Consider the following 72,089-nt stretch of genomic DNA (forward strand, 5'->3'; position numbering starts at 1 on the left):
ATGTGAGCAACTGGAAAATTAACACAAGGCATCTTTTAAAAACCATTTTCAGTTTTCATCTCAGCTTTCCCTGCTTCTTCTTATGATATGACAAAATTCTGGATACCATGCAGTCTTTAGATCAGGGCACAACATGGAAGTAATACTAAAAGACAACCTCTTTATATCCATAGATACAAGTCTTACTTCTATGTCTATTCAACCGGATCTCTCTGCAACTTTCTTTTGCCAAAATAGATATAATACTATTGCTAATCCACTCACCATGCTACAGCAGTGATTGTCAACCAAGGCGCCATGTGTAATGGGCCTCAGGGCTTGGTCCTCAGGCCCACACTGTTCAACATCTTCATCATCCAAGAGGACACTGTTTCCCCTAGCACCCCCAGGCATGACAAGGAACAATGGACACAAGTTATTAGAGAGTTGATTTAGATTAGACATCTGCAAGAACTACTTCACAGTTAGGGTGGCTAGGAGCTGGAACCAACTTCCTAGGGAGTGGTGCTGGCTCCTACCCTGGGGATCTTTAAGAAGAGGCTTGATGACTACCTGGCTGGACTCATTTGAGTCCAGTCTTTTCTCCCGCCCAGGCGGGGGGTCGGACTTGAAGATCTACAAGGTCCCTTCTGACCCTACTTCTATGATTCTATGTGGTAGCTGGAGGTTGTGGTGCCTGCTACCTGCCTTCCACCAGGGGGATCCTTCGTCCTGGCATTTCCTAGTACTGCCGTGCTGTTGGGAGTCCCACCAGGCCTCTCCAACCCTGGCAACGTGCAGTTTTAGTGGTCATGCTCAGGACCTGGGGCCTCCTCTTTGCCCCTAGTTCCAGTCCATACCTTCAGGTTCATCCTGGCATGGGAGCTCAGCAGGGAAATGTTCTTCCCCTGCTGGATGGTGATACAGTGAGTGTTCCCTCCAGCTCTGAGAGTAGGGTATTAAATGGCTTTTAAAAAATGAAAAAAGGAAATAGGTGTCGATGGAGTGAGGAGGGTGGCATTCACTCCATCTGTACCTGGAGCTTAGGGAACCCCAGCAGTGGGAGGTTAACCTTGAGGAACACCAGCTGTTCTAGCAAACTATGGTCCAAGCAGGTGTGATGGGGTGTCACTACATCCCAACCAATGTTGAACATCCTCTCACCCAGAACAGTGGTTGGTGGATAGGACAGGTGTTCCCAGGCAACCGTGGCCAGATCCAGCCACATCTGGCTGCGGCTTGCCCAGTAGACCAGTGGCTCCATGTCCTCAGTGAGATAGGCAGCCACCAAGGCCTTAATGCTACCTGCCTGGTAATGGGGTCTGGTGCCTCTGGAACCCACCACAGAAGCCATGCCCTTGGCCCACATTGGCAGCACCTGTGGTGGAGGAGGAGACCTAGTGGCGGATGGTATGCTAGAATGGGAGAGTGAATCCCCCTCTTCTACATCCCCCACCTCCACTGTTGTGGCTCCCTGACACTTTTCACCAGCCTCTCTATCCACTGACCAGAGTTTGGCTGCTGCATACACGGTCCTTCACTCTTGGGTGACACATGGCAGCCAGCACATGGACCATACTGAACTGCAAGGGATCAGGCCATTTCCTAATGCCCTTTTTTAGCCATTTTACCAGAGCTTGGACGACTTGCCTGAGCCAAGAACACTAATCCCCTGAAAGCTCTCCATTTGGCTCTGAAGTTCTCTCACTACAGGGATCACCTGGCTGAGGAGGGCATCGCCAGCACTGACGGTCTCGAGAGCCTCAAGGAAGGGCTTGAGGAACACCAAGATATAGACGATGGTATCCCACTCAGCTCTGTTAAGGGGATTGATGATCCCAATCTCCCCAAGCAAGGTCATCACGTGGATGGCCTTCTGTTGCTCCACCAGCCTTTCAAGCATCAGGTATGTGGTGTTCCACTGAGTCTCCACCTCCTGCATGATTTTCTGCTGCAGAATGTTCAGCTCTGCTTGTTTGTTCCGCAGCATCTTGCCCCCCTTAATCCTTGCTGGTGGTGCTGGCACTGTCACCGGCAGCCCTGTCCCCCTCCAAGGTGTCCCTGACTATGAGGTGGAACTTGTGAACCAGAGAGTGGATGCCAACAAAGTTTGCATCATGGACTGATTTGACCCTATTGGCCCCATTGTTGGTGACCATGAACCCACAGATGAGCTCACACTGCTCACTGAGCCATCCCTGTACCAAGCAGTTCATAGCCCCAATGATCTCTGTTCCCATGTGGGACTCAGCCCTCACCTCAGCTTGAAGGAGAGCCCACTGACAGCCTGACTGGTTGCACCAATGCCCCGTGAGTGAGAGAGAGGTGTGATTTCCACCCCAGCTGCTCCAAATGTGAAGTGTCTACAGGTGAAGTGTAAGGCCATCTGCAGACCTGCCTTGCACAGGTCCTCCCTCAAGTACTCCCTGCAAGCCTTAGACATGGAGGACACCTCCATCCTGTTGAAGGTGGGGCATGTGGGTAGGATGGAGCCACAAGTGCCATGAGCCACCTGAACCCTCGCTACTCAACCAAGGAGAAGGGCTGGCCATTGACAGCAAGCATCTCACCAATGCTCTGGGTGATCTCATTCACCCTTGCAATACACCCCGCTTTCTGTACACTTTTCCCCACTGCAACAGGAGGAGCAGACTCAGCTGAGCCACTTGCCTCTGCATTCTCTACCTCAGCCTCCTCTGAAATGCCTTCTGGGGAAGGAGACCTGGCTCTAAGGGAAACCTGAAGGGTGCGGATCACAAACTCAGCTCATTCCCCCTCCTTCCCCAGAATTTCCATTGGTAGGGCACTCAGATACAGATTGAGCTCCAGCTCTACCTCTGACAGTGGAAGGCTCAGCATGGGAAGTGAAATGGTGGTGGAGAAGACTGTCATGCTAGTGCTGGTACTGCTGCTTTTTGTCATGGTGATGGGTGTGGGGTTATGACTGGTGGTCTTGGAGTGCATGCAATCTCAGGCACAGGCAGTGGCACTGGCATTGGTCCCCTCTAATTGCTTCTTCGAGAAGCCTCATCCCTGCTAGTTGTAAGAAAGAGGTTGTGTCTCATTTTGGGGGGAGAAACTTACACATGTCCCTGTACCCCCTCTTCCTGAAGGCTTGCCCACTGCCTTTCCACCACACTTCATGATGTGTTTCATAGTGTCTTGTTTTTATAAAAATATATAAATGTATCTGTGTTCCTATATACATTCTATAATGTATATAATATGCCACAAGGTATAAATGTATAGAAATAAAATATAAATTTATCTCCCTATATATATCCTATAAGGTATGCATTTGCTGCAAAGTATAAATGTATCTCCCTTCCTATATAAATTCTATAATGTAATATCCAATATAATTATAAAAATGAAAAGATTAAATTAATGAATATAATAATAAAACAAAAGGGTCTATAAGAAAACAAAAGGTATTGTGGAATCCCACTTGCTAGGCTAGCAAGTAGGAAAACACTCAAATCAATGCTAGTAGTAGCCTTCATTGTCTAACACTTCTGAGCTGCTGGAAGATAGCTCAGTAACTGTCAGACCCCGAGGCAGAAAACAGGCCAGTTCAAACAATGCTGCCTTTTATGCTGTTTTTCCAGCCCTCCGCCCAGAGCACAGGGATTGGAAAGGAACTCAGGGAAGGATGACAGTCACTGGCCAGCTACATGGTCAATATGTGAACAGTTCTTCCCCGCTCTCCCCGCCCCCCCTCCTTACTTTCTGTTTCCCTGCAGGCAAACCCAGCTTGAGCATCCAAACTTGAAACATTTCAAAACTTTTGAAATGTTTCAACTGCCCTTGTTTTCTTTTGAGGCTGTTTTGGAGCCCTTTGTTTCATTTTGATTTTGCTGCTTTCAGCTCAAAACAAGTTGAAACAGTGTCAAAACAAAACAGCTGGTGAAATTTCACACAGCCCTAATGCCCTTGTTAATATAGTTCATTATGACTTTGGCCTTTTTTGACAGAAAAGTTATTAACAAGTGTTTATAGTATATGGGCATATTCTGTCCTTAATAATTAAATCAAACATGAAATTGGGCCCTTTGAATTATTCATGAATCCCAACTTGACAGGATTACATTTTCTTGCAATCAAGCCAGTAAGACCATTTTAAGTAGCAATGCCATTTTTCTTACTAACTTGCTATTTCTATGAGAATAAAACATTGTCTGCAACACACCTTCTAAACTTCCTAGACCTGTACCTCTCAGGGAAAAAAATAAAACAAAAATCAAAACATTATTTATTCTTACAAAAAAAATCCTGGAGCAAGTTCATAGAATAGTTCTAATCTCATTTAAAAGGCTCCACAATTTCATAGAGAATAGGGAGGGGACGGGGGGAATCATTAGAATTTGATTCTTGAGGGAACTGTGGAGAAACTACACACAATTCACTCAATTCTTAAGCAGCTCCATAACCTAAAGAGAGAGAGAGGAGAGATGGGCTTGGATTCTAGCCAGACTGACTGGCAGGCAGCATTTGACACATTTAAAAATCATTTTCAAATAGAACTGTTTAACAAAATGAAACTTTAGGATTATTTTTCAGCAAACTGCCTACTAAAAATGAGAACTATGTGATAAGAAAACATTTGATACATTCTCTTGGGCTTGCTACCTTCCCTCTATTCCTCTGTTCCTGCATGCCTTCCAAAAAAATCAGAAATCCCACAGGGATGCAGAAATAGAGGTTGCTATCATGTTTTTATTACACATACAGAAGAACCTTTTACGAAAGCTTTCAAGGAGGGGAAGGTGCTCGAGGGGTAAATGCTTAGAGAGAATTGAGTGTTTTTTAAGTTTTTCTCTTTTACTCTAAGGTCTAATTAATCACTGCTATAATTGGTACAGTTTTCTACAAGTTCCAGTCTTTAGTTGCATTTTTAAGCAATTGTCAAGGATGCCAAGAATGTAAGATAGGTACATTTCCTCTCCCTGTTTGGATAAGTCTCAATAAAAAATAGTAGAATTCACAGAAATAATTTGAAGTTACAGAGCTTCCCCAACTTAGAGCCAGTTTTTGTGAATGTGGCAGACAAAAATCTGGTATCAACTGCTTTACCTAGATACTATTAGTATCAGAAGATGCTCAGCCTTCTAATTAAAATATATATTTATTTATAGTCACCTTTGATGAAACCTCTGAGCCACAGTAAATAAATAGTTTTTGGAAATGATCCATTTTGATAAAATATAGTACATATGCTTGTGTAATGTTCTTGTCAGGAATATTTGTTCAACATGTTTGTTGTAAATTTGTTACATTTGTGCAAGAGAAAACAAAACAAAAAAATATTAACCCCTTTCCTGGTGGCTTGCAGTCAACACTGGGTGTGTCTACACAAGATGTTTTACTGAGCAGTAGAATAATCTACTGCACAGTAAAGCATCAGCATCTACATGTGCACACCATTTACTGTGCAGTGAATTAGTATACTGTACTAATTTAAATACAGATAGTAAACTAACTATTCAGTAGATACTGCATAGTAGTGCATGTGTAGATGCTGACCGGGAGCAAATTTGCTTCTGGTTATCTCCAACACTAGGGGCCCACAGGGGACAGGGACCAATACTGGTGCTACTCAGCTCCTGGATGCCTCCAGAAGCTGGCAGCTGAGCAGTGCCTGGATGGGGTAGCTCTCCACCTCCCTCCACCTCACAACACACACACACCCTTCCTGGCACTGCTCAGCTCCTGGCTCCCTATAGGACCTAGAAGCTGAGCAGTGCCAGGACACAGGAGCTCCCTGCTTCCCCATGCAGCCCAGGGCTGACCAGGAACTTACCCTTCTGGAGCATCTCCCAGCCATCTATGAGCTGGGTAGGGATTTCTCTGAGCTGCCCAAAGCTGGCTGGGAGCTGCCCCAAAAGGAACAGTTCCCAGCCAGCCCTGGGCTCCTTAGGAAAATCCCTACCCATCCCAGAAGCTGGGAGCTGCTCCAGAAGTCACAGTTCCTGACCCATGTGTACAGGGCAAGAAGATAGCTGTCACAGCTCTCCTTGGCTGCTGCAGGGACCAGAGTAGGGTAGAAGAAGCTCTGGGCTGGGCTGCTTCTATTGGGAGCAGATTTGCTCCCAACAGGGAAAACATGTAGAAGTGCTTTTACTATGAGTACACTTTCATAGCATTAATAGTATGTGTAGATGTGCCCACTGTGTGGTATTCAACACTGTAGAGATGAGTGTACATACTACTGGGCAGACTTTGGGGTGCTTCCTGTGCCAAAACAGTCAAGATTTGAAAGTAAATAAATATTAAACCTTTCCTACCTTCAAGAATCTCACAAACAGAGTCTGGAAATATGACTCTTCCTTTACGCCAAATTGCTCCTTTTCATATATATTATTTTTATCCTACCAATGGAGAAAACTTTAGTGTATTGTTTCCCAGGGAAAATAATGTGGAAGAAGAAGCTACCTTTCCTCATGAATGGATATATCCTACTACAGCAGCCTGAAAAATATCTTGCCCCTTTGTCTTGTATAGAAGACATGAGTGCAGAGGTGGCCTAAAGCCAGTCAATTACAAGAGGATCTTCTCTCTGGAAAGGAAACTTAAAGGGTCACAGTTGCAGTGATAGAGGCTCTTATACAATCATTGATTCTAGACAGTGCCTTTTAAAGGAACCTTTGCTATGCCCTTTATGTCAGGGATTCTCAACTGCTCCATGGGATTCTGTAAGGCTATAAGAATAGCTTTGAAATGCCCATGAACAAAGAACACAAAAATGGCTGAAAGCCACACACATGCACACAGTTGTAAGTCAGCCCAAAACTGAAGATCTCCTGTTTTCTTCACCTTTTTGAATTCAGGAATTGACTTGGGGCTGCATTCTTTTTTACAGTGACCATCATCCTTGTCAGGTTTTGAACTAAGGATTTAGAAGGAGAATTTAACTCTAGCAACTAGAGTCTGAAATAGGTCTTAAGTAACAATATGCTGACATCAATTTCTCAGTTAATCTCTTGGTTGGGATGTAACAAAATTACTTACGATAAAAACACAGATTCTGTTTATTCTCCTTCTAATCACTGCATTTTTTTTCTTAATACCTATGTGGTTATGCAAGTTCTAGTACCGTGGCTAACAATCATGATCTGCTAGAATGCAGAAATTTACATTAGCTCTTTAAGATTTGTTTGTCAGTAATTATGTTGTGACTGTTCAAGTCACTTTATTTTATATCACCAATGATTTAATTTGTTCCTAAAAGTAATTCAACCAAGGCAACCTATAACCAAGTAGTTCAACCAAGGTAAACTATAAGCATATTTGCACAAGAAAGGAAATAATACAGGGGTCAGGGCTGTCCAACTGCAGCAGCTGGGGGCTGCATCAGTGGGGGACTGCACCAGGTGGATCTATGCGTCCCCTGTGCTATGTGCCAGGTGGATGCCCCTGAGCTGCACCACATGCCTACATGGGCACCTCCTCCCACCACTACACTGCCCACCCACATGGTTCCAACCTTATTCTCAATTTCCCATCCCCTAGGGATGAAGCAGGATGTGGATGCCAAGGGAGAAATGGGGAGGCAGATTCTGGCTACTGTTGCAGCTGGAGCTATGGGGTTGAAAACAGGCAGGAGCTTAGTGGAGGAGCGGGGAGGGCACAGAATGTAACCCCTTGCAAGTCAGCAGCTGAACAGTCCTGGACTAGACCTTCATAAAATTAACCCTTCATACTTTCAAACCATTATCCATGCAATCTTAAGGAGGTGTGGAATCAGAAGATATAGTGTGAAACTTTTGAGAACCAGATGCAGTAGGTCCTAGACCACAGAAATCCTGCTAGAATCCTAATGAATCTGTTTTCCATTACTCTAGCAAAATCAAATGGTATATAGAAATTTATTCATAGTAACAGGAAAAGGCAGTAAAGAAGTAGAAAAATCAGGTTTAATCAGTCGAATCCAAATATGGAGGAAGCAGAATCCAATTCACTGTGATTTTCTGCTTTTCTAGAAATGTGTCTTGTGATTCAATCTTAGGGCAACTGGAATTGTATAACTATAAAATAAAATACATGTCCCTTGAGCAAACACTGTGGTACTCCTTTTTTAATACTACTTTACTACTTTTTCTCCCTTTGTATTCTTAATGACAGTTTTATTGCCACCACTATGAATATGAAAAGATCATATCTCATATTGTGATATAAAAAGTAACCTATTCAAATTAAATAATACAGAATAAGCCTTAAAATATATGTCTTCCAAATAATTTTGATCCCTAGAAATTGCACGTTGATTCTGAATTGCTCAGATACCTATTTTGTGGATATGCATATTTAGTAATATACAATATAATCAGTCACAAACAGTAAACATATATTATCTAAAATGGTTTTAAAAATCCTATCATGGAAGAAAGACCACAACACTTAGCAATTATACACCTTGAATAGCTCTAAATAACATCTGAGAAATATTCTTTCTAAATAAGAGAACTACTCTTTTTAAATAGGAGAAGATCAAGAAGGGGTATTATTGAACCGATATGCTTTTTATCTCCCTGGACAGTGTAATATATTTTTCTATCCACTTCTTTATTGAGATTCTTACTGATAATTACTCTGTATGCTAACATCCATTTTACCTCAAGAGAGGCCTCTATTATATACAGTATACTTTGCGTTGTTTCTCTGTCAAAAGATCAACCATATTTTTATTGAACTAATTGTAAGTTTGTGTATATCAAACTCAAAATATAAGTAGAATATCCAGTATTTTCATGTTATTCCCAACCAAAATTTCAGGCTAAGATGTTTTCTTTAGGACAAACAATTCCACATTTGTGGCAGGGTAGCAAACAATGTGAGTAGCCATCAGCTGACCCTGACTACTATGACCATGAGAAATTTCAGCAGCCGTGTCATTTCAGGGGTGTTTTGGCCTTTTTCAGAACCTGAAACAGTGAATCTGAAACAAAATGGAAGGCTCCAAAACATCTCTAAAATTAAACTAAACCATCCAAAATTTTTTGGATGTTTGGGAAGGTTTTGAAGGTGGGTTTGCAGGGAAATAGAAACTCAGAAGAGGGAGGAGGAAGAGGCAGGGGAAGGACTGCTCTGATACTGACATCTGTAGCTGGCCAGTGTCTGTGATCTGTCCCTGAGGTCCCTTCCAATCCCAGTGCTCTAGGGGAGGGACAGAAAAACAACATATAAAGCTCTGTAAGAATTCTTTCTCTTCGTTTTGTGAGCCATCTGTCTTGAAGCAACAGCATGTGAAAGGTACTGGCTGGCTGCAGTGACTGGCTTCCTAGTCAGTTTCTTGCTAGTCTCTCTTTTTGGAAAGGATTGGCTGCACCTTTCCAATAAATTATAGATAGAAGATTTAGTAAGCAGATAGAAGAAGATATAGCAAACACATAGAAGATATAGTAAGCAGATATATTACACACATATTAAACACATACAAGATATATTACACACACATACACACACACACACACACTTTCCAGCACAGCAAACATTATGAAGTGTGCTGGAAAGGCAGGTGCCAGGTCTTCTGGCAGGGGAGTGAGAGATGCTAGAGGGGGTAGGGGGAGAGCTGCAAGTCCCTGCTCCCCAGCCCCCAAACTTAGATGCAGCCTCTTCCCTAGAAGCCATGAAGCTTCTGCTGCTAGTGGCAGCAAGGAGGTGGGACCAGTGTATGCACCTTCTCCACCTCCATTAACACCAGCAATAACCACCAGCACCACCAGCATGACAAACACCAGCATGACAGTCTCCTCCACCCCAATTTCAGTTCCCATGTTGAGCCTCCCAGGCCAGAGAAGGAGCTAGATCTGGAACCAAAGGAGCTCAGCCAGGAAAAGTGTGGGGAAGGAGGGGGAATCTGATGTTGTGCTCCACACCTCTCAAAGCTCCCCTAGAGCCAGGTCTCATTCCTTAGAAGACACTTTGGAGAAGGTTGAGGTTATGAAGGCAACTGGCTCAGCTCAGTCAGCTCCTCCTGCTGTTGTGCCACTGCCTGCTGAGGAGGGGGGATAAGGCAGGATACATACCCGCACCCCAGAAACAAGGGGGTAGTTTAGTGTGGGATCATTATGAGGTGGCACACATTCCCAAGAATGCTATCCACCTGCACTACTGATCCAAGACCAGCTGAAGCAAGGACGAGAAACACTTCAGCACCATGGGGATGCTGATGCATATCAGGAGGCACCACAACCTTGCCCTTGCTCCTCCTGAGCCTGGCACCAGTGGGAGTGTGCCCAAAGGGAAGTCCCCCCTCACTCCACAGCCCCCATCCCCCCAAAGCAGGGGCAGGCCATCCTGGAACAGTGGGGGAAAGGTGGGGGCAAAGTGGGAGTGTGTTCCCAAGGCAAGCAAAGTCACCCAGAGTGCTGGGGAAACGCTTGGTCTGGATGGCCAGACCTTCTCCTTAGTTCAGCCAGGGTTCAGGCTGCTCATGGTGCTCATAGCCCCATCATACCAAGTGCCCACATGCACCACCTTCAGCCAGACAGTGGTGCCCTGCCTGTATGAGGAATGCAGGAAGTACTTGAGGGAGGAGCTGCACAAAGCACATCTGCAGGTGGCCTTAAACTTCACCTTGGACATCTGGAGCAGCCAAGATTATACCTACCTGTCCCTCAGGGCACTGGTGTGATTAATCAGGACGTTGGTGGGCTCTCCTTCAAGAGGAGGTGATGGGTGAGTCCCATACAGCAAGAGAGATCATGGTGGCCATGAACTGCATGGTGCAGGGGTGGGTGTTGAGCGAAGCAAGCTCACCTGCGGGTTCATGGTCACTGACAATGGGGTTGATATGGTCAAGGTGGTTCATGATCGCACACAAACTCCACCTTATAGTTAGGGACAACTTGGAGGGGGACAGGGCTGCCAGTGAGGGTGCTGTCACAACTAGCCAGCTCATCTCAAAATGCAGGAAGGTGGCAGGCTACTTCCACCGGGGCATAATGAGGGAGCTTCAGAACCAAATGGACAAGTTCCAGGGGATCAAAGTTCCTGGCTGGGGCAAGCCACTGTCACCAGAGGTGCAGGCACCAGTGAGACAGATGAAGGAGGGCATCAAGAAATTACTGGATCCTTTGAAGTCCAGTATGGACATGTGCAATCCAAGTGTGAAGGGGAACATGTGCACCAGCAAAACCCTGGATCACTGGACAGAGATGCTGGTGAACAGGGCCAGCGAGGTAGAAGGGCAGAGGCAGTGGGACATGGAAGAGGGGGATCCACTTTCATGCACCAGCACTCCATCCACCAGCCAGTCTCCTCCACCACAGGTGCTGCCAATGTGGGCCAAGGATATGGCTTCCATGGTGGGGTCCGGAGGCACCACACCTCACCATCAGACAAGTAGCACTGAACCTGAGCTGGCTACCTATCTTGCTGAGGACATGGAGCCACTGCTGTGTGACCCTTTGTCCTACTGAGCCAACCGCAGCCAGATGTAGCAGGATCTGGCCACGCTCACCTGTCCTGTCCACCGACCAGTGTTCCAAGTAAGAGGGTGTTCAGCATTGATGGGGATGTTGTGACACCCCTCCACACCTCCTTGGATCCTGGTTTGGTGGAGCAGCTGGTGTTCCTCAAGGTGAACCTCTTGCTGCTGGGGTTCCCCATGCTCGAGGTGCAGACGGAATGAATGCCACCCTCCTCACTCCATCTGCACCTATTACCTTTTAATTCTTTTTAAAACCATTTAATGCCATGCTGTCAGAGCTGGACGTGCCACTCACTGCATCACCAACCAGGAAAGGAAGAAGATATTCCTGCTGAGCTCCTGTGCCAGGATGTACTTGGAGCTATGGGCTGGTGCTATGGAGAAGGCATATACCCCAGGTCCTAGACACGATCTAAAACTGCACCCTGCCATGGTTGGGAGGCCTGGTAGGACTGCCAGTGGCATGGAAGCCCCCAAGAAATGCCAGGAATGCAAACTTCCCTGGTGAAAGGTGGGTAGGAGGTGCCTCATAACCTCCAGCTACCACACACATGTGCACACAGTCCTGCCTAAGTAAAGTCCAAACCTGTAAGATCTTTGAGAGGCCTGAGGATTGATGGTTGTAGTGGAGTTGTGAGGCTCCAGGTGAGCTTACCTGCCTGGGATGCCATCTGCAAAGCATGGGCCACAGTGTTAGGGGAGGTATAGAGCTGCAGAATGGATGTCACCCCTACATATCAGGGGCCTAAATGGGCAGCCTCCTGCCTGGGTAACATCTGAATCGGTTTTCCATCAAGGCATGGCAGGAAAAAGGGGCAGGCAGGCATCCCAGAAACAGGCCCAAAGCTGGGCCAAGAATTTACCTGCACTGGAAAGGCCCCCTGCTCTTCCTGGATGGAATGGATAGTGAAGAAGCCAGAGGCTGGCATGTAATGCAGGCAAGAAAGCCAGTCAGTGAAAATGTAAATTGAGCCATCAGGGGATGAGGAGGTTAGGAATAGGCTGGGTAGGGAAGGGGGATATAGTAGGTAAAAGTGGAGAGGTATTTGGGGAGTCAGATATTAGGCAGGTTATAGTGTGTCATAAATCTAATGTCTATATTAGGTCCATGAGTTTCTGTATCTAGGATGTTGATAAAGTGATGTTCATAGACTCATCTGTGAAAAGTGGTTTGTAAATTCCCTTTGAGGATCAGGTCTGAGGGACTGCAGACAGAGTGTCCTTCTTGTGAGAAACTGAGAAATCTGCCCTCACAGCTAGCTGGGTATTCTTGTCTGTAAGAAATTTCCGGTGTGCATTCATTCTGGTATGCAGTTGTTGCTTGGTGTCTCCTATGTATTTTCCATCAGGGCATTTGGTGCACTGGATGAGATACATAACATTTCTGGAGGTGCAGCTGTAAGATCCTAGAGTAGTGATGATTCTGTTGTGGGGTGCAGTAATTATGGGAGTCGTGGAGATATGTTGGCAGGTTTTGCATTTCTTGTCATGGCATGATCTGGATCCATTCAGTGTATTTTGGGCTCTAGGAAGTTTTGTTCTGATGATGAGGTTAGTAAAGTTTGATGCTTGTTTCAATTTCCAAACCACTTTTCACAGATGAGTCTATGAACTTAACTTCATTAACCTTTTGGATACAAAAACTCATGGACTCAATATAGACATTGAATTTGTGACACACTATAACCTTCCTGACATCTGACTCCCCAGGTACCTCTCCACTTTTACCTGGCTGCTACATCCTCTTTCTCCCCGCCTCGCCAGCCTTTCTCTCACCCCCTTACACCTCAATTTAGATTTTCACTGACTGGCTTTCTTGCCTGCAGCCCATTCATTCCACCCAAGAAGAGCACACACCAACAGCAGATGCTTCCTCAGCTGACAAGGGTCTTTCAACCCAAAAGCTTGCTAAGACATATTTCTCCAACTATTCAGTTGGTCTAATAAAAGATACCAGAGGTTCCCTTGACTGGTCCAAGTTGGGGTTAAAACCCAAAGAGGGATCAAAGGACTAGAGGCCCACCACAAGGAATTCTCAAGCAAAAGCCTCAGGATTCCAACTGTCCTGAAGGCAAGGCCAGGGTCTAAGGGGGAGCCAAAGGTCCCAGAGAGGGGACCACAGCTAGAGGGAGTGAAGGATGCAATGGACAAGGCATGGGCCACAGTGTAGGGAAGGTACAGCGCTGTGCAATGGATGTCACCCCAAGACACCTAAATGGGCAGCCTCCCATCTGGGAAACATCTGAATCAGTTTTCCATCAAGGCATGGCAGGGAAAGAGAGGCAGGCAATTGGCCCATAAACAGGTGGGCAACCAGAGGTGTAATCAGCACTGGGAAGGCCCCTTGTTACAGGCTACCATCCTGCTGTGCCTTAACATACAACAAACTTACATGTCATAAGTTTTGCTTTGAATAGTTTGAGGTGCAGTTTCGCAAAAACCCTTACACCTATCTCTTTGAAACCTGGCAGACATCATGCCCCGAGAAGGGACTACCATCCCCGTAATTGTCACCTGAATCAGGCAATACATGACAGTTATAGGCATTTTAGTGATTCCCCATTATAGCCTATGGCTGAATCATCAAAACAGCATCAAAACTATGAAACAAATTCAACCAAATTGAAAAAGAACAGTGATCCAAAACACCAAAACAAATCACTGTCCTCCAAATCCAAAACTGAAATGAAACACAGTCATTTTGCATAGCCTACTAACTGAATGGGCCTGGATGCCTGCATATAAGCAGCAGTCCTTTCAGTAGCTATTCAACAGTATAGATGCCTCCCTACCTAGCCATCCTCAAGTCCTGAATCCTGTTTCCTGGCTGCTAGTTTCTTGCTCATGTCTCTGCTCTGGACCCCTGACTTGTCACTCCAATCTAGAGTTTGGCTTCTAGCACCTCATCTCTAACTTGTGACTCTGCTTCAGACCCTTGCTTCCTGACTCTGCTTCACAGCTCTCTAGTAGCTACTATCCATATCCTGGTTGTACCCTTGACATTTTCAGTAGTCTCCCCAGAGCCATGCAGGTATCCCTGTAGCCAAATATATCTGCCCAGCTGTGCCCTCTGAGTAGTGTGACCCTATGTCTCAGTTTAGCTAGGACAGTCTCAGATTTTAGGTCCTGGCCCTGGTCAGCTGGTCAGAATTAAAATGAGTGTCCTTGAAATGCAGGGGCACAGGGAACAGTCCAGTGGGGAGGTGTGGCCTCATGGATTGGCATGGGATGCCAGCCAGGAAAACAAACAGGCAGCACTACCTGCCCACCCACCTACCTAGCATACCATGCTGCCCCACCTGTTGCCTCTGCTGCAGCAGCTCTGCTAACTTGGGAGAGCAGGGGAAGAGGAGCCAGTGTAATGGAGGTCCTGTGTTTCCTTATGGCCAGCCTACCTCTGAGCCCCACACATATGCTTGAGCAGCTGAAGCATACCTGCATGGGTCAGAGGTAGGCTGACCATAAGGAAATCAAGGATATTCATTTAGCCATGTTCTTTGAATCACAGAGGCATCCTTCTCAGGTGGAAAGACCAGCCTTTTCTGCTTTCCCTAAGCCTCAGAAGCCTGCTTCCCTCTATGCACTCCCCCGATTGTAACATCCGGAATCCTTATCCTTGGGCCCTGGAAGGCGTCATAAAGGGAAACGTACTATTCAGAATCAAGGTAGGAGATGGACTAACTAGACAACACCCCCCCCACACACACACACATACACACCACTACCACTGGCCCAAACTATGTGAATGGGCCTACTGCCTAACTACGTTCAGCTGGCACAGCTATCTGCCGAGGTATAGCTGTTTACATGTACAACAACAGCCCTTTCAGTGCTCAGAAGACTACTCAACAGCACAGACACCTCCCTAGAAAACTCCTCTGTACCTCTGCTAGGCTCTTATGCAGATCTTTGTTTCCTGACTGCCACCTCTTGACATGTGACTAGTTCAGTCTTGCTTCCTGACTTGCCTGCTCTGGATTACCTGGCTTGCAAGTAGTATCAAAACATGATCATCACTGATATATCTGAAAATTTGTAGAATGAGATTTTGGTACTGAAGAACCCAAAATATACTTTTTCAGGGTTAATTTCAAAGTGGAAAGCCAAACACACAGAATTAAAGGCTCTAAACTGTATTCCTAAATCTAAAATTGGGCTCTTCAGACCCTGCAACAGTCATTCTAGCTATAGACAGAAAGTGCTAGGTGGCAATATCATCTTTGCCTCTTGTACAGTATGTGCTGTCTGCTTCATTTATATTTCAGTCATCTTAAGAAACTATGTTCAGTATAACAAAGCTTCATATGCACTTTGTTAATGCTTCCTTCTCAGAAAGTAATATCTATATCTTAGGCTGAATAATGGTCTCTGGCAGGGCTAACTGGCAGTCCACAGACTGCAGGTAACTCATGAGGAGTTAAATTAAGGTCCCAGGATTCCCAACCAGATTCCTCTCCCTCTGGCTGGCCCAGAGGTGGGTTGGTGCAGTGTGGCACAGTCGGCAGTGCTGGGGAAGCCTGTGGCCTTGGAGCACCTAAGTGAACCACTTCGGCAAAAGAGTGGCTGAGGAGCTAAGTGTGAAGAGTAGGGCCGAGGAAGGGATTCCTTGGCACAAAGTGCAATAGGAGAGGACCACCGAGGTACACAGTACAGCAGAGGAACATGTGATACTGCAGGAAAATGTGTGGGGCAGCGGAGGTAGAGGCATGAATTGTCTGGTGCCATGGTCTGGAAAGCCTAATATATATAAGGTTCCAAAAATTTTAGAGGTCTTAAAGCAAATGTTAATAATATGGATATTATTAGGAATATAGGCTGGTTAAAAAAAAGTCTTAAATATTATGAAGCCTCCGTATGAGGTATAGATGGTGATGAAATATGGTGGAAGTGAGTCAATGCTGAATGTATGATGTAATCTTTAGATAAACAATTAAATATTCCTAGACAAGTCAAAACAGAAAACTAGAAATGTGGATTTCTTAGGTCTCTTCCATATTTGATGCATGAAAGAATATAAAGCCACTGTTCAAATTTTCCATCAAAGAGCTTAAGTTAATAGCACTTTCAAATCATCTGGCATTTCATTTGCTATCAGAAGGTGTTTGAAGCTCAGTGAAGCAAATTTATGTATTATTTGCCTAATTGCATATTATTGTCATGAAAGACACTCACTCTGCACTTTAAAGATTTGACAGTAACAAAAAGCTGAGAAATATTATTAATAATTACCGGTGTACTACTACCCACAATGTATGCTTACTGTTCATGTATAGAAAGAGAGATATCATCTCTGCTCCAGAAAGCTAAGAAAACATCAGTAAGCAGCATGGAAAAGTTAAAAGAAGGGATTCAACAAGAGATATATATTACATAACACTTCACAAACTTTATTAAAAGAACATTATTAAGGTTACAAAATCAAGCACTTTTAAGTCAGGATATTAAAGAGATATACTGGTGCGTGCAATCTTAATTTAACCCTGCATGTATTATGATGCAGCTGTTAATTATATTATCACATACTGCTTTTCCCAAGAGAAAGCCTGATTATTCAGTAGGTGAGTAGTGATTTACATGTTTTTTATTCCACCCCATTTATTCAACATGTAGTTATAAACCTTTGTCAGTGAAATTTATCCAAAGCCCACACAATACAAAAATATGTACTTCTTCATGAGAACTTCTATGACACATTCATCATGGGACCTGAGTATTTTTAAAATACTAATACCCGATTACCTGTGGGGGCACATTTCTCACAAGAAAACCACACTCTCTCCAATCTCTCAGTTCTAATCCTCAAAGGAAACTTACAAAACACTTCCCAGAGACGAACCTATGAATTCCACTTCATGACACATTATAACCTGCCTGACATCTGACTCCCCGGGTACCTCTCCACTATTCATCCCCCTTCTCTCCCCCCAACCCAGCCTCTCACCCATTGACTCCTCAGTCTACATCTTCACTGACTGCCTGTCATGTATGCATACCACCCCAGCCTCTGGCTGCTTTACTTTTCATCCAGGAAGAGCACACATCCACTGCAGAAACTTCCTTAGCGTGACGAAGGGTTTTTGAACCCGAAAGCTTGCTTAACATTTTTCCCCAACTATTTCAGTTGGTTTAATAAAAGATATCAGATTCACCCAAAGAACCTTGTCTACCTTTAAAATACTAATGTGTTTATCATCACAGTTCTGTAGTGAAGAAAGGTAGTATTATTTTCCCAAATTTATTTCTGCAGAACTGAGACAGAGAGATGATGGCCACAACTCTCAAAATACACACTATTTCTTGTTGTCCAACTTTAGATACTCAGGGTGTCTTTACACGTGCCTGAGTGCCCTCTGGAGTGAAGCGGGGGTGCTTTAATTAGAGAAACTCTAAGAGCCACTCTAATTAAAGAGCCTGCAGTATCACATGAATTGTCTCCCATGCTTCAAAATGATGGCAGAAGTGCTTTAACTAAAGCTCACCATTTTGAAGCATGGGGACACTGAATAAACATAATGCAAAGGGTGATGGAGAATGCTAATTAGCACACATTTAACTAATTAGCACACTCTAGCAGACTCAATTAATTGAGCCTGCTGTGATTTATGCTAACTAGCACACATTGAAGCAGACGTCTGGCATGTGTATAGGTGCCCTTAGAGCTTAACTTTTCAGAGTAGTTAGCATTTTATATTGCTTGGCTAACAAAAGGCACCAACACTGGGTGCCTCCCAGGATTCCCTTCAGGAAAAAAAGCCTGTAGAAGCAGCCCCTTACACCGGCAGCAGCACGAGAGGGAGTAGGGATCCAGAAGTGGCTCCTTACTCAAGGAACAGCAGCAGAGGGAGCTAAAAGCTGTTTCTGACACTGGCGACAGCAGCAGAGGGAACGCGGAGCCTCAAGGGGACCTTGACGCTGGCACCAGCAACGAAAGGACCGGAGAACCAAACATAGCTCTCTACACCATAACAGGTGGGATTGTCGAGGGCACCAGGGAGGCAGAAGAGACGTTCCCTCTTGAAGATGCCAGACGGGGACAGCACGAAGGGTGGCGAAGCGAGGTTATGAGATACAAGGTGCCGACTTTGGGTGTGAGAAGTGAGCAGGCATCCTTGGAGGTGCTGCGAGGTGCCCAAAGAGGGACACTACTGATGGGAGAAACAAGGAGTGGAGCTGTAAACCATAGAAGGTTGGGTAAAGGGGGACATGACCTGGGTGAGAGACCACAGATTACCCCAGCCACATGTAGGTTTTAGCCCTGTGACAGACCCTTAGAAAGCCAGGTACCAGTACCCTGGTGGAAGGGCCCAGGAGGGGACCACACAGGTCCTTTGAAACAATTGTGGGGGGTTTTCAGTTGGTCTTTCTGTTTTCCCCTTTTGGAGGGGTTGAGGATTAGGATCAGGTGACACAGGCGGGATAATGGTAGTAGAGCTCTTTTGAGCCCTATCTTTGCTTGGGACCTGGGTCCAGCGTCATGTCCCGGAGGAAGGGGAGTTGGCTTTGCAACCCAGGTTAAATACCATGGGCAATCTGGGATTCTTCAAGTGGGTCACCCTTTGGGAGCTAATACTTCAGATGAGAGAGGGCTATCCACACCGATGTATTCGGGGGCACAACAGTGTTGGGAGTATAGCCAGAAAAACACAGTGATCCTCCAAGGCTTGGTGTGAAGACGGGGTGAAAGAGAGGTGGAGCCCCGTAGACAACCACTGGATGGATCATACACAGCTGAGGGACCCAAGTGGTCAGACCCCCACTGATAAAACATTCAAAGTTGTGGCAGGTGAGATTGAGGAAGACCACTCCAGGAGCAAACATCTACTCGACAGCCTGCAGGAGACTGTAGGGCGAACGTCACTGGCCATCTGGGCCAAGGCCGCATGAGACCGGAAGTTCGAGGCACACACAGCAGGAAATGAGGCAGGGGTCCTACAGGCAACAGTTTTCTTTATTACAAAATTGTCCTGAATTCCCTGAGCATTGTCCACTGTCTACAATGAATGAGGTAGAGGTCTTTTGGAAAGGTTAATTACAATATCATATACTGTTTTTAAGACCAAATCATAAAGTTTATGCACAATAGGAGTGAACTAAGGTTTCTTAAATCAACTTACCACATTTTCTTGAATCAAAGATAATTTTTGAAATATGAAGTCTACCTATTGGAGGGTTGTCTTTAATTCACCCCTCCCACTGCTACATGGTGGGGGCAGGTAGTGGAGAGGTGGGTGGTGTGGGGAGGTCAAACAGCTTGTCCCCTGCTTGTGTGATCCCCTTGCCACCTAGACTCCATGCATGCCTCCTCACAACCTCTGTTTCCTCCTTCCCTCCCAGCCTCTTCCACACTCCTCTGCAGCCTATTCTCCCTGCTTCCCTGCAGCCTCTGCTCTCCCCCTTCTCCACTGTCTCTATTCCTTCCTTCTCACAAACCTGTGCTCTGTGCCAGCAAGCTCTGCCCCTGTTTCTAGCTTGAGGCAATGAGCAGCCCTATCCCATCCCCAACAGCAGCCATGCAGGCTGCACACCACTGCTACATAGTGCACAGTCTGGGGCTGTGCACTATGTCCCAGGCTGCAGCATGCATGGAGCCTGACAACATGGAACAAGGTTGTGGGGGGAGAGGGGCAGGCAGGGAAGCAGAGGTTCCCTGCCTGGTTGGGAAGAAAAGAGTCTGAAAGGGGAAGATGATGGGGTGCAGAGGCAATGGAAGACAGGGACAGACAGCAGCTGCAGATATGACCCTGACCCCAAAAAAGGGCTAGAATCCAAGCCACAGCAAACTTCTGCCCCCCCTCAATGCCCTTGTACTTGATTCTAAGATGAGGGGCTTCCTTTCCATGTTCAACGAAGCAGGGAAATCCTGTTTTAGAATTAAATGAATATGGTAATTATTATGATGTTTCCTATTTTCTTAGTGCTTGAAGAAGTTAAGTTAAACATATCTTACAAGTGCTTTGTAGAAAGTAGGTGGTAAGAATTGTGAGGGTAGTAAAAAAACATCAAAAACTACAAACAAACAGGGAAGTAAGCAAGTACAGGTGCCAATCAGGGAGGAAATAAAAGGCAAGGAATGTAAGGTAGGATATGTTACTAAGTTCGCATACTAAGGAATCACACAAATGGGTAGGGATAAAAATAAGAAAAGCAAAAATGAACAACAAGATAAACAAGACAGAAAAATAACCACAAATATGACAGTTGAAAAGCAAAAGCTAGGAAAACAGAGGCTTCATTGTGCAAGTGATTCTACAAGATGAACTTAATTAATATACATACAAGAGGAAGGGATTTACATCATGATAAGTAAAGAAAGTGTTAAGGAGTAGGGCTGTGCAAAATTTCACTGCTGTTTCGTTTCAACACTGTTTTGACTCATTTCAAGCTAGAAACAGTGAAATCAAAATAAAATGAAAGACTTCAAAACAGCCTTGAAATGAAACAAGGGCAGTTGAAATGTTTTGAAAGTTTCAAAATGTTTTGAGTTTCAAAGCTGGACATACTTTCAGGGAAACAGAAAGTAAAGTGAGGGAGGGGGAAAAGGGGGGAAGGACTGCTGTGATATTGACTGTGCAGCTGGCCAGGGACTGTGATCCTTCCCTGAGGTCCCTTCCAACCCCAGTGCTCTGGGGGAGGGATGGAAAAACAGCATAAGAAGCAACATTGTTTGAACTGAGCTGCTTTCTGCCTTGGGGGTCAGTTACTGAATTATATCTTCCAGCTGTTCAGCAGTGTCAGACAACAAAGGCTATCATTTCCTACTTGCTAGCTTGTTCCTAGAAAGTGGGATTCATCAATACCTTTTGCATTCTATACCCCTTTATTTTATTATTATATTTGTTCATTCCTTTCGATTTATTCCTCCCCAAAATCCTCTTTTTGTTTCCGTTAGTCTATTTTAATTATTTTCCCCCAGAAAAGAAATCTGTGCTTTCTCTCATAGTGTGCATTCCATGCATTGTGCAGGGAAGCACAACATATATTACATATCGTAATATAGAATTTATTCAGGAACACATACTACATACATTTATAGATTTTATTTATTACATAAATACATACATACATACATGACATAAATACACATACATACAATTATCTTATCTACATATATTACATAACTCAGATTACATTACAGAAAAACACGCTGATATTCCAGCACACCAAGGCAACAACACTATGAAACACACCATGAAGCATGCTGGAAAGGCAGCTGGCAAGCCTTCGGGGAGGGGCAGAAGATGGGGTAGAGGGAGAGCTGTAAGTTCCCCCCACCTCTCCCGTCCAAATTGAGATGCAGCCTCTTTGCTGCAACAAGCAGGCATGTGGCTTCCACTAGTTCTACAGGCAGCGATGAGAGGGGAGCAGTGCCAGTGCCACTGCCTGTGCCTGAGTCTGCATCCCCTCCATGAACACCAGCCATAACCCTTGACTACCACCACCATGACAACAAGCAGCAGCACCAGCATGCCAGTCTACTCCACCCCCATTTCACTTCCCATGCTGAGCCTTCCACTGCCAGAGGAAATGCTGGAGCTGGATCTAAGTGCCCTAGCAAGGGAAATTCTAGGGAAGGAGGGGAAATCATCTGAGTGTGTGCTCCACACCCCCCAAGTTTCCTGTAGACCCAGGTCTCCTTCCCCAGAAGGCACTTTAGAGGAGGTGAGGTAGAGGGTGTAGAGGCAAGCAGCTCAGCTGAGTCTGCTCCTCCTGTTGCTGTGCCTCTGTCTGGTGAGGAGGGGGAAGATGCACCCGCATCCCAGAAGTGAGCAGGTAGTGTGGACTGGGATCATTTTGAGCTGGCAGATGATCCCACATATGCTATCTGCCTGCACTGCTGTGCCCAAACCAGCCAGGGCAAGGAAACCAAACACATGAGCGCCATGGGGATTGATGCATCTCCGCAGGCACAACCCCCTTCCCCTTCCTCCTCAGCCTGGCACCAGTGGGAGAATGCCCAAAAAGAAGTCCTCCTCTCACTCTGGAGCCCCCATCTCCCCAAAGCAGAGGCAGACAACCCTGAAAAAGTAGGGAAAAGGCAGGCAGAAAGGGGGTCACATTGCAAAGGTGAGCAAGATTATCCAGATGATTGGGGAGATGCTTGATGTGGATGGCCAGCCCTTCTCTGTAGTGGAGCAGCCAGGGTTCAGGTGACTCATGGCACTTGTGGCCTCATGCTACCAAGTGCTCACATTCACCACCTTCAGCAGGATGCTGGTGTTCTCCCTGTCTGAGGGAGTACTTGTGGGAGGAGCTGCGCAAGGCAGGTGTGCAGGTGGTGTTACATTTCACCTGTGGACACTTCACATCTGGAGCAGCTGGGGTGGAAATCATGCCTACCTCTCCCTCACAAGGTAGCACTTGAGGGAGGAACTGCACGAACCACTGTTTACAGATGAGTCTATGAACTGAACTTTATCAGCCTCCTAGGTACAGAAACTCATGGACTCAAGACAGACATTGGACTTCTGACACACTACAACCTGCCAAACATCTGATTCCCCAAATACCTCTGCACTTTTACCTGTGCTATTACATCCCCCTTCCACCCCCCACCCCCCAGTCTACATGGCTACAACCTACACCCTTAGCACTTGTCCTGGGTCAGCTGACTGGAAGGGCACAGGGCCCTGGGTACATCTAAGCCCCAGGGCTGGGGCAGGCAGGGAGGCTTCTCTCACAGCTGTTGGAGAAGAATCTTCTGCAGGAAAGGAAAGAAAGGCTCTGTGACAGTGTGGCTGCCTGAAATGCTAGTGCTACTGTGCTGCTTACTTACTTGTTGTTGTTTAAAGTGGTAGACCAGACTGAGGTTGTAGGGGAGGAGGAGACCTAACTGAGGCATGCTACCATGTCATGTAGAGGCCCCAGTGCCGGTAAGAGATCACCTTAATACAGACACAAAATCACACATGTCATGAGTTTGCTTCTCAGCAGCTTGAGGTTCAGTTTGCCAGAAACCCCAGCACCTATCTCCTTGAAACTTGGCAAGCTCCAGAGGGGCTATTTTGCCTGCTGTTTTACCCTGCTGCAACTTAACACACACGACACAAGTTTTGCTTGTAAGCACATTGAAGTGAAGTTTCCCAGAAACCCCTGAGGCTATCTCTTTAAAACTTGGCAGGCTTCATGGCCTTGATAGGGGCTACAAAACCTGCTGTTTTCACCCCCCTCTGCCTTCACACTTACAAGTGACATGAGTTTTCCTTTCAAGACTTTGAGGTGCAGTTTCCTAGAATCCTTGGACCTATCTCTTCGACTGTTGATAGGCTTTGTGGCCTCAGCAGGAGCTACCATCCCTGCTGTTTTCATTTGAAGAAGGCAAGTAATGACAAAGTTATAGGCAGTTTTATGATTTCTCATTATAGTCTATGGGTGAAATGTCAAAACGCATCAAAACAGGTTCAATGTCACAAAATGGAACAGTGCTTCGAAACAAAATGAAACATCAAAATGAAATACCATCCCTTCGAAATGGTAAAACAGAAGTCAAAACGAAACAGTGCTGTTTTGCACAGCCCTATTAGGGCGCTTCTGACAAACCTGAACAGACCTGATGGAATTCATCCTAAAGTGATGAAGAAACTGGCTGATTACAGAGCCCCTGGAGATCATATTTGCAAACTCTTGAATGACGGATGTCAAGTTTCAGAAGACTTAAGAAAGGCAAACAGGGCACATCTACATAAGATGCTTCACGTGCAGAAGACTAATTCTACTGTGGATTAGGTTGGCTGGTAAAAACCATGCTAATGCACAGTAGACTTAGTCTAATGAACATTAATGTCACAAAAAAGCATTCATTTTTGCTAATGTGCAGTACTACCAATTATGGCACATTAAGTTAGTACCTGTTATTACAGGTACTAGCTTAATATGCCATAATTATGGCACATTAATGAACATGTAGACATAACCACAGTATCCATCTTTAGAAAGGAGGAAAAGAAGGACCATACGAATAACAACTCATCAGCCTAACTAAAACCTGGGAAATTACTAGAGAAAATTAAAAAGCAATCAATTTGTAAATATGTGAAGGGCGGGAGGATGTTCATTACCAGATAACATAGATTTCTTAAGAATAAATTAAATCATATAAACTTGTTTTCCTTTATTTATTGAGGTAACCAGACCAATGAATAAAGGGAGTGCAGTGGATATATTATATCTACATTTTAATAAGTCTTCTGACTCATTTCCACATGCCATTCACATAAGAAAGCTGAAGGAATTTCAGCTAAATAGAATTATCATGATGTGGATACATGCCTGGTTAAATAATCACAAGCAAAAAATAACGCTAAAATTGATCAATGGTAAACTGGCAACAGGTCTCAAATGCTGTTCCATTGGATTTTTCTATGAGTTTGGTACCAATAAATATTTTTCTTAAGGATTTGGATGAGTTGCAAAAACTTTGAAAGATATCATTACAGTTCAAATAGATATTGAGAATTTAGGGACCTGAGCTATAGAGAACAAAATTACATGTAACAAAACACTTGTAAGATGCTATACCTTAGGGAAGAAAAACCCAAATGCAGAAGTACAGAAAGTGGGGTAATGGGCTTGGCAGTAATATTGTTAAGAAGGATCCAAGCAATTTTTGATGCTGGATCCAAAACATGACATTAGTCAGCAATAAAACACTGTCAAAAAACCAGGTAAATACAACTGATTTAAAGGCTTACTGTTTTTACTCCAGAGATGTTAATGATCATCTTTCCTGTGTAATAATCTTGATGTTCAAGTACCAGACAAGCTAATCTCTCTTAGGGTAATTTTGCTGTCTGCTAGCTGTTCCTGGTTTCTCTCCTGCTATTTCAGTTTTAGTTATATGGGAAAGGGAAAAGTGAGTCTGCTAAAATCAGGCTCTGTCCCTGCTCTATACAGCCGGAACGCTAAAGGCTCCTCGCTCCCACCCCCACTTTATTCTGCCTTTCAAAAACTTATATTCCAGGTTGTGCTGTAGTGAGAAAATGTAGTATTGAGTTGGCTCAACTGAAGAGTTTTATTTTGAAAATTTAGAAACTTTATTTTCAACTTCTAATTCTTAACTAACACAAAATGAGGCTCCTCTTTAGAAAAATGTCAACATCACAAATTATTTCAATATTTTTTCTTTTTTCTTAATTGAGAGACTTGTAAAATTATCATAAAACATGCTACACTGTACATAGCTTTGGATTTGAAAAATCTGGCCATATTCCAAAAAGTACACATTAAATTTAAAAAAATGATTTACAAGTTCTACTAATAAATTCCTGAAAACTGAATACTAGAAAAGCTAAGATAACTCTCAGAATTGGGTGTTGAAAGGCAGCAGTTCTGTATTTCTGTTGTTCTGATTCAATTTGATCTCTACAGAGAAAAGATCTACACTGTTAATCCAAATGCAGAGATTTGCCTTTATTAAGAGGCTTCACATCAAAGTATTCCATTGAGAAAAATTGCATTTAAATCCCTAAGAAGTCAGAATTCTTATTATAGCATAAAACAGATCCCTAAAGTAATTATTTTAATATTTTTTTAGTCTTCCTTTCATTTATATTTAAATAGTCTTTCTTTACTCCCCATCCCTCCTCCCTCACTGGGGAGCCTACAGAGAGAAAGAAATAGTGAAATCACAAAGAATAACACAAGTTCAATAAGCCTGCTTCTTCTCCAAGAATTTTGAAAATATACTGAGTAGAAAAGAGACAAAAAAGAATCCCTAAGGAACCATGTTGAAACCTCAACAGACAGAAGCTACCTAAGTGACCTTGGGTGTTATGACCCCTGCCCCTCCCCCGCAAAAAATAAGAGTCCCAGAAAAACAGAAAATAATCAGCTTTTGTTCCGTTTACACTCTTTTCTTGGAAGTAGAGAAGGTATCACTTTTTTCTTCATCATTAAGCCTCAATGAATCATATCAGCCCCAAATCCAATGGCCCAGCCTCTATCAAACTTCACAAAAGGAGCAACTGTTTCACTCACACACCAAATCTCCATAGAAAAGTATTACACATATCTCCTTTCTTTAGGATCATTTGGAAGTAGACAGTCCCTTCCAAATGTTTGAGATTACTGAGAATGGGAGTTAGTATGTGTGGCCTTGTGCAAAAGTAAAGGGGAAAAGAGCTTATAATTGCCATGCACCACTGAGAGACTTTATCCTTTATCCTTCCATTTTAGATTTATCTGCCAATTTAAGCAAATGTATAACAGGGGATAAATATTAGCATTTCTTTCAAGCCAACTAGCACTTAAAACTTGCAGCTGTCCAAATTATGCAACCTTCTGACTCATTTCTAATTAGCTACACATAATGACTGCTAATCCTTCTGTTAATTAACCCTGCCTTTAGGTGAAAATGTATTTTACTTTGATGAAACAGGAGTGGATTCTTAGATCCCTTTTTATTTTATTTTTTTAATTCCTCTTTGAAAATAGATGAGAGGTATCTTATAGCTGGCCCTTTCTTCTCCTTTGTCCCTTTGCCGAATGATATTAATTTGCTGAGTCTTCCTGTTGAGAGAAAAAGGAGGTGATTTCTGACTGCCCACATTTTAATATAAACTGGCCATCTCTACACAAGACACTGACTGTACAGTAGCTCTTTACTGTGCAGTAAAGTCACGTGGCAGGAAATGTGATGCAACACTACTGCACAGTAATGAGCTACTGCACAGTCAGTCACCTAAAAATTACTTGGCGTATAGTAACTCTGGTTACCTGGCAGTCACTTATTACTTGTGTGTACATGTGTATACAAGCATATGCAAGTACTTGAATATACAAGCACTAAATGACTGCACAGTAACAACTGCTTAGTCAGCATCTTGTGTAGATACAGCCACTGTGAACTAAAATAGTGCTACATAAACAGATGCAAATAAAATAAAGAATTAAAAGATCAATTATTATTTATGTAGTGTCCATTACTGATTATTAGACCGGTGTGAAATTTTACTGGCTGTTTCATTTTGACACTGTTTTAACTCATTTCAAGCTCAAAACGGTGAAATCAAAATGAAACAAGGGGCTTCGAAACAGCCTCAAAATGAAACAAAGGGAGCTGAAACATTTTGAAAGTTTAAAAACATTTTGAGTTTTGAAGCAGCCCAGCTGAGTTCCCCTCCTGAGCGCAATGATCTGGCTGGGGAAGGGAACTCAGCCCAGGTGAAGGATTCCCAAGAATGGCATGGGGTTTGCTGGGGCCTGGCCACAGGCGCAGGGAGCATAACAGTAAGGGCTGGCACTGCTCAGAGCCTCAGAGCAGTGGGTGGGACAGCTGCAGCTGGATTCATGTCTTGGTGCTGGGACAGAGCTGCTACTGAGAGGCCCACAGGTCAGGAGTGTGGGACACTGGCTGGGTTGTGGGTTAGGAATGAGGGGCAAGGGCAAGAGCATGGGCAGGGCACTGGCATCCCAGTGCTGCTCAGTGCCCCACATCCTGGTGAGTGAAGGGACAGCTCTGATTTTCCTATAAAAAAACCAAAAGCAAAGTCCAATGTGTATAGATATTTAGAATTCATTTTACTATGATGATAGTGGCACTGGTGAGCTTCCAAACTGCTTTAAAATTGTAAATATATCAACAAAACGTTGGCCAACTGATCTCTTTCAATGTGTAGTGGTGTTTCATTTTAATTGTGGAAGAATGTGGATTTAAGGGTTTTAATGAAAGAATTTGGGGTTTTATCATAAAATTTGCAATTTTTAAACAAGGAATACCAGGATCCAGGCTAATGAGGCAAGTGGCAGGACCTGGGCAGAGGAGCCTGCCTAGGCCAGCACCAGGGACCCGGCTGCAGGGCAGATGAAATGCCTGATCTCCTAGCCATTTAGGGCCAGGAAGACACGCTTCAACAGTTCAAAGTAGGCCAGATGGCAGAGCAGGGGCACCAGAAGGCATGACAGAAGCTGCATAAAGGTGAACTGTGCAGCAACAGTCCACTGGCAGCTGGCACAGAGGTGCAAAAAGCTCTGCTGCAGTGCCCATACCACAGCCCAGGCAGCTGTGTGGTCTCCATCTGGGTCTGGCAGGCACACAGCCATGGGGCCACAAGTCCAAGGCAGCAGATACTGTTGCAGGTGGCAGCAGGTCACAGCCAGGCAGCAACCCCCACTGACAGACTGCTGCAGTAGATAGACTGTGCTGGGGCCAGTCTAGGTCAGGACTGCTTCAGCAGTGCAGTTGGCACAAGGATACCAACTGACGGGGCCTCAGAAGCTCCTGAGAGCAAGTTGCCCTGAGCTGCTCACCTGGGCAGTTTTTTATATTGCTGGGACCAGCACAGGTGTTGGCACCAGCCCCTAGCTTGCCATGGCTGAAGATCAAAGAGGAGCCGGGCAGGGTCAGTTTGCCCCAAGTGGCACAATTTGCCCACCGCCAAAGTGCATGATCAGGCACATGTGCTTAGGCAGAAATCTCTGGCACAAATTTGTGCTCTTCCTATTTAAGCTGCTGCAAGTGCAACTGCCTGCATGTGTGGATGTGCCCTGGGGGTGCATCTATACATGCAATTAGCACATAGCATGTAGCAGGGGCCAGCCTGCCACTCCAGAGCTGTTCCACCCTGGCTCAACGTGCTATACAGGGCATGGCTGGGGCACAAGGGGAACCTATACACATGATGAACCTCTGCTCCAATGTATGTTAATTAGCACGCATCAGAGAAGACTCAATTAATCTGCTGTGAGTCTGCTGGAGCATGCTAATTAGTATGCTCTAGCAGCCTCTCCATATGCATTACAATGTACACTGTTCCGCTGTAAGATAGTACTTGTCCCAGACAGTACTATTCTACAGTGAAGTTAATTAATTTATTGCACCCTAATACAGGTCCATGTGTAGACACTGATGCTTTATTGCAGAGCTAATTAATCAGCCCACCAGTAAAGCACGCATGTAAATGCACCCTGGAGGAGTTGTTTAGTATCTCCCTGTTAGGCACTAACAACATGTTTAGCATTGTAGCTAACAAAACAATAAAGGAAGTCCATTACTCCTATGAGCTTACAAGCTAAATTTTGACTTAGGAAAGGGTTCAAGCCACCTGACTATGCAATAGTGTACTTTGTTTTTTTCCTTGGAGTTCTGTCAGCCAAGTAGGCAGTCATGGGCCCCGCTTAACTTATAAGTTCCAAAATGTCAAAGTCTAAGGTAATATAACTCAGACCACCTGATATTTAGCTCTATGTACTATGACAGTTGTGGTTATTCAATAGATTGTTGTTTCATATGGAGTTACATGATCACTTTTTCATATGCAAAAAGCTTGAAATATTTCCACCAAATCAGTTGTCAGGGACTCTAAGCAGGCAGACCAGCCTGAACCAAGTACCACAGATGCCACACCTGCAGCAAGCCACAGCTAAAGAACCATGCCTAAATTTAAATCAGGAAGCATCCTGATTGGATGCTGGGAGCACCACTTACCCATTTAGCACCAGCTGGGGACCTCACTTTACGGGCTAGTCAACCGCTGTGCTGTGGCAAGCCTCCTGGTTTCTGACTCTAGCTCTGGGTTTATTTCTAGACTTCAGCTTTGAATTTCCCTGTGATTCTGGCTCCTGGCCCTTATTTGGCTCTGTTTTGGGACTTCACCCTGTGAATTGCCTCCCAGATTAATAGGTGGCAACTGACCCTGAATTGTGTTTTAGACTCTATTTCTGGCTCTCCCTCTGGATTTGGTATATGGCTCCTGCCCTTTGACCCAGACCAAGGCCCTTCTTTCCTTTAGTGGCCTAACCATTAGGCAAGACAACCTATACCCCAGTCCCTTATACCACTCAACACAGATTCTGCATACAATCTGACTAGATTTGTGATTGAAACTCAGTTCTTGAAATTGAGGCTTTATACAAAAGTCCAGTAATCACTTGTTTATGAAACTGTTATGATTACAAAAGCAAAATGAATTTGCTATGTAACTTGAATTTACTACCATTTCTCAAATGCTGCAACTTTTAGATTATTGAATTCAGAGTTGCTAGGCAAAATAAGCTATCTTTGAACATGGAGTGCAACTTAATTATTGACCAACTTCATGCATACACCACCTTCATTGTAACTGCCTTTCCATGAGGACCACCCCAAACAGGACTTATATATACTGTTATCTGCAGTAGGGGAGAAGCAAAGCTATCACCTGGCTGAGTTTTTCCCAATGAAAAGAGAATTACTGATGCACAACACATCTGAAAGCCAATCTTCCTTTATTCTATTATTTTTTTCTTTCTTTTTCCACAAAGAAAAATGAAAAAATTGAGATGGTGATTGTAAATAGCTACCCCAATTGCTGCTTAGCATTGCAAAAGTGAAGAGGCTTCAGCAACTAGTTTTAGGGAAACAGAGGCAGTGTACACATGTTTAAATCATTGGGAGAATTTTGCTGGGTTTGTTTTTTTTTTCTGGTAGGAATGCTTATTTATTCAGAGACAGCTGAAGAGATATTCAAATGCTGAAACTCTGAAGGGCACAGACCACACAGTGCTGACACTGTACAGCCAGGGAACCCCTGTGCAAATGTCTCAGCATGTTCACTAGCCTCCGCACCCAGTCTGCATGGAGACAGATGGTAGCAGTGTGAGGCGTTGGGGAGCATGGGTGGAGAAAGAGAGCACTTGGTCTTTCTTGGATTATTTTACTCCTGGGCTGGCCTTTTTTGCTCTGGGGAAAAATCTTGAATATCTGTACACCCATGGTTTCTACTAGGAGAGCAGTGATGCTTCCAGGAGAATACTAATATATGTACAGGGCAATAGACATATACCTGTGTGCAGGGTCAGCCCTGGTGGGGGGGGTTGATGAATCGGGGTGACTGCCCCAGGCCGCATGCTTTGGGAGGCCCCCAAAGAGCCAGGTAGAGTGGCGCAGCAATTCCATGCTGCTGTCGGCTTCACATCTGGCTGCTCGCCACCTCCCCCCCACACCACTGAATCCACTGCCAGCTTCCTTGTATCCAGGGGTGGGGCCCCGCACAGACTGATTTACCCCAAGCCGCTCACCCTGCTTGGGTCATCTCTGACTGTGTGCATCTTTCCTATGTTGTTAGTAGTGCAATCCCAGAACCCTCTCTATAAACAGACTTCCGTACAACAGGAAAGATGATAAAAAGGAATCCTTTGGCTTAATTGAATAGGACAAAAGTGTATGCAGTAAAATAAATAAATAAAACACTCAATGTCATAGAACCAAATTATCTGTTAAAATATCCTTATTCGGGACACAAATATCAGTATTCTCTCTTTAGCCAGATGAACTGGTTGGTGGTCATTGACAGGTAACTGCAAATTACCTCGTCAGTTGAGGAGTTTGCCACACACTGTCCAGATGTGATGTATAAGATACTTTTCTACAATAGAGATTACTGTGGCTGCTGTCACACAAGCTTTCAATCTGCTATTAGATGTATTTCCCTAGTGGATGTATTTTATTAGTATTTCTCCTTCCATCAAGTATTGGTACAGATAAAATATTTATAGATAGCATAAATATTAAGACATGCCTTTATAGAAGCATTAAAGATAGAAAGAAATGTTTGGTGGCCCTTTGGAGAACACAACAAAAAATTAAGAGGAAAGGATGCTCTTTTCCTTTCCCATGTTTGAAGCAATCCCCTTTTATTATTGTGCTGTGCCCAGTTTGAGAATTCAGAGGACTGGCTGCCCAATTGCAAAGCTATCTTCATTGTTTTGTGTTTAACATGTGGTCAGCAACTATTTCTCATTGCTTATTTTTTTCAATTTGCTGCTACCACTTCCATAAAGAATATTATAAACCAAGACACTTGGCAAATATAACTTGTGTGTTCATCCTCTGAGCAGTCTTCCTAGTAGTTAGCTCTTTATTTGGAATTATTTCCCATAAGAGATTGCATGCTCCAATGGTCTCTGACAAACAAGGCGCAGTTGCTGTAAATGTTGATATGCTGTTTTGTTTCGGAGTGCAACCACTGTTAATTTTAGTAAATAACGCCAATGAATCCTTAGTCTAAGCTTAGTTACATTTCTGATGGGTGTAACCATGCGAAAGGCAAAAGAACTTTTTTATTGCAGTTTTCTTTACTAGCAACGCTACTTATAAAAGTGAGTTAGGATGAAGAAGTGGATAAACTTTTTTTAAACTTGGTATTATGAGCTAACATAATTTTGTGCGCATGTTGAATCTTTAGGGGGTCCTGACAGACTCTATCCATTTTATTCTGAGAGTCCTTCCTTCTTTTTTTCAAGTTCATAAATTAACAGCAGGCCTGGTAGCACCAACTGAGGTAGCAGTTCTTCCTCAAATAAAAAAAATGATTCAAACAGCATCAGGCTAAAGAAACTGGAAAGAGCAAAAGAAGCAGCTGTGGTTTTTGTTATTATATTTATTATCATACACACACACAAGGCAGTTTTGCAGGCAGTTCTTAAGCAAGTAATCTGATTTTGTTGTAAAATACATGGCAAATAATTAGGCACAAGTGAAGTTATTACCAACATTTTGATTAGCTTGCTGTAAATACCACAAGTATTTACCAGTATTAATAAAAGATGATAGAGTTAAACGTTGTATTGTTTTGGCACACAATTTCATGGAACTTACAACCTCTGATAAAGAATGCTTTTAAATAGGATGCATCACTTGAGACTACACTATCACCAGCTTTCTAAAGATTTGTTTGATTTTATGAAAAACAGAGGGCCAAGGCTACTGGAAAGTAAGTTAGTATAAGAAAAATTAAGAATGAGTAAAGAAGAAAATAACATGGATTATCTAGAATTATCAGAATCACATAACTAATCTTCTTGCCAATAACGTATGTACATTCAATAGTACCATAAAAATTAAATTTTCCCTAACATTTTCTGATGCATCACCATCTCCTACATTTTTTTCTTCCTCTCTCTACATTTCTGTGCCTTTATTTTACAATATGGATTCTAGTAGGTTCCTGCCACCTCCTTCCACACTGCTAGCAATCAAGCTGCCCCTTCACCCGATCTTCTTTTTCTAAAGGGAAATAAAAAAAACCACTTAATACTGTCAAGACTACAGGACCTGCATTCACAGTGTTTAAACCACCCATGGACAGGCTCTATTTTGTAGTGCTAATGATTTGTTCACAGCAACCTGCTTTACATTTTTTACAGAGCTCCTAAACTGTGCAATTTAAAGAGAGAGCCCTACCAGGCACAATCACTCAGTCCTCTAAAATACCTCCTGCTCCTGTACGTTTCAAGAGCTGCATAAATATATGACATGTAGAACTCCTAGTACCCTGCTGATGCTCTGTTTCTTTGCAGGTTATGGGCTCTGGATCACATTTGACAACTTCTACAAGCTAAACTTTCTTGACCCCATTCTACTTGGTTATGACTTTATGCCAGATACTTCATCAGTCAGCTCTCTGGTCCAAAAGGGACATCCTTCTGCAGAACCCTTTAAAGCTTTCCAGTGGTATAATGTGTAGCAGGGCACTAAGGTGCCTGCTATTTTGAGAGCAGAGATAAGGACCCAAGTGCAGGTTGCCGGTCCAACCAGTTAATGAGGGTAAGGATTTACACGTGCCTGGTCAGCTGACCAGAAGGGGCAGGGCCTGGTGCCTATATATAAACCACAAGTCTGAGGCCAGGGTGTGTGGGCTGCTGGCTGCCAAGGGAGAGAGAGAACTCTGCCTATGTGAGTAAAGAGGAGAAGCTGGGCTGCACGAGCAGGCTGATACTGTGGAAGAGATGGAGTATCTGTCAGGTGGCTTGAAGGATATTACAGCTAAACGGCTAGAATTTAATGTTATAACCCAGAGGCTTATGCTTTGTGTTTGTGGTTTACACTGGAGGACCTGGTGAAGCTATTAGGGGTTGGAAGAGGCCTCATAGGGGCTTCACGGTAACATGGGGACCCTGGTGCCAGAGAAGGTGCAGAATCCAGGGGTGCACTGACCCTAGCCCTGAGGCAAAGGGGAGTGGAGAATCGGAGGCCAGGGAAGGCTGAGGCCACCTGAGCCCAGCAGGGGGTTGAGACCCCAAGGAGGAGAGTTGGGGCCAGGCATGGCTTCAACCACCTGAGCGCCAAGGTTGCGGTAACCCCAGTGCAAGGGGCAGTGTGATAAGTGCCCTCGAGGCAAAGGGGGGTGATGAGAAACCCCGAGGCAAAGGGGGCAGCAGTTGACGAGCGCCAGAGGGAACAGTGGTGAGACTAGGGCCACGGAGAGCCCAAGCGCCAGTGAGGGTGCACAGAGCGAGACTGACCAAACAACATCCGGTACAACTGCGAGGCTTGGGGCATGGTAAAGGGGTGGTTGGAGCCACGTATAGCCCATAAGGCTGGGGTGCCCAGGAACAGCCATTAGCAGAGCCAGGCTAATGTACAGGAGGATAACCGTGTCCAGGAGAACCGAAGAGGCAGCCTCCTTAATTACATAATTGCCATCAAAGACATGGCGGGTGAGATTGAGGGAGCATCGTAGACCGACTGGACACAGTATGGGCTGCTAGGGGAGAGCTCGGCCCCCTAGGGAGTTACTCCTGTTACATAATGCATATGACAGTCTTGCTTCCTTGTACATTTTTAAAATTGTTTCAATAACACTGAAAATTACTGAAAGATGCTGTAAACCGTTCACATTGTACATAATTCTTAGGCATAAATTTGGGGGCCATTACACATATTTTATGTCTAATGTTTTGTATGGTACAAACAGCCTTGAAATTATTGGGCTCATTTCACAGCATCAAAATGCTTTCCTCTCACCCTAGCAGAATGTACAGGATCCTGATAGATGAGATATCACAAAGTTGGAAGTTGGCTCTTGCTAACAATCTACAAATCTGGCCTTTCAGCCCATTATACAGCAGAATATGCTGTTGCCAATACTTTTTAAATCAATGTAATTGCCCACAGAATATTTGACTATACATAGCATGTCTTCTACACTAGTTTCTTTTAATACTGGTGGCACAGGCAAGGAGTGCACTTTCAAAACTCCCTAAAGTGATTTACTTTGAGACTCCCATTAAAGGCATGAAAAGCTGAACAAGCTAATGAAGAATATTTTGAAAATATTCCTACCATGTCTCCTGTAAAGCTATGGCTATTGAGTTACCTGACCATCATGGCATCAGTAAAGTCAGTCTAGGATCGCAGTGACAATAGTTCACACATTTAGCTTTCATGATTTGCTTTGTCTACCATATGTGATTTCAACATTTTATTCCACACAGCTGACAGATAAAATGAAGTAATCTTGTTGAATGCATTGTATACTTCATTTTCGCCCTTTCCATTCTATGCAGCATTAATTGTTAAAATAATACACTCCTTTAACATTTTAGTGTCTGCAAGAGGCTTTTCAAACTGACAAATATCCAATATTGTGTGTAGGGAAGTGCAGTCTCCTCTGGCATAAGAAGGTGGAAACCAAACAAGTACTTACAAGATGGAAGATAGAAAAATAAAGGAAACACTTGTCAGGTACACAAACAGCTGAATTATAGCTGTAGCTGGTGACTATTAACTTTAAAGTGCTAGCCCCAGAAAAACATGAAGAGAAAAATAAGTTCTTTCATGTGGTTAACCCTGCAATGGAAGAGCTTTGAGGCATCAGAAAATGAGCAAAACTCATATTAAGAGGAAACTGGGATGCTGGGAAAGAACGGGAAGAGGCTAGAAATTCCCTATAGTCAGTTACCTGAAATTGGAACAGTGTGACAATTCACTGATTCAGGGAGATCTTAGATGCAGATTCATCCAGAATTCTGTGGTGTAAAATAGGGCATGTAACTGATTATGGTCTGTGCATGAGGAGCTGATATTTGGAAGCCTACTGTCATGGCAACATACCCAGCTTGTTTACTCTAAGGTGGCTTGAATCCAAGGATGCTGTACATTAAGGAAGCAATCTCTTCACCCAAAAATACAGTGATATTTGGTGCTTACAAACTGATTGGCCTAGCGAGTTTTTTTTTTTTAATGAAATATTTATTAGCCATCTGTTATCTATTTAAAATTATTTATAAGTGCAATTGGAATATAAACCCATCCCAATTATAGAAAACAATCTGCTGGCACGCTTGATACTTGTAGCCAGGGGCACATGGTATTTTTGAACATCCATAGTCCTTAGTTGTTGTATTCAGTTTCTGTAAGTATCAAATAAGGTTATTTGAAGACTTTTTATTTCATGTATATTTGCTTTTGTAATGAAACACATCTAAAAATATTTCAGTTAATGTCTGTAATTGTAACATAGCAGTGCACTTTGTTATTTAATGTTATTTATTATAGGTGACTGTATAGTGTTTTGTATATTTCATGGATTTCGCATTTACAAGAGTGTTTAAGCTTTTTATTCTGCTTCCCATTCTTCAACATGTAAAGCTCTTTATACTAGATAGGTATTGATTGGTAGAACAGACATAGTGGAAGATGTAATTTCACAGAATCTGATGTTTAAAGAAGAATCAAAAGGAAATGTCAAATGTGTATTCTAGGGTGGAATCCAGTCTTATTCATCAACAAAACTAGAAAGATATATTCTCCAGATTCATATTATGCTAAATTTGTAACTAACTTTAACATACATTTTAAAAGAAAGTTAATGTTACATCATTAAGCGCTCAAAGCAAGATTAACAAAAAAAGTTTGTGTAAATTCCATCTTGTTTGTCCCCATTTAGGTGCCTTAAAGTGGCCTAATTTTTATAGGTATTATGATTAAAGTTGAATGAGAATATTCATAATGTTGAGAACTTTCCTATTCTGAACAGTTTCATCTCTATATGAAGTTTGCTCATTTTCTGATGCCTAATAACTCTTCCATTACAGGGAGAAGAAATTGTTTTCTTCCATGTTGGCTGACTTGCTGGAGAGGGCTTTAAAACTAGGTGCATCAGGGAATGGGTATGCAGACAGGAATGCAAGCTGGAAGACAGCCAAGCAGGAAGGACATAAAGAGGGCAGTCAGGGAGGTCTTGAGAGGCTGGAATGAATTTGGGGTGGCAGGGAACAGGGGGTTACCAATGGGGGACTTGTATGTCTATGCACAAATGCTAAAACTATAGGGAATAAACAGGAGGAACTAGCACTCCTGCTAGCAAATAGGGAACGCAATCTTGTCAGAATAACAGAGACCTGGTGGGATGCCACGTATGACTGGGCTGTATGCATAGAGGTCTACAGGCTGCACAAAAAGGATCAGGTACAGAACGAGGTGTAGTTCTTTATGTAAAGGAATGTTATGCCTCCTTGGAGACCCAAATTGTATCAAGAGAAGAGTGACTCAAGACCCCTGTGGGGGGGGTGGTGAGGAGAAGGGGACTTTGATGGTAGGCATCTAGTACAGACCACCACACCGGGAGGAGATGGATCTGGAATTTTCCAGAGAACTGATGAAAACTACACATTCAAGGGACATGATTGTCATGGGTGGCCTTAATTACCCTGACATGAGAGGAGCACTCAGCCACATCTGACCCGTCACATAGGTTTTTTACCTGTATGGAAGAACTTTATTTAGTACAGGAGGTGAATGGGCAACGTTTTGTTGGATTTGGTTCTAACCAAAGGAGATGACCTGGTGGTAGATATACGAAACTACAGATTGAGGGTCAGCTGGGACATTGTGATCATGAGATGATAGCATTCACTACCTGTTGTAGGGCAAGGAAGTCCACTAGTAAGGCAGAGGTGCTTGACTTCAGGAAGGCTGACTTGAATGAGCTTAGGAAAATAGTAGGAGAGACCCTATGGGAAGAGGGACTGGAGGGGAAGGGAGTTCAGGAAGAGTGGTCATTTCTCAAACTGTGAGAGAAACTGGCAGAAGGCATGATGCTGAAGGATAGCCAACATGGTTTCATTGTGGCCATATCATGTCTGGCCAGCCTCACCTGCTTCTATGATTAAGTAACAAACCACTTAGGTGTGGGAGACATGGTAGATGTAATATACTTGGATCTTAAAAAGGCTTTCAATATGGTCTCCCATGATGCTCTTATAAAAAAACTGAGGGATTGTGGGCTGGCAGAGTCAATGGTCAATGGGTTGGGAACTGGCTAAGGGGTTAACCCAGAGAGTGTTAGTGGATGGGTCTGTATTGGATGAAGAAAGAATAAATGTAGAGTGCTTTATCTGGGGAGAAGTAACTAGCAACATGAATATAGGTTAGGTGGTGATATCCTGGACAGCATGATGGCTGAAAGGGACCTAGGAGTTATGGTTGATCACAGAATGAACTTGAGCCACCAGTGTGATGCTGTAGTCAGCAGAGCTAACAGCATACTGGGTGCATTAGCCACTACATCACGAGCAGGGCTAAGGAAATGATATTTCCTTTCTACTCATCATTGGTGAGACCTCAGCTGGAGTACTGTGTCCAACTCTGGGCACAGCACTTTAAAAAAGATGTGGAGAATCTTGAAAGCATCTAGAGAAAGGCCACAAGAATGATCAAGAGCCTGGAGGACACATCTTATGAGGAAAGACTAAGGGATCTGGGACTGTTCAGTCTGGGGAAGAGAGAAGACTGAGGGGGTAATTGGAGGCTGTCTATAAGTATGTAAACGGTGAATATATTGGGAGCTGAGAGAAAAACAACGGCCATAAGCTGTTAAAGAATGGTTTAAGGTTGGATGCAAGGAATAACTTCTTTATGGTAAAGGTGACCAGAATCTGGAATAGACTTCCGAAGGAGGTGGTGCAGTCACCAACCTTGGAAGTCTTTAAGACGAGACAGGACAGACCCAATACCAAAGATGTAATACATGGCTCTGGACTTCCCTTTATACCATGTGCCGTGCCTCACAGATGGCATCGCTATATGGCATTGGCCCCACACTAGGCCCTATTACATTCCAGTCTGATATGTCAGACACTGTCCTGGATCCCTCCTAAGCAGGTGGCCTAACCTCCACTGTCACAAGGGGCTCCAAACTCCCTAGAGGCCTTGCCCTCTCAGCAGTGGCCCCCTCTAGGACCTTTGGCCACACAGGCCCTGGTCTCACTACTAGGCCAGTCAGAACTCTAGGCTCCTGGCTCTGGAGTGGGCACTCTGGCCCTTTGACAGTTCTGATCCTGGCCTCAGCATTGACCAGTCAAGGATTTCCTGGCTAAGTTCCTGAGCAGCTACCTCTCTTCCGCTAATACAGGTCTGCCTTCTTGGGCCCCTCCAAACACTGCTCATTCTCTCTCTAAAGCTAGCCTATGCACAGTCCTTCAGGCCTACCCATGCAGAACCTACTCTACCCAGCCTCCTACTCACATGCTCCCTCACTGGGGCCACTGCACCATGCCCTCACTGGGGCTACTAGGCTTTATACCCCTTGGGCCTCAGGCCTGATGATATGCCTGCACACCTTGCTTGTCCCCTCTATGGGGTAATCCACCAGGTCATGGGGGATGAGGCTATATGGCAATCCATACTCACCTTCCACTAGGGAGGCACTGGTGTGGCATTTCCTAGAGATCACCCTGCCACAGGAAACCCCACCACACCACCCAACTCCAGTAAGGTGTGTGAGAGAGAGAAGGAGCCACCAGGCTCCAAAGCTCCCGGGCTAATCAAAGGCTCAGCGGCCCCAGGTCCTCAGCCCCAAGGAGCCCGGCAGAAATCTCCCTTACTGAGGTGTGTTGGGAAGGGAGAGGCAGAGAACTCCTGCACCAGTATAAAGAAGAGCCTGGGAGAGGAAAGCAGGAGGAGCACGGGACAGGAAAGAGGAGGAGGAGGAGTGAGCCGGCACATGCTGCAGGGAACTCTGAAAGCGATGTGGAGTGCTGGTAGGAGACTCTTGCAGAGAGTAACATCCCCAGCAGAGGTTTACAGCTAAGTCTACTGGCCCTGCAGGGAGCAGAACTGTTTGTTTACATGCCGGGAGCTGGAGCCTGGCAGGGAGAATAGTACCGTAATAACCCTAATAGAGAGGCAATATTGACTTTCATGGTACCATAATGCATGTAAAAGTGACACAAGCCAATAAGATGGACTCAAGGTGCTAAAAGAAATCATGGCGATCTCCACAAGAGGCTTTCAGAGGGAGCAAGAGAGAGAGAAAGAGAGAGAGAGCCACCGAAGAGGGACTGACCACAAGAAGGTCAATTTTGGTTTAGATTGTGGCTGCAAACAGCAGGAGCAGTGACACAGGCCGGGAGAGCCTTCTCTGTTTTCTTGTTTTCTTTTTGGTCTTTTGTTGGTTGTTTGAGTGGAACAGAGGACACGTGGCTGGACCAGCTGGCTGGCTAGATCCTGGTGGAATGGGAGAGGGTGTAGGGCTGGTGGAGCCCTCAAGAATGTGGGACCCCACAGGATGTCAGTGAGACTACTAATTGGACTACACGTGCAGGTACATGAACCAACTCCATTAACGTCAAGTCGTGGCAGGTGAAACGGGGGTGTGTAGATTATCAATTAGAACCAATAACACCCTAGTCGAGCAGCAGACGGCGCCCTACAGGTCTACAAGGGACTGCAATACCTGACAAGGTGTAGTTTTTGGTCATTTCTCAGGACCGGGAACCTCCTCCATCCTTATAGTTCCTACCCTTAACCTCCAGGTGTTCTGGGAGCAGCAGCTCCAGATGGGCAATGTTGTCTCTTTGGCTCCCTGCAGCAACTGCCAGCTCAGTCTTAGGGCCTGGGTTTATATTGAGACTGCCCGGCCTCATCCTGCAATCCAGGAGCCCTCCTGCAGTCAAGTGATTGCCTCATTAAGCTGCCCTGCACCTGCTGGCTGCTCCAGACCCTGCTTAAGCCTTTTAAAGTGGCATACAACAAAGGTGCCCTACCATGCTGTAGCAGGCACTAGGGTGCTTGCTACTGGTAATGGTGACAGGGGCTTAGCTGCCAGTCAGCAGGGCAGCACAGGTGAGGGTTGCTGGGGCAACCAATTTGGTCAGCTGGCCAGAAGGGGGCAGGGTCTGGCCTTTATAAGCAGTCAGGCTGAGGCCAGAAGGCAGTTCCCCTCTGGCAGCCTAAGCAGCAGGAGCTCTGCTGTAGAACAGAGCAGAGCTGAGCAAAGCAGGGCAGAGCAGCCTGACCCCCTGAGCGCCTGCCTGATGGTATGGGGTGGAGAGAACCCTGACAGGGAGGTATGAAGGAGAGCCGGGACGGCGCAGAATTTATGTTATAGCCAGGAGGCTTATGTTATGTCGCCTGCAAGGCACCCCAGCCGCGCCCAGCAGTAGCAGGGACCGGACGGCCAGCACCACCGGCCCCACACGCACCGCGTGGGCGATTGATCGTCAAGCGACGCTCAGACAGGCGTAGCCCCGGGAGGAACCTGGGGCCGCAAGTGCATTCGAAGTGTCGATGATCAATGTGTCCTGCAATTCACATTAATTCTCGCAGCCAGCTGCGTTCTTCATCGACGCACGAGCCGAGTGATCCACCGCTAAGAGTTGTCCAGTTTGTGTTTCCACAGGCCTCTTTTCCGTGGTATGCCACCTCACCCCAGGGCAGAAGCCAACACCTGGTTGGCTCATGGCTTTATGTTTTCTGTTTGGTTGTTTGTCTAACACCAGAGGACCGGGTGAGGCTGTAGAGGTTGGAGGAGGCCTCAAGGGAGCTCCCCAGTAGCGTGGGGGTTCCTGGTGCCCTGGGACGGCACAGCAATTGGGTGCCAGAGAAGGCACAGCAGTTTGGCACCAGGGTGGCTCTGCGTTTGGGGTGTCGTGACCCCAGCCCCATGTGGGTTGTAGTCGGAGAAGCTTAGTGGGGCGTATGACCCTGAGAAGGGGGTCTTGGGAGCCAGGCACGGCTATGGCCACCTGAGCCCCGGTCGCGTGAGCACGAGATAGACCTCCATGTGGGCGAGCGCGAGTAGAGCCCGAGGGAGGGACATGCAAGCGAGAAGCCCGGTGGGGTACGACATTCAGGGGACACTGAACCCAGTCCCATTAGAAGGGGTCAGGAAGGCCCGGTAAGGCGGAGGCCGCCTGAGCCCGATGGTAAGGAGCCCGAGTCGGGAGTAAGACCCAGAAGGAGGGTCAGGTGCCAGGCACGGCTATGGCCACCTGAGCCCCGACTGCAGGGATCATGCGGTAATAGGCCCCAGTGCGGGTTGGCGTGAGCGCAGGAGAATGTGGGAAGCGCGGAGAGACAGGCCCCAGCGGGGGCACTGTCTGTGCGGGAGAAGCCCTAGAAAGGGGGCAAGCCTATTGAGAGGCCCCAGAAAGGGGGCAAACCTTATCGAGAAGCCCCAGATGGGGGCGAGCTTAGTGAGAGGCCCCGGGAGAGGGTGAGCGTATGACTAGAGAGCCTGGTGAGGGCAAGTACCAGACTAGAGAGCCCAGTGAGGGCAGGCATACGACTAGAGCCTGGTGAGGGCCAGTACAAGATTAGGGAGCCCGGTGAGGGCGAGCGTACGACTATAGCCCGGTGGGGACGAGTATGGGAATAAGGAGCCCGGTGAGGGTGAGCATATGGTCAGGGGCTTTGGGGAGGGCCACTAAGGAAGAGTATAGACACGATAACGTCCGGAGCACCTGAGGCTTGGGGTGTGGTATTGGGGGTGGAAGGAGCCACGCGATGCCCATAGGGTAGGGGGGCACCAGAATCTATTCCTATAGAGCAAGGACCAGAAGGGTAAGAGCACCGGGTCCAAGGGGTCGTGTAAAGACAGCCTCCCATTAATATTATACAACCATCAAAGTCGTGGTGGGCGAGAATGAGGGTGCTAAATAAACAACTTGGCACGGTAGGGACGCCAGGAGAGATCACGGCAGCTCCTGGGTCCCCATGCCGTGACACATGCCTATCCCTCACATTTTAGTGAGTTTTAACTATAAGGAAAGTAAATACATATTTTGAATCCCAAGGTTATTTTAGAAAGCAGAGTCTGAAACCACATTTTTTAAAGGGCTTATTTTAAATTATTTTTTACTTGGAGAAAAATTAACAGATTTACTTGTAAATTCTTTAAAAATATTCCATGTTCAAATAGCATGTGCCATAATTTTGGAAAGATATAGTATATACAAATACACACAATAAATACACGTTACTATCAATTTTAAATTTGATTTTAAGCACAAAACTCAGTCCAAGTTTAAACTATGGATTCTCAGTTGTGATTCTCAGTTCCAAACTATGCCACTCTGAATAATTATAATTACCTTTCTGTGTGAAGTATTTACAGAATCAAGCTATCGCAATGTATGTACAAGTGACTCATCTGCATCTACAGTATCAAAGGTATTTCTAAGACGCTGTTTTCTGTGATTTCTATACATACACAATTTCCCATTTAAATACCTACCTTTGTATATGCAAACAGAAGCAGCTACAAATTTTCCATGTGTATTTCTGAATGCCTTTTGAAATGTATTCATCTGCAGAGGCAGCAGAGAGAGATAATTACAAAAATTTGAGTCAGGAAAAAAGACAAGCAGAACAATGATGGCCTGTACTGAAGGAAAAAAAGGTGTTGGGTTGGTGAAGAAAATATGTGAATATATATACAGGAAACAAACTAGGCCTCAAAACATTTTTTCTGGGTTGATTTCAAAGTAATCTACTCTTTTCTGCATTTGTACTTTTAAATTACCCACTGGTTCTAATCATGTTTCTTCCAAGATTCCTTCTGTGATGTATTTGGAAAACACCTGTAATTAATTAATTCATCAAACCAAACTTCCCTGACAGGTAAATATTTTAGAATCCCCCTATCTAAGCTGTAGATGTGCTGAATATGAAACACATGTTGTCTAATACAAAGTACATTGATTATAAGGTGAAAGAACTTACACAGCTTAAAAATTCGGTTGGCATATTGGCCAGATGAACTACAGACAGCTACACTGCACACACTCTCATAATATTCTTTTTACAACCTCATTCATGATTTGAAGAGAGCAGTCCTTTCGTAGAATGAAAAATCATTCATGCTTCCTCAGATCTGAACTTCTTATTTTACAATCCATTCTAAGAACTGCCTAGGCAGATCGCATAGGACTGAAGTCAGAGGTGAATCCTTTCTGTTTTGTTTAGTAATGCAAATGAACTAGATATTCATCAGGAGGCTTTTTGTACAGTGTTAAATGTCATCACTATGGAATAACATGTTGTTTGTTATGATAAAACATAGGCATATTTTCTGGATTCTTATTATTAAGGAGCAGATGCCAATCAAACTACACAGAAGCGATAGGAAAGTGTAAAAATTATTATTTATGTATCATTGTAAGTCAATCTCTATATTATGATGTGACCCCCTTGCTGGAAGAATTATACAAAAATCGTAACAAAACATAGGTCTGGTCCTGAGGAACTCATAAAATATGCCAAAGGATCTCAAAGGCAAAAGAAACAAAATAATAACAACATTTATAAAAAGGCTTCCAATCTCTCATTCAAGAAATAAAATTGATTTAGACAGTAATGGAGTAATTGTACAACCTGATTGTAATGTTTAGTATTAAATAATAAAAATCGTTTCCATAAACATATGTGAGTTATTTTAAACATAGAAAGCATTGGCCTAGTTGCTCAAACCCTTCCCTCTGTTAACAAGAAAAGGAGTGACTTGGTGTCAATTGAAACCTGAACATAATGGAAGCCCAAGGTAATTTTTTTATTCATCAACATACTCCCAAAAGGTGAGTTTTTATGTGTTGCTCAGACCTTTCATATAGTTTTGCCTCACTGAGTTTTATAATGCTGCTAACTTTGTAAGCACTTTGTCCTATAAAAGTAGAATCACAGCAACTAGAGTCAGCCAATAGAGACCAAGAGGACCCAAGAGACACTATTAAATTATTCTATTGTTTTTAATGTTTGGGTAGATCAAGTTATTATGAGAGAGCTAAAACAAGTGTGCCCTGCATATGATAGTAAACTGTATCACATATTAATTTAAATAATATCTGAAACACAAATTTTGATTTTGGGTTTTGAATCCCATCAAACTTTAAGTGTGTTGCTTAGACTCAAAGTTTTGAGTCAAACTTTTTTCTTTTTTAGCTCTAGACAATTAGTAAAGGCCATGTAAAAAAAGCAAAGCAAACATTCAGCATTACTAAAAAAAAAAATAATAAAGATGCATTAGCAAAGAGCACAAATGGACCAAATTCTGCTTAACAACAGCAGCCTAAACTATATGAGTTCCATGTGCCTTTCAACTACTGAGGTGGGAAATTTAATCACTGACATAAATCTCTTAACTACAGTGACTTCACACTACAGATTAGAACTGGGTAATTTTTATTTGTTTAATGGCAAATAGTAAATTCATTAAATGAAATTTCAGAAGTCTGGTACTATTTGCAAGATTCCAGTTAACTTCAGTGAAATGTTTCCACTGGAAAAAAATGGGGATACATATTACTAAACATTTTATTTTACCATTTTAATAATGAAGTACTTTATTTTAGAAATGTCAAATCACTGTGTTTTAATATTTACATTTTTCAGTATCTTATTTTGAAATGTCTCTATTTAAAAATGGACATAAAATTAAGTTTTAAAAAGATTTTTTTAAAGGGTGAATGACCCCCAAAACAAAGTAAGGGATTCTGTTTGGGATCAAAAGAAAGTTTCTTGTTTCTGTAAAATATTTGGGTTGTGGGGGAGAGTGGTATTTTAGTTTCCTAAGAAAAACACCTTCAAAAGATTTCTGTTTTGATTCAAGACTTCCCCTCACCACCAATTTAACCACTGAACTCAGAGTTACATGATAGTACCATATTTACTTGAATCCAAGACGACTTTGAATTCAAGATGGCCTCCCAGTCATTAGATTCTATACATGAAAAATCTATATATTTGTTATAATTTTCCATGCGTAGAATGTAATTATTGGAGGGTCATCTTAAATTCACCCCCCACCCCACAGCTGCAACAGGAAAAACAATGGCAGGGAGGTAAACAGTGGCAAGGGGGCAGGTATCATAGTATCATAGTATCATAGTGCTTAGGGTTGGAAGGGACCTAAACAGATCATCAGGTCTGACGACCGGGCAGGAATGAGTGCTGGGGTCATAACACCCCAGCCAAATATCTTTTCAGCCTCCTCTTGAAGACTCCCAAATAGGAGAGAGTACCACCTCCCTTAGGAGTCCTTTCCAGAGTCTGGCAGCCCTAACTGTGAAGTAATGCCTCCTGATGTCTAGCATGAACCTTCTTTCTAACAATTTGTGGCTGTTATTCTTAGTAACCCCTGGTGGTGCCTGGGAGAACAGAGTCTCACTCAATTTCCACTGGCCCCCCTGGTGAGTTTGTAAATGGCCACCAGATCCCCTCTCAGCCTTCTCTTGTGGAGGCTGGATAGATTCAGGACCTTTAGCCTCTCTTTCTAGGGCCTGACCCACTGCCCCTTGACCATGTGACTGGCCTTCCACACTCACCAGATTGCCAAGCCTGTCCTGTAGGGGCCCCACGTTGCCCACTGCCTTCTTCTTACTCTCTATGTATTTGAATTAGGGATAACTTTATGTTATCCCTAATTCTGGTCACTAGCCCTAGCTCCATCTCTGTTTTGGCCTTCCTAACAGCCTCGCTGCAGTCACAAGCAACAGAGGTGTAATCCTCCTTGGTGATAGCCTCTTGCTTCCACTGTTTGTACACCTCCTTTTTTGCCCTCAAGCATTCCTGGATGCCTTTGCCAAGTCATGGTGCTTTTTTTAGCACTCCTGCCCACCTTGGTGTGCATTGGGACTGACTCTCTTTGAGCTCAGAGGATTGTCTCCCTGAATAACAACCACCCGTCTTGGACTCCCATCTCACTGAAGCTCCAAGACCCCAATGCTTCTCGTACTAATCTTAGTTAATTGAAGTCAGCTCTCCTGATGTCAAGGACTTTTGCTTTACTGCTTGCTTTCACCACCTTGCGCTAGATAGGAAATTCCAGCAGGCAAGATCACTGTCACCCAACTGGTCAAGTAACTGCAGACCCCTCACCAGGTCATAGCCTGTAGCAAGGACTAAGTCCAGCAAGGCTTTTCCCCTGGTGGAACTATGCACCTCCTGGGTTAGGTGGTGGTCCTGTATCCTGGCTAGGAACCTATGTGAGCAGTCAGACCTGGCTGACTGCTCCTCCCAGCATGTGTCTGGGTACTTTAGGTCACCCATGACAACCACATCCCTTGACTTAACTGCCTCTGAGCTGACCTGAGAATTCCAGGTCCAGATCCATCTCATCCGCCTGGTGAGGCGGTCTGTAGTAGATGCTCACTATCAAGTCCTTTTCCCCATGACCCCCTTGTATTCTTACCAAGAGTGCCTCAGTTTTACCCTCCTCTGACCCCATTCTGACCATCGAGAATGTGTATTGCTGTCTGATGTAGAGGTAGAAGGGAGAAGCAGCAACTTGAACCCTCTCAGGGCAGGCAGGAGGACAGATACAGCAGAGGGAAGAGGCAGTGCAGATCAGAGTGAAAGGCAGAAGTCAGCAACAGAGCAGGGGAGGGGGACAACAGCTGGACTCTGATGCTGACACAGAGCCCAGGTTAGGGCTGGAGGCAGAGGCACAGCAGCCACCTGCCCCTGCCTCCTCCATTGGCCATGTACTCAAACCCAAGACAAGGGGTTCCCCCTCCCCCATGTTGAATGTGGGGGAAGGGAATCATTTTGGATTTGAATACATTCAAAAAAAAAAAAGAGTCCACTTTATAAAAACCAGAACCTGCAGTCTTTAAACATGCAAAGAATGACTATCAGTATAATATAGACACATGCTAAAGAATAGAAGCATGCTAGTATTCCAATGCTAGTAACCAATTATTTTGTATATTGACCAAGAGAACATGAAAAAAGAAGTAGAGGCTAGCCTAAAATGAAACCTTTTCAGCTTTTCTGTGAAAATGACAATTTAAGCAAAATATTGACACACATTGAAATATTTTATTTGTTTTCGTTTTTATTCTTTCTCTTTTTACCCTTCCATTGTCTTCTCCAACAATTGCAATTGAAATATCATTCCAAAATTTTCATGAAATTGCACAAAATAAATATATAGAGTTTTTTTGAGATTTTACCATTGTTGGAAAGCTATATATATATATTTATATATATAAATAAAATATAATCTGGCATGTATTTAGGAGTAATTTGATCAATCTAAAAAATAAATTTCCCCTAAAAGCCCTATTTAATGGAGAGATTTTGACCCGCTCTATTAATAAGGGGTCTCTTCTACAGTTAGTATAAATGTGGATCCTGCAAATGTTTCAAAATAAAAAGGAAACATAAATTTTAATTTGCCATCTACTTACCTGCTAAGAAAAAAAATATACAAGGTTCATGATGGTATGCCTAACTAACGCCAGCTACTATAGAGCAAAAACAAGCTATCCAAAGATAATAGTTTAATAAATTACACCCTCACTTATCTTCAAAGTGAAAAACAAAATGATGAAGTAGGCATTTTGGAAGCCTAAGTGCAAGGGAAACATCCTTAACAGTGCAAAACTGTAAAAATAGTGCAATCATTAAACTCCAGGAAAGTGTGAAACAGAGTGAAAACTAAAACTGTTATTAAAATAAAATGAAAAAAGAAATCCAATTTAGGAAGGAAGAAACCTGATCTTTAAGAGATAATTAAATTAAAGACTCCCGCAATCTCGTTCCCTCCCTGCCATCTCCTTTGTGTGTCTATGAGTGGAAAATTTGAAAAGACCTCATTTTTATTGTGATGACAAATGGAACCAAATTTCAAAATCACTTCATCTTTCACATTTACAGCCAATCACATTATGGAGGGAGCAGAGTTAGCTTATTTGTGCTGCAGGTTTAATAGTTTATATATAATAATACAAATGCAACTGAAGAAAGACAAAATAAAGGAGATTTATATATAGAGGTGAGAGTCCAAACTAATTCTACTGGGTCATATTACCTCCTCTTTTACATCAGGACAAACACAAACAAGCCTTTCCTTTAGGTGGCATCTGGACTTTCACTGCTTTAACAGCAAAATATATTTGATCCACTGTTCAGTGCGTATTAGGGAAGGAAAGGACATTGTCTGATACCACATTTGTGCTGGTATAATTTTTTTTTACACAGAGGGAAGCAAATAGATGTTCATAGACTTCATAGACATTAGGGCTGGAAGGGACCTTGGAAGATTGAGTCCAGACCCTCACCCGAAGGGCAGGAAGTCAGCTGGGGTCATAGGATCCCAGCAAAATAAGTATCCAATTTGCTCTTGAAGGTGTTTAATGTAGGTGCTTGAACCACCTTCGATGGCAAGCTGTTCCAGACCGTGGGGGCTTGGACAGCAAAGAAATTCTTCCTTATGTCCAGCCTGAAATGGTCTTGCAGCAGTTTATAGTTCCTGACTTTCATCTTGCCACATTAGTGGCATGACAACAGGTATTAATAAAATTGTGCCACTTTACTGCATGTGACTTCTATTTGCTCTGTGGTGGGAGAATATGGACATTCCAGAGCTACCTGCAGTCTCCTGCCAATGAAAAGATGCTCAAGGGGACTCACTAGGCTTTACCTTGTGTAGGATTGGGCTCCTCAAGCCCCTGGAATTCCTACTTGGCTTTCCCTCCATAGGTGTGGAAAGCTTGCAGGCATTCCAGCATGGGTCAGTGGTGGGGAGGGGAGCAGAAGCTAGGTGATCCCTGGTGCCCCATGCCTCCACATGGGCACCCAGGCTGATCCATGTGTCCTCATGAAGCATTGTTCAGTGCAGGTCCCAGCATGGGGGCTTAGGGCTCCTGGGATTCCCTGGTTCCCATGCCCTATCCCAGCAACAGGACCCATGCTGATCCACACTTCACAATGAGGTACAGGTCAAACAGGTTCATTTGTAGAGGCATGAGGCACTAGAAATTACTCAGCTGCCAAGCCACTCCACACTGCCCAATGCCAGGACCCACAGTAACCTGTGCCTCTGTGGGCACATCTATATGTGGTCCTGACTGAGCAGTTAGTACTGCACAGTCCCGGTAGTGCATGGGTAGCAGTGAGCTCTTACACAGTAATTCATTGCTACTGCGCAGCATCATGGTTAGTGCCTGCTTATGCTACATCACCGTAGCATCTTATTTAGATGTGTTCTGTGTGAAGTACATGTCAGTACGGATCCTGGCAAGGAGGCACAGTGTGGCATGGGAACCAGTGAATTCATGCCACAGCTGATCTGCTTTGGTTTGGCAATGTCTACTTCTACCCTTAATCTTAACTGGAGAACAACCTTACCTAATTCAATTCTGGAGCATCCCCTGAACAGCAACAGATAACTGTGTTGTAGTTTTCTAATATGGGCAACTATGAACCAGCCAGGGACTGATTAGAGACCTAATTCATTCTACATATGATTTACAATAAGACAGATTAGAAAGCAGGTTTATTTCCAGAGGTGACAAGCTAACACATTACCATTGTTTAACCTTAACCCAGACAAGAATGTAATTTAGTTTTTAAAATGATAAATATTTCTATCGCTACATTTTTACTAATTGTGACGCTAAAAGATTCTTTCATAGGCTCATTGCTACCGTGTTCTTTTTATATATTAAAATACCAAAAACTAATTGTAAGGGCACAGAGCGGGGTACTGAGGGGATGAACCAATTAGAAAGTAGACACAAGGTTAATATAAAAGCGTCAGTCCCATTTTTTAAAATAGGTTTTTATTTCAGAAGACGCATAGATCATAAGTACAATTGATAAAGCATATTAACATTGTGCATCACCATGATGCTGCATGTCAGAAATCATATTCTAAATCAGTGCTATGAGAAAAGGCAAGAAAAGGAAAGACTAATATGGAATGAAACACAAGAACAAGATTAACTTAGCTCTGTAGAATGAAAGAGGGGATGAGGTCATTCCAATGTGGAGGGAGTGTTCCTCTCCAGTTAAGTGAAGGCTAAGGATAATTAAATGGGAAGTTCAGCCCAAAGACATCTCTGACCTGACAGTTCCAAAATGAAACAGTAAGCTAGGGACAGAAGATAAGATGAACTGCAACAATGATTTCACTTACATATTAACATATCAAGCCTGAGAGCCTATGTCAAAATATTTTTTGATGTTTGCATAACTCCATTAACAGGAGTGGGCTTGCTTACAAGATATTCCAGATCCAAGAATGTCGGAATCTTGTCCAGGCTAGGCTCACTCTTTTTAAGTTTCAGTTTCACTATCAGCATCCTCATCTGAATCATTTGGTTGCAGTTGCATATTTTATCAAGAAGTTTTAGTTTTATTCCTGGAGAAACATAAACAACTTACTGAATTTTTCCAGTGAAGATATCTGAAATGAAGGAACCCTCTAGATGTTCAGATAAAGGCATGATAGGATCTGATGCACAATCCACAAAATCATGCTTTTTGCCATGCCACATGTGCATAGCAGGAGGCATGATTGTGGGATCCAGCATCAGATCCTAGCATGCCTTATTGCTGGTATGGGGGGAGTCTGGGATGGCAATCCTAGGATCCCCCTAAAGCAGCATGTAGCAATCCCACATCTGATGTGGTGGAGAATCCCACTGTGGGTCACTGCTAAGGTGGAGAGTTTTGGCAGCTGTAGGACTTTTTGCCCCAGGAGCACATGGTGCAACCCCATCAGCTGACAGGACTCTCTGCCACATGGGCATAGACCCTGCTACACATGGAAATTAAAGTGGGATAGAAATCAGCTATAAAGCTATAAAGTTAATACACATTTTCTAGTTCTAACTTTATAGGTGGATGGATCTTATTATTGCATGATAGTTACTATGCATGTGTAACTGGTCTAAATTAACTGCATAGTTAATCAGTTAATTGTGTGATACATTCAATATGTAGAGGGGACCCACGTCCCACTTTTCAGAGTGGTTGAGTTATAAATATGATTTCCCATGGCTAGGTCAGTCTTTGACTAGCATGTTCAGTATAAGAGATTGGAGATTGCCAGGGCAAAGGTGGCAGCCTCTGATCCTCCTCCTAGTTGCTGTGCACTGTTACAAGGCAATGCAGATTCCCAGATTTCACTTCCCAAAACCTGTCCCTTCCTTCCTCTTTCATGGAAGATGAAAACAAGAAATGGAAGCACTTTAGCCCACCATCAACACACCCCATTACCTCCTCCCCAAACATCCCAAACAAGAAAACAAAAATCCCAAACAAGAATGCAACCGCTGCGCTTCCCACAGCTGCCCTGGGGCAGCTCTGATCTCCTTGTGGTTGTCTCTGCCCCTTCTGGGCCTGTTCGCCACTGGGGTAGTTCTTCCTCCTGCGCCTCCAACCCCATTCTCGTCTGCCATGACTTGATGTTCCTCAGTGTGCGGGTCCCTCGGTGGCCCGGGCTAGGCCAGACGGTTGCTCACAGGGCTCCACCACCCCTACACCCCAGCCTCACGCCACCTTCGATGCACTGCCTTATCGTTGTCTGTGGTTTTCCTCGCAGGCCTCTGCCACCGCTCTATGTCTCGGGGCCAATAACGGAGGACACTACTAACCCTGGTAGTGCCATATGCCCTAACCCTATCCTGTGAGGGACATTCACCGTCACCTCTATCAAAGTCTCCCCACAAGCCCCACCATGGGGCATGCCCCTGGTCTCCGTTCCCCTAACTCAGGGACTCTGGAGTCCTTACTACTCCTATCACCGACCCACCACCAACTCCCTGTCCCTGGACCCTCATGGATGGGGAAGGCACTCCCCTCTAACTGCTGATTCCTGACCGGCTCAGACCTGTCTGTCAATGTCCAAATGTCCGGGCGGCGATCCCGCCCCAATTACCTCCTTCTGGGTTGTCCTTGGCCCTTCGCCCCTTTCCTTGGCGTCTGCCATCCCAACACTCACTTTAGGACCCCACGGCGCTCCTGGGGTTGCTCCTGCCTTCTCTTGCTTGGTTGGTCCGTCGCTCCTCTGGAGATCGGCCGAGATCTTGGTTGCAGCGCCTCCTTCTTCGGCCACCAAACCCTCCAGACTGCTGGATCCTCAGAGGCTTGCCTGAGGAGCCCATTCTGCTGCTGGCACAGGCTGCAGCCTGTTCTCCGGGCTATCCGCCCCCTCCAGATCGGTGACCGCCATTTTTAACTCTGCTGGCCAGTGTCTGATGTTGACGTCACTGACCGGCCACAGCTGTACAAAGAGGCGGCTAACAAGCCACACAGGTTCCTCTTTCTGCTCTGCACAACTTTCATCCTGGGCTGCAAGTAAGTGTCCCACATTACCACAGCCCCCGGGACACAGAAAAATATAAAACATATACCCTAGAAACAAATGTGGGGGTTTTTTTTGTTTTTCTTCCCCTGATGCTAATGTCTCTACAAGCAATTTAGCATTGGCCCTCAAACACCTTCCAGATGACAGCTGTGCTAGCTTGAATCTATTCAGAAGCAGTAACCTTTCACAAAGCTATTGAAGGTGGCAGAAAGACTAGGTCAAAGTATGATCTTCCTGAGGGGATGAACTAGTTGTGCAATCTTGGAAAGTGAAGGGATGGGAATGAGAATGGCAAGAGCATAAGTCAGCAGAATCCATTTTGCCTGGAGTAAGCAGCTCCTTCAGAAAGTATATGCTCAAAATTTTTTGCTAATAACACAAAACTAAAGGGCTTTATCCACAGAGAGGACAATTGGAATATCAGACAGGAAGAACTGGACACTTGTGAGGACGGAAGTAACAGAAAGGACATGAAATTCAATATTACAAAATGTATTGAACCATCATACACTTGTAAATGTTGGTTTATATTTGGGCATGACCTATGCTAACAATTCTTCTCCTATGGTCATCCATTCTCCTCTTTTCCCCTGGCTGACACTTAGAAAATTGAATGCAAAATGATCACTGCTGGATTTGCTGGTCCAGACCTTTGAGGTCAAGCTGTTTCATTTCAAGATCCTTGAAATGTTTGGAGTTGATAATGTGTAACAGGGCAACCTAGCAAATAGCAGCAAGCTGTGAGAATGGACAATTTGCAGGCAGAGGTGAAGTGGAACCCAGATCAGTTTGATACCAGGAAGAAGCCACCCTGCTGCCCTAGGTCAGAGCCAAAGGGCCTCCTTGCTGCCTGGAAAAAGACCAAAGGTTTCTGTTTGCTAGTTTGTTTGGTGCAAGGACTGAGTTTCTTATTATAAGCATTCCCTGAGGAACTTCTAAGGCAGCAAAACCAAACTGCAAGACCACAGGGTCACCAACCTCCTTACACAATGTCATTATGTTGTTTCCAGTTTGAAATTTTCACAAAATAACCTGATTTTTCATGTAAATTGGGGGGTGAGGGGAGGGGGATTAAATAAAAACAAAATTAAGAATGTCAATACTTCCTGCAGCACAAAATTTCCATTTTCCAAACAGTGATACCTCCATTCACACTCCTATAACCTGTAATCTCTTTCTTTCTCTCTCCCCCTCAACTGCAGCATCTTCCTCAATCTATTCCTGAAAATCTCAATTGTGTCTCAATTAGTTGACTTTGTAGTGTTTCGCATTGCCTTATAGACTCAGTTCAGCAGAACACCTAAGCACATACAGTTTAAAGCAGGTGAAAAACCCCTTTGAATTCAAATGCTTGTTAGCTTCAGATCATGGCCAAAAATGTTTGCCCTAATATCTTACTTATATTTTTCCATCCTTGCCCTTAAGCTATTTCCTCCTTTTTCTACCTCTCCTGAGACTGAATAACTACCTCCCTTTATTTTGTTGATACCTTGACGGTATTGACAAATGGTGAGCACTGCTCACTACCCACACCCCTTATTTGTGTATGTGTTTATTGCTTTGATGGAAGGCAGAAGTGGGGAGGGGTCACTCACTCTTCAGCTTAACCTTTGAAAATAAAGCAACGTGGAAAAAAACCCCAAAAAACTGAAGAGCAGTTTTGTTGTGAAAACCCTATTACTGAGAATAATAACTGGTCCTAATATGTGTATGTGTCTTGGGACAGCAGAGGGTTTTAGCAGACAAATGCTAAATATCCAAAGGTAAAATGCTAGGGCAAATATTAATATTCACTAAGAACAGAGGTCGGTCAAACCAGTGATTTTGCTTTGAAGAAAATAATAGGAGATTATGAAAATAAGATATAAAAATAGACATTTGGACTATGGCAAAACTTTCAATAATATCTAAACTCAATTATTTTTACTAAATAGCAATTCAGTAGGCGTATTTTCCAGGTTCTTTTTCACAGCTGGAAATGTGGTGCTTAATTCAAACAGATAAGTTTTACTTGCTATAAAAGCAGTCCTCTGCCCTCCATCTTATAGGCTACCTAGCAGATGAGAAGGGGAAAAAGCACATGCTGAGCATTTTCTACTTTTTTGAAGTCCAGCCCAAAGCACCCGTGTTTTGAAAATGGAGATGACTTTTCCACCTCTTTCTCTTTGTCTATATTATGAATTCGAGCAACTGATGATTCTGTTCCTAATTGATTTGAGTGCAGTTAGCTACTGAGAATGAGGCAATATGTTAAAAGAATACTCTCAACTGAACAAGACTAAAAGATATAGAATTAAGATGGGTCCATTCCCTTGTCTTTACCATCTTGTTTCCTGCCCCCTTTTTGATAGCTAACACCTATGAATCATTACCAAGGAAGAGAAATGAGGCTATCCCATCAGATTCTACCCTCCGCTCATTCTTGCTATTGCTCAGGGGCATCAGTGGTAGAGATCCTTGTACCTTTCCTTACCCTTTTCCTACACCTACACAGCAACCAACCACAATCTGACCAAAATAATTAATCAAGACATATTCAAGAAAAAATGTTTTATTACTCTTCTTTGTTATTACAATTACATTTCTAGCTTTTGCACTAGCTCAAGAGATTTCCTTAGTTTTCCTCATTAGAAACAGACTCAATATATCTTCTTTAAGTCTAAGGACCACATTTTGTTTCCAGTCAAACCAATGACATAAACCTCTGGTACCTGAATGGGGACAGTTTAAGCAATAACACTTTTCATTCATGTCTGTTTAAGCAAATTGGTAGCATACTCTATTTCATAATTAACAACTTAGGCCATTAGTCTGACTTCTTAGCTGTACTAGAAGGGGCTAACATCTTGGGCTTTATGACTTCAAATGGTCATTTTTTTTCATGAAAGGAAGTGCTAATCAGTTCCTAGAGAAAAGGGGCTGGACTGCTCTCTGAAAATTCTTTGGGAGCCCATAGACAATACCAGTAGTCTCCTTCTGGCATTATGTTCATCCCTCCTCTGTCAAAAGCACAAAAACTACCAAATGATGCTTTGAAAACATGGACAGTAGCAGCTTCGGAGAACATTTAACAATGTGCTATATAATGTGGTCCCCTTCTTTCAACTGAATTTCATAAAATTATTTTAAATGTATTCCCCGTTTTACTAGAAGCACTTATTTCAATGCAACTTTAATTATCCAGACAGATACTATTCACAATAGTTATTGCAGCACAGTAACCTTTGGTTTTCTATTTCATACTTGAAAGACTTTTTCAGAAGAAACAAAAATACAGTTTTTAATTCACTCACTTTGTCATAATGAATGATATGTTGCTTTAAGGATGATCAAAACAAGCATGTGTAAATAAAGTCTAATTCACTGACCCATTTCAGATTAAATTTAAATTGACCCCATCTACTCATCTCTCTGAACCTCCCATGTTCCCTCCCTCCCTCCTTTCTTCTTATCATTAATCTCAAACACTTTCCACTGTCTTTCTCTCTGTACTCAGCGATACTGCTTCATCTATTGTAAAGATAGCCACGCTGGGTTCTAATTACTTCCCTCACTAGCACCTACATTTCTCTCCCTTCTACTCTTTTGCCTCAAGTCTCTTGGGATTGGTATCTGCCTCCAGTCTCTTGGTGCTGATCTTTTCATTTCCTCTCCAATTGACTGACTTACACTCCTAACCCTATTGTAAGTGTCCCATAAAAGTCAGCTGTGGCTTCTTTCTGAAAAGAAGGATCTTTTCTTCATTCTTGTTGAACTTTCTGCTGCCTTTGGCATCAGTTGATAGCTTTGTCTTTGATATACTTGATAACTGTAGCAAGAACATATCTCAAATGTCCTCACCTCTTTAGTCCTGGTTTTGGTGCATGAGAAATAGGAGAAGGTTGGCAGAGCTATGTTTATGGCAATTACAAGAGTGGCATGGAATCAATATAGATAAGCTCTTATGTATCTAAGTGTTAGTTTTTCCACATTCATATTTCAGTACTTAACTCTAAGAACCCGGTTTTTAAAATTGTCAGGGGAACATCCCAACTTCCCTACTAAACACTACCGACAACTCTAAAATCTCACCCTAATAGAAACTGGCAAAAGCCTGAACAATTATCTGGACACTTTCCTCCAACTATGAATTTTGAAACTTGAATACAAACAGAACTTAGTATTACTTTTGCAAAACTAAACTCCAAAAAAAGGACTGTCTTGCAAAACTGAAACCATTCCCAGGTTCTGCTCACCTCCACAAGGAGTGTGACTTGGCATTCCAAAGGGCACCTTTCAAACTTAATAAAAATCTTTTAAAAAAATCTTAAAACATCACATTCTTGGATGAGAAATGAAAAGAACTCTGAATCTCAAAATATAGGAAACTCTACAAATTGACCACAAAATATTAGGACTTCAGTTAGTGTTTATCACTTTTTTGACAAAAATGTCATCTTGATCAAAGTGAACATTTCTGGTGAATTTTCCCCCAGATGTTTCTTTTAACAAGAAAAAGAAGTTAAAATATGTGATACACCCCTCCCTGCTTTCTATGAGGAAAAATGTCAAAATAGAGAAAGAAAAATGGGAATGAAAACATACAAATAAAAAATACAAAAAAATCCACAGAAAAACACCACACTGAGACTAGCCCCTTCATTTCAATTTACTTTTGAAAATATAAGCCATGTAGTGGGGTTTTTTTTATTGAATATATTTTCATAGAGAATTGGTACAATTTATTTATGAAAGGAATATGCAAGGTCAACATATATTACAATACAGGTATTGTGGGGCAACGGAAAGTTATGTGAATAAATAACAGCATATAGAGGACCACTCTTGTTATTTCAGGTGACTCTGGGCACCCACGTTACTCCACTAAAGTAGGATTCAGTGGTAACAACAGCTCCAAAGATCAAGAGTTGTGATGCAAAACAGTGATTGTTAAGTAGCTATGCAAGTACATAAACTTGTATAAACACAAGAGTATTGGAAACTACATATGCCATCCTGGCAGCAATCATTCCTCTCCTTCTCATCAAAAGAAGAGTGCATGCTTACCAAATCTATAAAATTTACAAATCAAGCAAAAAAAAAGGAAGGTAAAGAAATCTCCATCAACAGCAAAGTATCAAAACATATGGCAGTGAGTGAGCATGTATCATACTGTACAAAACTCTCTAAAGTAATCAAAAATTAGTATATTCACTACAGAATGCATATACATAATGCAAAGGCAGCTATATGGAGAAACAAAATACAGGTACATGTAGCTCATCAAAGCAGGTACAAGAGCTGTTCTGTGGAGCGGTGCCAGGGAATTAAAGTGATTCCTGTCACCGACTGCACAATAAAAAGAACAACTACTATTTCCCCATCCCCTATTCAGGCGATTAACATCACCATGATATACAAATGCAAGTTACCACTGGCTGGAATCTTACTGAAAATTTAAGATGGTAGCATGACCAGCCAGAAGAGTATCAAGTGTCCAACTACAATTAAGACACTTAATTGTATCTTTTATTTATTTATTGCATTTTAAGTAATTTTTATGTAAAATATCTGATTATGTTCCCTCTTTTGCTAAAAATGAATAGTGATTTCTTGCCCACTGAACAAAGGGAGGTGTAAAGCAGATTATGGTCAGCTGCCTGCAGTGCGACAGAGGATTGGGATTCCAGAGACAAATATTTTTTTATCGTCACTCTTCACATTTACAGTGATTTAAAGCTTTGCTCATAACTGAAGCAGATGCTACTCTAAGCAGCAGTAAAATCAATGTGATACAGTTAATCCTGATTATCACCCTGACACTCACCATGATTTGTGATTCCAGAGATCACAAACACTACAGTAAATAAACACAGCAAGAAAATTCTCACTCACAAGAGCTTTCTGTTATTGTAATCTTACTGTCTGTTATACCTCTTTGATGAACCCAGGTGACATTATGAAAGCATCTTTCACTCATGTCACAAGTGTACATTAAGCATACTTTAAAAGCAGTTTCAAGCTATTTTAAAAGATATTAGAAATGGACTGCCCGCTGTTGTAATCCATCAGGCATGGTAGCATATATTATATTTTGGAATATAACTATTAAAAAGAATCATCTGTCATTTTTGGTAATCATCTAAACCCTGTGTGTATGAGATACAAGTTGTAACATATTAGAAGTGTTAAGTTTGAAATACTGTGTTCAAGGCAGGGATGAACATGAATTATTCTTGCTTGCCTATCACCAAATATACTTTACAACATATTTTTCTAAAACATTGAATAGTATTAACAATCGTCTTTTATATTTTAATTAACATTTTTCATAAGATGAGGTTATCTGTTTCTCAGTGTATCAAGTTTACAGGAATATTTTTGAAAGTTCAAGTCAAGCAGATGCTTTATAGTTGCAATAATGGAATGTAAACACATATTTAAATACAGGTCTATTGAATGTGAAGCTCTCAAGGTAGGGGGGGGAAGGGAGAGAGCAGAATAATTGCATTCTCTTGTGTCCTGTGGTCTTCAATTTATTTGCCAAGTTGATTGTCATCAGTGTTTGCAACCAATGAATAGATAATACATATTGTATCTGCTCACACCAGAATCTGTAAATATAATGTGGGTTGGACTAGATAACCCTTGAGATCCCTTCTAAACCTATGAGTCTGTAATGATAATAAACAAGCATCTCAGCCCTTATGGGAAATAAGAACAGAACATGCAGCGTACCAGACAGCATATTCAAAACAGCAAGTATAGCTAGGATAGGTGCATGCCACTTGTGAAAGCGCTAAGCATTACTAAAGAGCTGGTATTTCCTAAACAAGGAATAATGGTACCAGCTGGAGTCAGAGGAAATAGGCAAGAGATGCAAAGTATTAAAAACAACATTACTGACCTTTTTGTTAGGAGGAAAGATTTTTCCTCTGCTGTGTCACTGAAGACTGAGGAAGTATTACATACACATGAGCACTAAGAGGGACCATCTATTACAAATAGTAAAATATCCCAGATATGCTATTTCCAATGCCAGTAAAAGGTGGTTAGCACGGACCTTCAGTCTTTCTCTCTCTCTTTTTTTAAATTGTTCCTTAATCTCCTTTCCTCCCTCTCCCCTTGCTATCTTTTGTCTTTGGCTGAAACAGATATCTTCTTTAAAAAGGAGTGGCCAACCTCTGGCATGTGTGCAATAAGTGGTACCTGTAGTCTGTGAGTGTTGCCTGTGGCAGACCAGGAAGGGTACAGGAAGCACAGTGGCAGATAGAGTAGAAATCAGGAAACAGAGCAGCAGATAAGGCAAGGAGTACAAGGCAAGAAGCAGAAAGCAGAGGAACAGATTAAGCAGAAGGGGACTGAAGTGGCATTCAGGGAGGATGCAGGGCTAATTTGTGGCACACCTGCCACAAATGTTGTCCCCCACTGTTCTAAAAAAAGTCTAGGTCTGTCATGTCCTTTTGGTAAATGTCTGCAAAGGAAGCTCACACCTCATCTTCCAGAGCACAACTATGTGAATTTTTTGCATCAAAATTTGAAGCCAGGAATTGAAGATTTTTCAAACAATGAGGTACGTTCTACAGTACCTTTCAGCCCCAGAGTCAATTAAATTGTTCAAGTCTGGACTAGTGGAAGATTTGAGGAATGAGGGGTCTAGGTCTAGCATCTTACTGAAAATTATAGGATGGGCAGCATACCAACCAGCTGTCTCTTAAAGACTGACCAACAGACCAGGAAGTATCCCTTGGAAGCAAGATCACAATATAGTGAAGTGACTTGCACTGAGTTTTACTTGCATTTGAGAAAAACAGACCATTCCTAGCTTATTTCTAGTAATCAACATTAAGCCTTCTAGACTTAGTCTCACAGGCCTATTGGTATTTAATCTCCAGTTAACGCAAACATGTTTTTTTTCCAAAAGCAATGCAGGTCCAAATGATATAAATATATTAGATTCTAATTTGAGTGTGTGTAGACTCTGGTGTATATTCACATCTGGCATATACCAAAACTCACATTACCTAAGATTGTTTATATTCTAGAGTTCTTTGATAAGCCTTTATTTTTTCTGTATTTTTGTTTCCCTTATCTTTTACCTGCAAGGCCTTTACTATATACTTCTTTAGATAAGTACCCCTTCTGTCCTGCCAGTGCAAATTTGCTTTTACGCTCACAATTAACTGGAAAGTGATATTGGAAGCTTCTTATTCTTTATGTTTTTCCCTTCTTCAATGGAACCCTAGTCTCCTGAGCCTTAATTACAGTATCTTTTAGGATGTTTAGACATTTTCACTGCTCTTGAAATATAATATTTCTTCCCACTGCACCATGTTCATAATTAATTTTTTTCAATTTCCTATCTTTGCATTTTAAAAATCAAATGTGTTCATTCTGCTGTGTTCTCCAAACACATATCTTTATAGTAATCGAGAAAAACCCTGATTGGATTTGGAACCTAAGTATTAAGTCAATCTTCTTCCACTGAGACTATTAGAAATCTGCATAAAACATTAATCTGAGTTTTATTTAGATGGTTGAGTTATTCATAGATCACACAAATTTACAAATTACTCACTTTCCTGGTACATAACCAGTCTGATGATTTTCTCTCTCCCTCTCAAAAAAAAAAAAAAAAAGAAGTCAAATCATGTTTACTGCCTGAGTTATTTCATTAACTGGCAACAAACTTCAAGAAGTTAGTGAAATTTTTTTAAAGTAGAAAAATAAATTCATAAAAAATGATACGCCTTAATAAAATGTTAAAGCAATAATTTAGTATGTCTGAATTATAAAAAAGAGATTTGTGCTGATAGGTACAGTAACACTGAACATCTCACCAGGGATTCAGTTCTCAGCTGTTTACCCATTACGCTTGTGTTACATAGCACAGTCAGGCTACTATAAACTAATCTGATGTATTAATATATTTCTCACAAATCAAGATGGCACAGAGTGAAAATGAACTCATGACAAAGACTTTTAATTTGATGAATTCACTGAACCCACTGCTTCTCAAAGGCCATGTTTACACAAGAAGCTTACTGTGCAGTAGCTCGTTACTACTATGAAGTAGTGTCACGGAGCACAAACTCTGACATGACGCTACTGCACAGTAGTAACAGGGTCACCAGAAAGCCATGAGGGCACACTACTGCACAGTAACACAAATTACTGCTCAGTCATTTAGTACTTGGGTATGTAAGTACTAAATGACTACACAGTAATGACGGCAGAGTCAGCATCTCATGTAGACATGGCCAAAGTCAAGGTTTGCCTTTGTGCAGAGAAGCAGAAAAACACAGAAAAAGGGAGGATGGAGAGCTAGCAATCCTGTAACCTGGTTTTAGGAGGTAGCTTCATAAGATCAAGTATTATCTGCCTCATTGTCTGGTGGAAAGCCATTCCTCTACTACCAAACCCCAACTACATGGTCTGAGCATATTTTTTTCCTCCATTTGACTCCCAGCTTTATTAATCCTTTTGCTATCTCATAATATGGGTGTTAATAACATTTCTTCCTGACTTTATCCATGACTCTGAAGGCAGAGGATCTGACATTAATTTATAATCAGGCCCACCCAGTATATTTCATCTAAACACAATGATTCAATGACTTCCTTGTTTCCTCTGTAGAAAGGGAAGTATATGTATATTCATATAATGTGTGTCCTTTTCCCTAACAATTATGATTCATTTATAGAAACTATCATTTACACTTTGCTGAAATAAAAAGCATGTTAATAAATACGCTTGTTTCAGAATTACATATTAGCAATTTAAGCTTAAATAATATAGGACGAGAGATGTAATAATTCCAAACCCATATATTAATAACCCAGGTAATCAGGATTAAGGTATTTTTTAATGGGCGCATATGAACATTTAAGGTAATTAAACACTGCTGAGTAAGGATGGCATTTAATACCAATACAGTTATTATTGGATGAAACTGTTCTTTAAGAACGTATTGACTTTATTTAATTTTCCTCATTTTCATGTCATGCTATTTTGTAACTTATTTTGCAACTGAGTTATTGGCTGGGTGGGCTGCATTGGTGACTATATGAAAGGCTATTCCAGGAACCAAGCCACAGTATTTCTTTGCTTTCTGGATTTCCTCTTTGGAGTTTTTGACTTTAATGGAAGCTATGATGGAAGTAAAATAGAGAGCTTTTCAAGCATATGCCTAAAGCAACATCAAACCTTTTAGGAGCTGTGAAGGCTGGGCTGAGTAATCAATCAAAGAAAACTCTAATCCCTGTTAGAGTACTGACACATTACAAACAATAACTACTGCTTTCAAATTGGGCATAGTGGGGGAAACTGTACATGGCACAATGCAGTGTTGGGCTGAGATACCCAAGTTATCTTGGGTACAAGAAGCAATAATCCTCTATTTGGATGTCTCTGCCAATCTTACATAGCTTGGGCTCTGTTAACCTGGGTACAGTGCTCTGCTAATGCAGCTTCCTATTCCCAAGCTAGCTTCTGAGCTAGCAGAGACCTCTCTGAATTGTGCAGTATTGATATACGCTTAAAAGTTCCTGCTTGTAGCTTGTTTATCTTTTCAACACAGGAATTAGATAAAACAGTTATCAAAAATAGTTAAATTGCAAATGTATTTCTTCACAGATAACACAAGGCAACACTTAACTATAAAGTATAAGACTACAACCATGAAGGGGCATTGTGGTAGTGTATTTGAATTAGAACTTTTTCAGTTTTCGACTAAAATGTAAAAGTATCTGAATTTTCACTGGAAAGATATGCAAAGGGCAGGAAGACATGTTTTTGATAAGTTCTAGATAATAAGACACTTCCAAAGAGTCAGGAACTAGGGCTAGGTACAGACATTCAAAAAGCCCAAAGTGGAAGTGATCTAAGTTATGCAGTTTTCTCTAGGTGGTGTAGTTTAGATTGGTAGTGAATAGAACACAAATTCACCCTTTGGTGGGAGTGGGGCAAATCTCAGACTGGATTCTGCCATTTTTGAACCAGTCTCTATGTGTCAAATTTCTGTTCTGTTATGGGGATATAGACCAGTTTCTTATCACTTATACTGGTAAAAGTATAATGTCTGTATCTGGCCAAGATCTCTAACTCCCTACTTCTTTTATAAGGACAACAGATTTCAAAACAGTTTGAGTAATATTTTAAACATTTAAACACTTTCCATCCAGGATAGCAGAGTGTTTAAAAACATTAATTACAGCATTATTAAAGCCTTAAAAGATCTGAGAGGTATGTAAGCATTGTAATTCTCTTTCTATACAGATTGGACATCTGAAGCAAATAATGAGCAAATGTGCTTTCCCAAGGAACACCGAGTCAGCATAAGAGCCAAAAAAAGAACATCAGTTTCATGACACTTAGTTCTGGCTTTCTTGTAGGCTTTGCTTCATCTCAATAACCAGCCTTATAAAGTCGTTACCATCTGCCAGCTGGTAACTATCTATATACTATGTAAAAAGAATGGACCAAATCTGATTGATATTACAGATAAAAAAAGCAAAACTAGATTAACAATTAAGTCAAATTGTAATGTTTGGTGGCACCTGCAATACAGAGCCCAAATACTGAACATGGCATACGTATAAAATTACCTTTTCTTCCCCACCAGCAGGACAGAAGATCATATAAAGGAACAAATATGTGGCAACCTGTGGTTGTGGTTTCCATTTCAACGCCCCCTTTCCATATATTTCTGCTTCTGTACACATTTCAATTATACATTTTTTTCAAAAATAAAAGTCTTCCGAAGCTTCTATAAAGGAAAAAAAACCAGAATATGTTATATCACCAAGCTCCAAGTATGGATGCTTTCAGGACAGTAAATTCACTTAGAAATAAATGGAATCTAATATGGAATATATATTAGAAAAAATATGATTATTTTTAAAAAGTAAGTTTAATTCTTCCTGAACATATTATTAATGGAATTGTTTGGTAAAAGGCCCCTTGCTTTAACATTTTTTCATGTCACAAGTGTATATGAAATACATTTATTAGCCTTTTGTCTTTCATATGGCCACATTTTTTTATTGATTGTAAATATGTATAATACATATGTTTGTGTTTCATCTCTTCCCTCCTGCTATTGTATGCAGAGTATGTGCCTGTATTTCTTAAAAGAAATAATTAGTAGCAATTTGGCATACATTTGTCCTTATTTTATGTTTATATTAACCACACTTTTTCTTGTTACAAGAATAGCTCTAAAAGTTTTTAGTTTGTGAAGGCATCACACTGAGTTAATTACTGAAACATGAGATAAAATTAAAGATGTATTGAAGAGTCTTGGAGGAGAAAAAAGCCAACCGCTGTTCTTGTTAGCAATATGTGGTGATTTAAGTACCATGCTGTGGGATCACTTTTTGATGTGTTTTGTCAACATGAAACCTAATTCATTCTTTTGTATACCAGTTTGAAATAGTTTCACATATTACATCTGAGTCCACCTGTCTATTTGGGGGGTTGCAACTGTGGGATTTTTTTAGCATCTTTTTTCTCCCCTGTTACTGAGGGAAAATAACTGCTTAGCTCATTTTACATGGAAAATAATGAAACTGACCATATCCAAAAAGCTGTCATTATCCCAAAAGAAAAAAAAACCAGAAAGCCCACACCTGGAAAAGTATGTTTTATCTCCAATCTTTTTAATGGGATACTTGCAAAAACAATAGGTAGAAATAAAAATAACATGGACAGACAGGGCTTTTTGAATGCACACTCACTCTTTAGGGAAATAGAAACAAAGGTGTTGGAGGAGGAGAAAGATAATTGGTTTACAGACTACAGCTAAATCTCTTTAAATTGTTTACATCTGATTCACCCTGCTAAGCACTTCCTGTGCAAAGGGAAGTGCTTTCTGCTTCCACTTGGACCTCCAGAGCAGGGTGTCCTATTTGCATTGCCAGGTGTTCTGCTATAGTTGTTTTGACCTGTTATGCTGCCACTGTGGGCTTGGGCCAGAGCTGTTCCTGACAGGGGAAGAGGGCTTGGCAGGAAAGAGCACAGGCTGGGAAGAGACAAGTTCAGCCTCTGCCCCAACCCACAGCAGCACCCTGCCCTGCTCTGTGCAGATCTGGGGGCAGGCCCCCCCATGCCCTCCTGGGACGCATGCAGTGGCAGGAGCTGCCACCTCCTCTTTGTGCCCCCTGGACAAAAACAACAACCTGGGCTGGGGTGGGCACAGAGGTCCTGGGAGCGCCATCCCCTCCAGCCCAGCAGCACAGCCAAGGTTGGCCCCACTCTGGCCACTAGCTTCAGGCCCCCCTGGGCAGTGCAGGACTGGCACTGGTGTGGGGACACAGCCCGGGCTGGTGCAGGGCTAGGGGGGTGGTGGATTCATTGCCACTGGGCAATAAACCCGGGTGTGGGGGAAAAGGAAGCCACATGGATCCAGTGGGCCCTGGTCCTGATCTGAATCCTGGGCCTGGCTCAGCTCAGCTGCCTCCTGATCCCCGCCAAGTCCCAGTCCCAGCCCCAACCCCAGCCCCAACCCCAACCCCAATCCCTCCCCCATAACCCTTTCCCCTCCCCCTACCCCTTCCCCCTCCCCCTACCCCTTCCCCTGCACACTTTCCTGCCTGGGTGGGAGGTGCACACACTCAGACCTGCACAAAAAAAATTCTCCTTCTACCTATGCATGATGCGAAGAGGAGACTCCAGGGCTAGGAATATTCAAAGAAGCCTGAGCCTGAACTGATTCAATCTTTTCAGGTTAGTCTAATCTGACTAGGCTGAACCTGTTTGTAACCATCCCCTCTGGACTAAAAAAAATGCAGGCACATATATGCAATGGCTCAGGCTAGATGCCAGGGGACACTAGAGCAGCCTTCTCTTCCCTTCCACAATGCTGAGTGGAGGGAGGCCCCGAAAGGATGCTTTGATTAGGCAGTCATGTTCCCCCCCCTGCCCCCCACCATCTTTCTGCTCCTGACCAGAGAAGGAGCCAGCAGGGAGTTACAAAGCATTTAGTTACACAGCAGGGAGTTACACAGGGAGTTGATAGCATTTATCAGCCCATCCTGAAAACAAAAGCATCTCTCATTAGTTCAAACTCTTCTTAAACAACTTTTTCCAAGGAAGGAATGGAGAGACATTACCAGCTATCTGTTGATTAGCTCCAGAAAACAGACACTGTCCTGTCTGATTTTGTCCTGTCTGCCTTACACAGACACCTCTCAGCATTAGCGATCATACCACAAGCTAACTACCATCTGTGGTGTGGCAGAGGGGTGGAAGGGAGCTGCTGTGCCTGCCGTCTCTGCTCAGACTCCAGCCAGGCACCAGAGGCGAGGGGCCAGCCCAGCTCTCTAGAGCTGAGAGCCCCACCCAGGGCTGCAAAGTGCCTGGAATGCTGGGGAACTCTGGTTTAAGTTAAACCTAAAAGAGGTCTGGGAAAGACTTTGCATAAACTGGTTTGACCCAAATCAGTTAAGTATGATACTTTACCTCAAACTGTTTTCAGCCATTTTCAAACTGGTTTATGTGCACTGAATGTCTGTTCAGTTACAGGTTTAAACTAGTTTCTGATCACTTAACCCAGTTTATGTATAATGTCCATCCCTCGCCCTGGTAGCTCAATTCCTGGTCTCTTCTTCAATAAGTGGATGCAGAGAAGGCAAACCTGGTTGAGGCAAGGAGAAACTTAAAAGAGCTGCTGATCTTCAGAATCTCCAAAGCTTTATTTATACAGGGTTGTGAAATTCCAAAATGTTTCTTCATTTTCAATTCTTAGTCATAGCCAGCAGTGGAACTGCCATAAATCTCATGACAAAACCTGATTTTGTGATATATCCACCTCAACTAACAACATAAAATGACTCATGGAAAGTTTAGGACCTTCTGTACCGGTCCTGAACTCAGCCTTTCAAGGTTTGCTTCTCAAATGTGTCCACAAGATCTCCCAAGCAGGTAACAAAGCAGAACTGAACTTGTCCAGCTTTAAAAATTAGATCCCAAATCAGCCATCTGTAGGCCATACAACCACCTATTATCAAGTAAGCAATAGCTACTCTCTCAATTGAAACCCATAATTATCAAAATGTATAATGTATAGATTAGAATTCCTAACAATAGATATAAATTATTACCTCTTATAATATCATTATATATCCTATAGATTATTCACCCCACAATTTACTAAATGCACCTGCAATTTTATTTGACTTTTTTTTACCATTAACTTGAAAATTTTAGAAACACAGAAGAGAAATGTTGAAAAATATGGAGCATTTTGGTTGTAGGAAAAGTACATTAAACAATAAGAACTGAGTTCAGAGCTGCGGTAATTTTGTTGCACAAAAACTAGAAAAGCACAGAATTGTATCCTTTGTTGTAAAGTTTCTTGGTTTTGGGTTACCAAGTGAACAACTGTATAGACAAGCACACGTGGTATGAATGACTGTATTCGGTATAGATCCTTACTGATATCACAGTCCTCAAGTGTATGCTTCCAGGAGTATGCTTCATCCATTACTATTCTATGCTCATCAAACCCATAAATAAAGTAATACTGTTGCCATGAGCATATGCCATTGCTGCTTACTCATAAGCACTCAGCCACAGTGGTGGTGGGAAGTGCTGCTAGGATGGCTCATTTCTGCTTTTAACCTGTATGGAGCAGGAGCAGATTGAACAAACATGCTTTTTGGCAGCATACTTAGCTTAAACAATAGTTCAAGGTTTGCTTGAACTGTGCAAAATGAAAAAAGATACAGTGTATACTAAGCACCCTATTTTCAAATAGTCATAAAAAATTGTATTCCTACATTAGGACATCCAATACCTGCCTGCTGAGCTTGAAGTTTCAGTGTGGATGGTTAAAAAAAAAAGATCTAAAGGAAGACAGTGAATTTCTTCAATGACCTTATGATCTTGATAGACAAGAGTAACATCCTTTTTGCAGAAGAAAAGCATAGAGACTAGGTAAAGTCATGTGGGAGGTCTGCCGTTAAATCAGGAATTAAAAGCAAATCTCTTCCTCATCGCTTTCCCCTCCCCCCCTTTTAAACCAGGTACAGACTTTTACTGATATGAGTGATCAGAAACTGGTCTATAGTTGTAACAGAGCAGAAGTTCAGCACACAGACTGGTTTAAAAATAGAAGAACCTGGTTTTAAAATTTGCCCGCATGCCCCACCCAAGGGCAAATGTGTGTTCAGTTCACTACTAATCTAAACTATGCTGTTATAGAAAACTGTGTAACTCTGATTGATTCCATCTTAGGCTTTTTGAATGTCTGTACCTAGCCTTAATGTTTTGATCACTTGAACACGCAGTATTTTTTTAAAGTAGTTTTGGATATAGCCAATTTTAATAAATTAATTGCCAAGGACTTTTTAAGCAAACTTTGATTTAAAAAAAAGGGTTACAACTGCCTCCTTTAGCATAGTGTTGTCATCACTATACTAGCTATGAACAGGGAAATAATATTCAAGGTATTTTACAAATACTCCTTTAACATAAACTGAAAGAGCTTATCAAGCTGGTTCTATAATTGGAAACTACTTAAGGAGAGGAAAAAAAGATGCTGATGAAGCAGGCTACCATTGATTTACAAATTCAAAATAAAAATCTGCTACCCTACTAGTTTCATATTGATTTGCTCTCCCTCCTGACTCTGTCCTCATTCCCCCCCCCCTTGGTCTGACACACAACATTACAAAACTGTAGACCCAAGCTAAAATGTTGAAAAGCAGGCCACACCACTTCTACAGAAAATGCTGCAAATTAATGATTTGATAATTCTAATTTGTTTGCATGCCTTCATCCGATTGATGATGATGGTGGCTTTAAAGCCTTCTTAAAAATAAATTGCCATTGTTTAGACAGATGTTTGTCTGGTGTAAGCTGCTGTACTCTTGCAGGGTCTTCTCCATTGTATATCTTTGAAGGACAGTTATCCTTAGATTTCTTTGTTAAATTAAATAATATAGTGTTAGGCCATGTCTGTACATTATACTTTTGCCAGTGTAAGTGATCAGAAATTGGTCTATACCTGTGACAGAACAGAAGTTCGACACACAATACCAGTCTATACGCACACCAGAAAAGAAGTTTGGTGCACTCAGACTGGTTTAAAAATGGCAGAATCTGATCTAAGCCAAAGTGTGAATGAGTCTCTCTTCATGACTGATCTAAACTATACCACTTACAGAAAATGGTGTAACTTAGATCAACTCTGCCTCAACCTTTTTGAATGTCTATACCTAGCCCCAAAGAAGAAGCATTCTCTCACAGCTCAGAGCTTTGGATTTGCTTATTTAGGAATACACACTCACAAAGTTCCTGCAGTGTCTGGTACTGCTGTGCTGAGATTGCTGTAGCACTCAGAGACCATTTACTCTCCAAATTACACCTCAGAGCAGTGATTCTCAGCCAGACTGCTGTGGCACCCTGGGGTGCTTTGAGATCCTTGCAAAGGTGTTGGGGGGTGCCTCACAATGTTAGCACTGTTATCACAAGATAAACCCAGAGCTTTCCAATAGGAGTTCATAATGTTAAAAATATTCTGATGTGTTGTAGTTTTTGCAACAATAGAACTGCTTGATTGTTTTTGTGTAGTCAAAAAATGAGTGAAAATTAAGAGCTGACTGTTTCTGAGGGGTGCCTTGAGTTTCAGCAGCTTGAGAACGATTGCCCTAGCTCACAGAAAATGAGTCCCCACATGGAAGCTATAGTCAGTAACAGATCCATAGACTTCCTGTGACATCGTCTAAGCCCTAGACTGTCACAGGAAGACTATGGATCTGTTCCTAACTATAGCTTCCGTAGGAGTTTCGTTTTCTGTGAGCCCTTAAACATACTTAATTGGCTACTGAATTTTTGCCCATTCTGTCATTTGCTTCACCAAAAAATCCCAGAATTTTCTACACGTATGCATTACACTTTAACAATCAAAGTCACAAGAATACTAAAAAAATCTCTCTTTTGGGGAAGCAAATAATTGTGCATGCAAGACAGTGCATGTATCATTATTATTTTATTAATGCATATATTATCAGATGTGTACAGAGATCCTTACATGTTCTTTTCAGGGCTTGTAAACATGGAAATATGATGGCCACAACAGCAGTAAAATGGTAAGTAGATAAAACAGAAACAGACAGAAATGATGGTAATGGGTACTATATACACACACTCTTACAACAGAAAATAATTTAAACAACTTCTATGAGAGCTGATTAATTGTACTAATAAAGCGTCCAGAATTTGTGAAAAATATGCTAAAAAAAAAGCACAGTAATAAAGTTTATCCTGGGGGGGGACTGAGAAAAACCAAGCATTAAATGTGTGTAATGAGCATACTCACTGGGCGTGTCTACACTAGATGCTAAATGCTCAGTCAACTAATTCTACTACCCATTAGTACATCACGCTAAAAGCTGTGCTATTGCATTAATGAGCAATAAAAATAGTCTACTGTGCATTAGTGTCACTTAAAAGGTGTGTGCTGGCACTACTGAGCAGTAGCACCAGTTACTGTGCATTTAGTTAGTACCTGTCATTACAGGTACTAAACTTAGCGTGTAGTAACCACAGTACATTAATGCACATTTAGGCATGCCCACTAAGTCTCAAATCCTGCTTTTCAGGATATATAGAGAGACCATTGTCTT

At 42.7% G+C, this 72,089-nt stretch overlaps 2 long non-coding RNA genes across 2 annotated transcripts; one reads left to right on the top strand and one right to left on the bottom strand.

The window, feature by feature from the left end:
* The first annotated feature begins 27,902 nt into the window (after nt 1-27,902).
* Nucleotides 27,903-48,364, top strand: LOC109323763. The gene is made up of 3 exons (XR_002104750.1): nt 27,903-28,017; nt 36,364-36,369; nt 48,351-48,364. It is a non-coding gene; the product is annotated as an uncharacterized LOC109323763 (long non-coding RNA).
* On the bottom strand, nt 40,856-58,946 carry LOC109323762. Its single transcript, XR_002104749.1, has 3 exons — nt 58,936-58,946; nt 52,907-52,911; nt 40,856-40,939 (listed from the first exon to the last, which is right to left on the bottom strand). It is a non-coding gene; the product is annotated as an uncharacterized LOC109323762 (long non-coding RNA).
* Between the last annotated feature and the right edge of the window lie 13,143 nt (nt 58,947-72,089).

This window comes from Crocodylus porosus, unplaced genomic scaffold, assembly GCF_001723895.1.
Source record: "Crocodylus porosus isolate Cpor-Errol unplaced genomic scaffold, CroPor_comp1, whole genome shotgun sequence".
NCBI lineage: Eukaryota > Metazoa > Chordata > Crocodylia > Crocodylidae > Crocodylus > Crocodylus porosus.